The 72089-nt window shown below is 40.7% G+C and overlaps 3 protein-coding genes and 2 non-coding genes across 5 annotated transcripts; 2 read left to right on the forward strand and 3 right to left on the reverse strand.

Annotated features, from left to right (window-relative positions):
* Window positions 1-2601: 2601 nt before the first annotated feature.
* On the reverse strand, window positions 2602-17259 carry mmp15a (matrix metallopeptidase 15a). Its single transcript, XM_027135822.2, has 10 exons — window positions 16757-17259; window positions 14455-14603; window positions 13676-13798; window positions 12221-12525; window positions 11961-12122; window positions 10920-11251; window positions 10006-10144; window positions 8242-8389; window positions 7114-7226; window positions 2602-6712 (listed from the first exon to the last, which is right to left on the reverse strand). Exons 1-10 carry the CDS (start codon window positions 16862-16864, stop codon window positions 6276-6278), a joined length of 2016 nt encoding a protein of 671 aa, XP_026991623.2. The 5' UTR covers window positions 16865-17259; the 3' UTR covers window positions 2602-6275.
* Window positions 17260-17908: 649 nt separating this feature from the next.
* Window positions 17909-22698, reverse strand: zpd (zona pellucida glycoprotein d). The gene is made up of 9 exons (XM_027134928.2): window positions 22590-22698; window positions 22438-22489; window positions 22247-22354; window positions 21660-21868; window positions 20869-21026; window positions 19589-19831; window positions 18766-18970; window positions 18569-18674; window positions 17909-18138 (listed from the first exon to the last, which is right to left on the reverse strand). Exons 1-9 carry the CDS (start codon window positions 22623-22625, stop codon window positions 18017-18019), a joined length of 1239 nt encoding a protein of 412 aa, XP_026990729.1. The 5' UTR covers window positions 22626-22698; the 3' UTR covers window positions 17909-18016.
* Window positions 22699-26271: 3573 nt separating this feature from the next.
* On the forward strand, window positions 26272-42571 carry vac14 (vac14 homolog (S. cerevisiae)). The gene is made up of 19 exons (XM_027135950.2): window positions 26272-26835; window positions 28694-28844; window positions 29779-29946; window positions 30034-30096; window positions 30179-30286; window positions 31103-31212; window positions 31325-31446; window positions 31808-31945; window positions 32396-32536; window positions 33832-33895; window positions 34228-34372; window positions 34508-34573; window positions 36470-36617; window positions 36817-36949; window positions 38243-38417; window positions 38637-38755; window positions 39949-40028; window positions 40972-41122; window positions 41738-42571. The coding sequence occupies exons 1-19, from the start codon at window positions 26732-26734 to the stop codon at window positions 41895-41897; spliced, it is 2346 nt and encodes a 781-aa protein (XP_026991751.1). The 5' UTR covers window positions 26272-26731; the 3' UTR covers window positions 41898-42571.
* trnag-gcc lies at window positions 32835-32905 on the reverse strand. Its single transcript has one exon. It is a non-coding gene; the product is annotated as a tRNA-Gly (tRNA).
* trnag-gcc lies at window positions 33464-33534 on the forward strand. Its single transcript has one exon. It is a non-coding gene; the product is annotated as a tRNA-Gly (tRNA).
* Window positions 42572-72089: the final 29518 nt, after the last annotated feature.

Below are 72089 nucleotides of genomic sequence, written 5' to 3' on the forward strand. Positions count from 1 at the left end.
TACACCTTAAATGCAAATCAGGTAAACACTACACCTTATTCGTAAATCAGGTCCAACAATCGACCTCATATGCAAATCAGGTCCAACGTTACACCTTATGCGCATTAAGCTTAGGCTCAGTATATAGTAGCTATATAAAAACAGAGCAATAGGGTAAAGCTAATATCACATTATTCTGGAGTTTAGGCTTAAAATGGTAAGAAAACAGCAATGAATTTTTAACTTCGGTCCCTGAAATATCAGTGCTTACTTATTTTTTATTTACTCACTTTTTTATATATGTAAAAAAAGGTTTTTAGGCTGATGTTTCCCTCAATCCGTGTCCTAGTGAATCAGAATTGACGTATTTATTGATGGAGACCTCAAAGTATTTCTGTACACTGCTCTGTATAAGGGACTTCTGCCAAATGCCATAAATGTAATCAAAATCTTTGGTTAATGTTTTTGTTTTGGTTAATTTGTTTCTCCACGTTCTCTGATATTGGCCATATATAATGTGAGCTCCGAACCCCAAGGCATAATTTTTGCAATCACTTACAGCCTAAAATGAAAAAAATTAAAATAATAATAATAAATAAATAAATAATTACTCTGTAGATGAATAGATTATACTTCTTAATTTTTGTTTTTCTCTGAGGCAATTAATATAAATTTACTGTACACTATTTCACTATATAAATCATCATTCGTATCTATTAAACTTAAAATTGTAAGTGTATGTAACATGTAAACACACATGTGACAAAAACCCACTGGGACATCTGAGGTTCATCAAAGGTACATCAAAGATCGATGGGTTTGTAAAGAGCATCTTCAGAAACCTCCAAACTTCCTGGATTTTAGAAATATGAGAATAAAAAAAGAAAAGAAGTGTAAAACGAAGGCTGTTCTTACCTGGCTTCAAAGCAGGGTGTTGCATTTCAGGTGGGATTGTGATTAAGACCAGAACACACTGCAGAGATTTGTGTGCGGATTAGGATTGATGCAAGATGGACGTAATGTGATTACAGGCTGAAGGACAGTTTGGAATATTGCTGGAATAAAATAGCAAGTAATAACACTTGTTTTTTTTCAGGGGGTTCCCCTTTAAGATTAACGAGGAAATGTTTTGTTATATAATACATTTTGATAAAATGTATTTTTTAATTGTAATAAATTTTTTCCTTTTTGGATTTAATTTTTTTTCCATATTGTTTTTGATCCTATTTTATATATACATACATACATATATATATATACTTATTCACACCCTGGGATCAGTGAAACATAAATGAATATTATTTGTTAGAGGGTTAGGGTTTTTTATTTTTAAAGTGCTATTCATACATAACTGTATTCAAGTTTCATTGTAACTCTAAGACCGAGAGGGTTGCCGATATAACGTGTAAATTTAGCTAAAGAAAATGCCTCATGTTGATTTTCTGACTTTTGAACGTGAGCGGTTGTGAGTGTGGGAGCGGGCATTATCACCAGCTTGGTGTGTCTCTACGTCAGTGTTCCTTCAGCCGGATTGAGCGAATTGAGCAGCTAAAAGACAGAAGATCCTATAATGAGATAAATGTATTAGCTTGGCCTGACAAAGCCTTTATCATCAGGCTGAAATTCCCCTTATGAGCTGATCCTGGACCAGCTTCTAATGCTCAGATCCTGATTTCACCCATACACAGAAGAGTGCACGACATGGCGCCACCGAGCCTTTGCGTGTGATTGGAGGAGGACAAGGGGGAGGAGGAATATGATCCGATCCAATAGAGAAGGGCTGAGTGAGGTGGGTTTCAGGGCATCGTCAACTTCTTAAATGAGAATGAGAGAGAGAGAGAGAGAGAGAGAGAGAGAGAGAGAGAGAGAGAGAGAGAGAGCAAGTGTGCCATGCTGTCGTTGTTTAATCTCAGATAATTTTGCTGACTAGGTCAATAAGGTGTAGTCCACTTAGCGCCTGCATAGAAGATTACACGAGGTTCTAATGGATCTCACACCAACAACACTGCTAGAAATGACCTGTGCAGCCCCTTATCCATCCCTCTATCCATCCATCTGTATGTTTTATACATTATATTTCAAAAAGTATTCGACCATCATACCTATGCTTGTTTTACATCCTATTCCAGATTTATTCCCCTTTGCTTCACTTTTCTTTTTTGAATAGCTTTAGACTAGATGTTGAAGTGTGGCTGTGGGGATTTGTGTGGATTTTATACAAGAGTATTAGTCAGATCAGACACTGAAGCTGGAACGTCGAGAAGACTCCAGTTCCGGTTTGTTCCATAGGTGTTCAATGGGGATAAGTCAGAGTCAGTGCTCTGGGCAGGACATTTGTGTTCTTCCACACCATGTCTTCATGGAGCTCAGGGGCTTTGAGCACAAGAGCTTTGTCATGCTGGAGAAGGGTTTGAGCCTCTTAGATCCAAAGGAAATCGTAACGCTAAGACGTAAGATTATATATGGCTCAGATTTCTTTTTCTGTTTTATTTTTCGTGCTACTTATTAAATGAAATAATATTAATAATAATATAAACATGTATAAAAATGTGACAATACACTTTTACTATCTACAGTATAACATATCAACGCATTTCCAATAAACACACAAAAACCCCTGTATTATTTCTGTACTTTTTTTTTTTGGTTTTATTGTGAGCAAGTTTATAATAATTGTCATCTCGTAATTGGCTACCTTAGTTGTAAAAGAAAAGCAATACATGCCCTGCATGATCGACTCGGTTCACTGATAATAAAAAAATGTATGCAAATGTAAATCACACAACAAATTACAAGAAGAAAAAAAAAGGAACTACACATTCCACATTCATATGATACACAGTAAAAAAACACGACACAGGTTTAAAAACAGATGTCCAAGGCACTGATATGGAGAGAGAGAGAAAGAGAGAGAGAGGAGAGAGAGAGAGAAAGAGGGAGAGAGAGAGAGAGAGAGAGAGAGAGAGAGAGAGAGAGAGAGAGAGAGAGAGAGGGAGACATGAGGGTTTAAAAAAAGGGATCAGGTTTCCTTTTTTTTTTTTTGCTGGTCGCAAAGTAAAACCAAGAGCCTGATGGTGAGCCGTAATCGCAGCAGTAGCTAATGGACATGAAGCCAAGATTGTCATAAACAGACTCCAGGGAGAGGTCCTGAGAGGAACCTGTGGTTAAAACCTGGCTCAGAAAAAAGTCCCACAGGAAGACTGAATTCAGGGTTTTTGTTTTTCCCCCAGAAAAAGATTTTTGACAAATTTGTAATAAAGAGCGGTAAGAAGTTTTAACGTAGTTCATAGTGACAGTACGAGCACGCCTCGGTGGCACATCCTCTCTTTTTCTATTTGGCAAAAATCGATGAAACTCAGAGGAAGAGAAGGAAATGCTGCACGGATAAAGAATCCCCCTTCCCCCCATCCTCGCTTTCTCCCTCTCTTCCCTTCTCTCTCGAACTCTCTTCCTCTTTGTCTCTCGCGCTCAAAAATCCCTTAATCAGCACCATGTGTGTAACACAAGCCAGGCTCGGCCCCGTCAGCACAGACAGTAAACGTTGCAAGTATGTGCATTGCAATTTATAAAACCAACCTCCTTTAACTCCTTTTACGCACTCCTTAACTTAATCAAGGCCGCTTCGCCGAAGGAAGCGAGAGAATTTTGCTGACTATCACTCTCGAACGCTGTTGAGAGTCATAAAGTTGTTTAGGCTCGTTAAAGGAGGGAAGGAGAGAAACTGCATTATGCTTTATGCGCACTTACACACATACACACACATACACACACACACACACACAGAACACAAAAGAACCACGATGTAAAGCCACCACAGAACAAATGATATAATCATTTAAAATGACAAGAAAGTGCAAATTCTCTGCTCAGAACAGAGTGTTAAATCGGCAAAGCACCACAGTCGTGTAAAGGCAAAAAAAAAAGAAGAAAAAAAAAAAGTGTCTCGCTGTGGAGAAACTAGTTTACTACATCCCTATACGGTCATGTGTTCAACATGTTTACGAGAAGATTCCACTTAAACAGCACTTCTTTTTTTTGTTTTGTTAGTAACGAGTGTGTGAATCATAATTTACAAGAGCTCTGACTTGTTGAGGTTTCCTAATAGAGCAGAACCCAGGGAAGTTAAATGAGCAGCTAATGCTAAATGTTATTAGGATTTTATTTAATCTTCAGAGCGTTTTTCTTTGTAATTTGTTTTTCCAGCACATCTGAGAAAAATGTTTATATTCGGTACAATTTCCTATTCCTAATATTTGTGTTTTGTTTCCTCTGTAACGACAGGTTCTGGGCAAATGGATGATTTGTTTCCACTCTCACTTTGTCTTTATATTGTCTGTTTTAGCTGCTGATGTTAAGAGTTATCACAGTTTTTATTTGTAATCTGTGGTGTCATTTTTGGGGAATCGACCAACACATCTGAGGAAAATGTTTATTTTCCTGTCTGTTACATGCCTGGGCATTGCTGTAAAAAAAGGGTTGGGGTATTGGTGTGGTATTGGTTTGTTTCTCCCTAGTGGTCATTTGAGTTGTCAGTCTGCGGGAGATCGACAGCCACAACCAATCCCTTCTGGAGAGTGGGATCTAAAGACCCCCTGGAGACCCTATAGCAGAAGAATGGCGTACGGTTGCGATGTTTGGATAGCGCCAATCAATTAATTGATTTCTGGTGTTAATCTCTGTGCCCAGCTACATGTTTTCTCTTTTATGTTACGCTGTTCTGCCCCTGTTTGTTCCTTTGTTTAATCCAAGGACGACTACCTGTAGCTGATGCTACACTGGACCGGAGACAGTGCGGACAGTGTACTGTAGCATGTCACGTCAAATGACATACATAATACACTCACATAGAGATTTGATGATGTTTAGCTCATTAGCTCATCCCTGTAGGGATGATGTAGCCTAGTATTTAAGGTGTTGGCTCACTAATCAGAGGGTTGTGAGATCTACACTATACCTTATCGGATCCACCTGCTGCTGGACCCCTGAGCAAGACCCTTCCGTCCCTCTCGTACTCCTACGCCAACATTTAAAGATGCAACACTGACATTTTTGTCTCTTTTCCTTTTTAAGGCAGATGACAAGAGTTATTAAAGTGTAACTTTAATCTGTGGAATAATGTCTCAACACATCTGAGAAAAATGTTTAGATTTCTGAAATGTGTGTCTTGTTTCCAGTATCAGGAAGGTTTCTGGGTGCTTATATCCTGTTTCCACTCTTCATACGCCTTTATATTATCTGACAGCAGCTAATGCTAAGTGCTACTAAAGTCTAATATAAATCCATGGAGTTTTTTTCCTCAGTAATTTCTCAACAAATCTGAGGACAATATTTATATTCCTAATAGATTCTCAGTGATTATGTTGACCGTCGTATTGTCCGTAATATCAGCTGATGCTAATCGTAATTACAGTCTCATTTTACTCTGTGGGGAATTAGTTTCGTAACACATCTGAGGTGTTTATATTGTATTACAACTGCGTCTCATTTCCACTTTCACTAAGCATCGATATTACCTCATATCCACTGATGCTAAGTTTTACAGTTTTTTTTAAAGCCATGGAATCTTTTCTTAGTATTTTACCAACATATCTGAGGAAAATGTTTATGTTCCCTACAATTTCCTAACAACCGAATCTTGTTTCCAGTATCAGAAATGTTTCTCTGTGGATTTTAGGTACTTTTATGTGTCTAATAGTGTTGACCCTCAATACTGTCTATAATGGCAGCTAATGTTAATCGTTATTACAGTTTAATTTTTTTTATCTTTGGGTCTCTTCATCGTTAACCAACCAAGACATCCGAGGTAAATGTTTATATTCCCGGCATTTGTGTCACATTTCCTCTGTTAGCATGCCTTTCTATTATTTGTGTTAGCAAGCTAAACTGTTTTCAATCATTAGCTTGCTTCCATGGCAGGCATCTATAATTACTCTGTTACCTAGCAACATTGTTACAGCTGCTTGGACACAATAGTATACTCGGGTAAATATTCCATTGGAAAATTATTCATAAAATCAGAAAATATGTATGCTAAGGACTACGTAGCCGTTGTAAAGATCGTGTGTATGTACTGTAGAAGCAACAGAACACCATCGGGAATATCAACATTTCCCTCAAACTCTGATCTTTTTAACTTCCAAATTCATGAATAATAGCAAAATGGACTGTTCGTGTGAATTCTTCTCCTAAACGTATTCGATCGCAGCACATGTGCAGAGAGAGGACACCAAACAGCGAGTGTATGTGTGTATGTCTGTGTGTGAGAGAGAAAGTGTTCTTGTGTGCACTCGTATGCATCACACCCACTGCTGCAGTGAACGTCTACAGTGAACCAGCACTTTAGGTGTCTCCTTTTTCTGCAGCGTGGTGATGATGAAGTAAATCGCTGCCAGAATGCACAGCACCAGGACCAGAGGCACCGTCACCAGGATGAGGGTCATGACGTAGTCGTTAGTCTCTTTCACCTGCACCACCACCTTTTTATCATCGTCATTGTCACTATCGTCATCGTTGACGTCGTTGTCTTTGTAGTCGTCGATGTTGTCGTCTTGGTCCTTTCCACCTGTCTCCGGCCATTTAGGGTCTGGTTTAATATCGGTATCCAAGCCGGGATCGAAGTGAACATGGCAACCCATGAAATCATTTAGGATGGATCTCGGGTACCCCGTATCGACCTTCATGCGCTTGTTGTCGACTCGCCAGTATTTGGTCCCTTTGTAGAAGTATGTGTGCGCTTGGGGGGGAAAAAAGGTGGAGACATCACCATATATCAAACAATTTAAATGCTTCGCTTTTTTTCTGTAAATAAAAAAAATAATAATCATTTACACAACCTGGATTGGATTGTGCCTGACTAATAAACTTAAAAAAAAACATACAAAAAAAAACAACATCTGCTACATGAATAAATATAAGCCAAACAGAAACCAAAAGTTAGCTTCAACTCTATACATCTGTTGCTTTAATGAGGCTGCTGATGCCTGTGTGCAATGACGCAGGAGCAGAGATGAAGCTTTAGGGAATTGTTGCCCTACTTTCTTAGCAGTGAAGTCAATTTTTCCCTTCTTGCGACTCTGGATTGCTTTATAAGAGGTACATTTGAAACAGGAATGATTTTTCACCAACTAAACTCACCTCCGTCATCACTAAGGAAGGCCCCTTTAGGAGAGGCAGGAATGGAGCCCCATACGCTGATGGGTCGTGTGGGTTTATCCACAGCCCGAGACTCCTCGCTGAAACGCCAGTATCTTTAGAAGTGAGAAATGTACAGAGGGTTTTATGTTAAAACATGAAAAAAAAATACAGTGTGCAGTCAACAGACCGATTTGCTTTTCCAAAGCATTTTTACATTTACAGTTCTGACAGAGCAAATTATAACTAGATTTGTAAAGTTCGTCGTGACTAACTTTGATGTTGGCTTTGACGATGCAAGTATTCGCAAAGTCCGGTGCTTTTTGGAGGCGAGTGGACATAAGGGTCAGTGTTACTTTTGGAAGCAAGTAGACAGAAAGCTAGGGTGCCAAAACATTTGGAGGTAAGTGGAGACGAGCATGTGACGTGACCAGAATACCCGTGAGGAAGTTCTCCTCATTGTGCTGAGTGTTTTGATATGTCACATGTCCATGTTGTAAAAAGTTTTTAGATTTTGCATATATTGTGGGCGGGGCTGCGGCACAACCGAAAGGCCAGTCGGTAGACCGATTTAAACCTTTTTTCAGAGTATCACCCTAAAGGAGCTGGTCAAATTTGGTGTAGATAGTTCGAAAGCTTGCCGAGTTATAAACATTCAAAATTTATAATGGGAGTCTATGGGGAAAAAGGCCAATTTGAGACCCGGTACCGGAAGTACCGGAACTCGGATCGCTTAGAAAAGTAATAGCAACAAACTTCAGACTAGGATCTACAACATACCTGAATTTGGTGCATGTGGCTCGAAAGCCCTAGGAGGAGTTACTCTTGATAAATTTTTGTCTAAGCTTAAATAGGAAGACAGAATACAACCAAGCAGCTGAGGGTTAAGGGCTTTAGTATAAGTCGTCCCTTATCATTTCTGGGAACAAGCTTCTAAACAGAACACCATTACACCATTAAAGAGATAGAAACAGATAAAATTTCATTCTTTTAATTTGAGCATTGCTCTCATTCTTCACTTGTGTTACTGTAGTGTTATGTATACAGCTTTACTGCACATCTTATCTGCTGTATAAAACATGAAGATAAATGTGAACCTGACGATAAAGAGGCTAACTTGATTTGTGTTACCTGTCTCCTCTGAAGAAGTAAGTGAATCCAGATGGCTCCCACCACACTGCCGTGTCAACTCGATCTGGCATCCCGTGACCGTAGTGCATCAGTTCCTGAGGATATCCGGGCAACACGTCGGCTTCCCTGAACAACCAGTATTTACTGCCTACACAAACGAAGAAATAATTTTGCAGATTGGAACTGATCACTGGACAAAATGTATATAATGCTGCTTTACACATATGAGCTATAGATTTGTAAAACATCTCTACATTCAGCATGTTGTCTAAGCGAGACGTTTGGGAATAACTGATTTTGGGAGTTTTGGAAAACGAACTGCTTTATTGTTTTTTTTCCCCCTGTTTTATCGTTATCAAATAGTTTCTTTGCGGCAGATCTGGCAACCCTGGTGTAAAGAAGCAAAGGAAACAAAGAGAGTAGAAATGGTCTTGATCTTTTCTGCTCTTCCAATCTGACAGGACAGAGGCCGTATTATGCTTCATAACAGGCCACTTTCCCTTTCGAGTCAAGGCACGCCTCGTCTCGCACGGAACCCTCTCGCAAACAAGAGACGGTTACTGAAGCTCTAAGTGAAGTTTAGTGCATTCCGTTCGGCAGCCGACGCTCGAGCCACGACACTCGGCTTCAGCTCCGTATCTACAATCTGATCCGCGTGAGCATGCGGAGGCTGATGCAACACACACAGACCTGAAGCTTCTGCCAAAACTCTGTCCCCTCTCCCAAACCCCCCCTCACCCGAGTGCTTAACTACTGACGTAGTTTGGCCTAAAGAGTGTGTTGGAGCAGAGAGCAGATGTTCTGAAGAAAACAGGATAGCTGTGATATATTAATGTGCTTGTCGGAAATGATCGATACCGCCAACAAAACACGTTTAAACACAAGTGCCAGTGCTGTTAATAAGAAAACCTTTTCAGGCACAAAGATAAAAACACGCTAGCGCTCGTCAGTAGATGACATAGCCCTTTTTTTTGTGAGACAAGTAAGAAAACAAGGCAAAAAATCCACCCTGATCTTACATATTTTTTCCCTGACCAAAGACACCGCAGTCCCATCTTGTTTTCTAATGGCTCATGAATTTACTAGACAATGACCTAGTTGTATAAGTTTGCACACCCCTTAACAAATAATCGATACCGCACTAAAATATCTACCAACTTGTTCCACTTTTCCTTGCACAGTTGCTCCAGATCTATCAGACTGTGATCTGCTTTCCTGACGCCTTCAAGCCATTCCACACATTTTTGTCAGAATTTTGTTCTGGGCTCTGACCATTTTGGCCGTTCCAAAGCTTTGATCTGCATCTTCTTCTGTTCCTTTGCTGACTTAGATTTGTGTTGCAGACACATTTTCTGGTATTTTGGGTCTATGCAGATTTGTGAATGATTTGAGAGATTGGAGTAATCAGTACTTGTCAGATATTCCTGCAGCTCCTCTAACGTTGCATTGGCTCTCTTGGCAGACTTCCTGATACGTCTTGTTCTATGGTACATGGAATGTTTTGGAAATTCTTGTGTAACACCTTCGATGATGTCCAAAGTTAAGATAAAACGAAGAAGACCGAGAAAATCCAACAGCAACAGCTGATCTTTAGTTGCAGTTAATCAGAAACACTTCGCTGATGACAGATGCAGTTTAATGTACGTGAATATGCCCTCCCCCCACCCCCAACCACACACACACACACAAACACTATATGTTGCCAATTCATTGCCAATTCGAGTATGGTGTTTATCTACTATTTTTTTCTTCTACAATGCTGACCTTTGAAGAACACGAATTTTCCATCATGGCGTTCGTATGCAGCATCTATGTCTTCTGGCAGACCGACCCAAAAGAAAGAAATGGGCATGGGGTAATTATCGAGAACTCGGTTCCTCCTGACCCTCCAGAACCACCGACCCTGAGAGAGAGAGAGAGAGAGAGAGAGAGAAATTTGACACTATATCATAAGCTATTAATTTAATTAATATCTATTCATCTTTTCTTTTTCTTTTATTCCTTTGCCTATTATTTGGCAATAAAGCACTTGAACCTGAACAAGAACAAGAACATGAATTTGACAGAGAGAGAGAGAGAGAGAGAGAGGGAGGGAGAAGCATCTGCATATCAAAAAAGCACATGACTTAGAGATTATTAAATCTATTTGTAGCTCTGTAAAGCAGAAGCTATTCTGAGAATGGACCACTCTGTTTCTGGGTATACCGGAAATTAGAAATCAGCTTCAAACGTTATGCAACAACCACCATTATTTTTGTAGAAACATCACATGGGATATGACCTAATAGAATCAAAATGACATGGCTAGCTTTTTTTTCCTTTATCGAGTGTTCATTCTGAACTTTATCATGTTCCTCAAACCTAAAGAGCTTTTTAAAGGGGTTTGAAACAACAAAAATAAATTCTTCCTTAAAAATCAAACACACCGGTTGAGACGATGTCTTTAATGGAATTAAAAAATGAAAATCTACAGTGAGGTGCCAATATGTCCAGCAGCAACATAGACGTGATTTCATTCATGAAACTGATGGAATTCACCACATTTGTTTTAATGTGCTCCAAAATTGTGTGAAATCCTGGAATTATTAATACAGATTTAAAACATTTTCGCGGATCTGTGATGTAACAATGTTGGTTTTTGCTAATCCGATCAAGAACATGAAAACATATCGGTTTACCTTGAAGACAAACATCTCCCCCCTGAGCACCGTAATCGTGTTAAAGTCGCCGTCGCAGATATCAGGGGCATCTTGGTCCGAGCGGCGAGTGGGTGTAGGGTCAGCCGGAGGAACCCACAGCTTGGTGGTTCTCTCGGGAGGTCTGGTGGGTCTCTCGGGACGTTTGGTGGGTCTTTCTGGAGGTCTGTTGGTCTTTAAAGGCTCTGTAGTGGTGGACGTAGGTTCCGGTTGGGCTGTGGTTGTAGTGGTTGTAGTGGTGGTGGTGGTGGTAGTGGTGTATGACGGGGTCATGGTGGTGCTCAAAGACTCTGTCGGTGCATCCACATGGGGTCCTGTTGAAATATGGAAGATGTAAAAAAATTTAGCTACAGTTTCTCCTACTTGTGCATAAAGTGGTGTCACGGTTTTGTTTTTTTCCACCAAGCAGCACGAAGTGGCAGAAAGCCCGGCTCTCGCAGGCTCAGCGACGCATCGCATGCAGATGAGCCGTCCAGATGAGCCACAATGGAGAAAGCAGAACCAGACCCCGATACACAATAACAGCTGGAAATCAGAGCAGAACTTTGACTATGAGTTTGAGTCGAGCAAAGACGAATCTCATGATCAAAATGCCTAATAAAGTCTAAAAAAAACAAAAGATTTCACCTGGAATTAAAAGCACAGTTATAATTCACTCCATTCAATCTGTGTACAGTAGAGTTTATACAAGGAGGCAACGTTGTAATGTTACGTTAAGTAGTTACTACTGAAGTTTCGTCAGGATTTTAGCCCAAAACGTTATGATTATCATCCTTAAATGAATATAAAAGAAGCTGTAAACAACAAAACTATATAGTACATCACACTGAAATTAGAATGCTTTTAAGAGATACGAATGCTGCTTTATTTTCGAAATCAAACCAAAACAAAACGAGTCGTCGCCAATAAAATATAGACGACCATTTAAATCGATGTAACAGAGAAACAGATGTGGGTTCAGGTGAATTTCTGGAAAACTTCATCGCCAACATGACAAATATACAACAACCTGTTACGCTTTACCGTAGATCTGCTGAATGCCTCTGATGTCGTCCTCCCCTAGCGAGAAGCTCTCTGTGTCCATCCACTGGTAGAACGGAGCCATGATGGCCGAGACGTCGCTGGAGTGCTCGAGTCCCAGCGCGTGACCCAGCTCGTGAACCGCAACCAGGAACAGATCGATGCCTAGAGACACACACAGGCCAGACGGGAACCGGTACTTCTCAATAAATTAATTAATTTCAAAGATGTTTAATGGCATTAAAGGGAGGATTCAGTTTCACCGTTTCCTTCCCGCTGGTTTAGCGTCCACGGTTCATCCATGTCAAAGTGCGTGTCTCCTCCGATGCCTGGACCTGGAAAGAACGCATGAGCCAGAGACCCTCCTTCACCGTCAAAGAGAGACGTGTCTCCATGATATCCAGAAGCAAACAGCAGAATAATATCTGGCCCCTCGCTGCCATTTTTGATGTCATGGTAAGGAATCTGCTTGAAGCGTAGCGGAGTCTCTTTCTCCCAGACTCTGAATGCCTTGCGGATTGCCTCGTGGGTCTGATGCTGGCTGACGCCGGGTGGGTGGTTCTGAATGCTGAGGGGAAAAAATTGCTAATAAATAAAATGTTAGCTTTCTAAGTGGAACATATCTGATGTCTGATTTAAAAGAACAATCAATGTTGCTATTTTTAGATGTGCAGTTTGTATCAGCTAAAAATATTTCACAAATATTTTTAAATTATTGTTTTTCCAATTTTAAGCTTTATTTCTCCAAGCTGGAAAGTAGCTCTGACTCAAGATTTTGGGACTTGCTCAGGGCTGAGCTTAAAGGTGGGGTCTCCTATATTTGAGAAATGCTTCAGAAAACTGTGTTGGGCCACCAAATGAAACAAAAATCAAAACAAACGTGTAGCCAATGAGCAGAAAGGGGCAGGTCTTGTCGATATGGGCGGAGAGAGTGTTCAGTGTGCATGTGCGCATATTCACAGGTTGGAGTTTCCCGAGTCAATAACTCCTGAGCTAAACACTGTTACTACACAAATAACACCTATTTTCTATCATAGTAATGTAGAGAGGCAGCTACAACCGCGTTTTGTGTAGTAACAGCGTTTAGCTCAGGAGTTATTGACTCGGGAAACTCCAACCTGTAAATATGTGGCCAACTTCCTGCTCCTTCAGTTCTCTCCAGCGCTGGAAAGCTGATCCTATATTAACACGTCCTACTTCTTGCCTTTCTTTCTTTGTTTTTATCCGCCATGTCGATGTTAAAACCGCTTTCTGCTAATGTCACACATGCGCACTGAACACTCTCTCCACACATACTGACAAGACACGCCCCTTTCTGCTCATTGGCTACACGTTTGTTTTGATTTTTGTTTAGCTTGTCGTCCCGACTCAGTTTTCTGAAGCGTTTCTCAAATATCGGAGATCCCACCTTTAATGTTGCGTTCAAATATAAATCACAGCTTGTATCTTACGATCTCTGACTAGAAATTCCTACTAGGAAAGGTAGGAAAATTGGCAGTCAGGAGAATCTGGGAAGATTTATCTGGAAAGCCCGGTGAAATCGGCATTTCTTATTGAAGACAGCAGAGGACGCTAAAAATAACAAACTGCTGTTTTAAATGAAGTGTTAATTTTATTACACACAGTCATTTGTATTTGCATGACTACACACTGAACACAGATTTAAACCTGAAATGTGACAAACAGATCAAATTAAAAAACTTCCCCGTGTCACTCACCTGTAAGTCAGATCATCTTTATCCCACCGTTGACCCGTCAGAGCAAAGCGTTTCCTCCTAACACTTTCCTCCCTCAACACCTCGAAGCGATCAGGTAGACCGCATCGTGGACGCTTCATAGATCTGAAGGGTTCACACAAAGGTTCAAGATATAAATTTACACCATCAAAACACCAAGTTCACTAAAGTTCACTAACAACCCACTTTAAACATGTGACCACTGTTCTTTGATTTGGAGGGAAATTTAAAATAATTACAGAGTGAAGTCTAGTTCATTTAAACAAGTATAATTTCCGTAGAAACCAAAGGCAAATATTTTGTCAGCACAGCAAGAGTCACGGTCTCAAATTTCTCTTAAAATTCTCTTTGAAAGTTTTTAAAATTTGACTCTCATGACTGGATTCACTTCAAGGTCGACTCTCATTTCAGAACAACTCGATTCTCCTGCCATTAGCTCTAATAACTAAATTAGCCTTTAAAGGGATGGGCGATAGAAAATATCATATCATATGGAACATTTATTATGATGTAAGACACTTATCGATATATATATACACATCCGAACAAACTCATTATATGAACCATAATCGTGTTATCAAACAGCTTTAAAAGCGATTTTAACAATACATTGGTTTAACCTTAACAAATCTAAATGAAAAAAAAAATTAATGATCAGAATTCCTTCAGCTTGGAAGAGGTTTAGACAATAACGTCCCTCGCACACCTCTACGTTCAGGACTCAGTAAACCTGCACTGTACACTTTAAGGTAAGGTCATACTTCAGAGTGGTGGCGTCCACTTGGCCAGTGACATCCAGGCCGTAGAAGCGTTGCATGTCCTTTATGGCAGTGGACAGAATCTGTGCCGACTGCATGGTGGACATCTGCCTGCTGGCCTGGGACAGGTAGCCGTAGGTCCTCAGCCATGTCTTCAGCAGTGAGTGGAGATGACGGAGAAAAAAACAGAAATTCTGTTATTAATAACCACTTGAGGTTATTAATTGGGGCAAATCCACCATCGGATATAATGACCGAAACACGTATTAACCGTTTTTCCACATTGGACAAGAAATGGACATATGGGACATTTACAATCAGTATAAAGAATCGAATGAGTCTGAGTCTGATCTAAAATAATTCAGGACTCATTCCAGTGTAAGACGTGTGTTTTTTCCCCTCTGTTGATAATTTTACACTGAATTTTAGCGTAGGTCAAATTTGAGCTGCTTTTTATCAGAACAAGAACTTGGAGTATCTCAGAAAGCAGAAATGGGTTTGATAACAACATTTACTCTAAAGATACGAACTTTGTGTCGAATGTAGTAAAACATTTCCAATGAATACAAAGCCAGATCTTTAATCACTTGCTGAAATAAAATAATAAAAACCACCCAAGAGCAGGAATAGACTCTGTTTATGGATTTAGAAATAATATAATATCCTTTGAAACACTACAGGTCTGTCTTCAAATTCTGGGAGGCAATAAAACGTGCAATGATGCTTCATGTCGTCAAATCTTCTCAGAAGCTAGACGAATGTTTGGTTTAATAACCTGATATACCCACTATGGGATGTGGTACCCTAGTGGTTAAGGTTTTAGCCCACTGATTGGAGTTCAAATCCCAGATCCACCAAGCTGCCTCCACTGGGACCCTGAGCCAAGCCCTTGACCCTGAATTGCTCAGTTGTATATAAAATGAGATAAATACTGTATAAAGGTTTTGCTCTGGATAAAGGCATCTGCTAACTGCTGTAAATGTTTCACTACCAGAGCTTTACCATCAGTTTAGATCATAGTACAAAATCAAACAAAGTGGTCGTTTCAGTACAAATTTTTAGGTATTGGCTGGCTGAGTGAATGTGTTCGAAAGGAAGTGGAAATTCAATCAGTCAAGCTGATTTTTCACCAAACGGTTATTTTAGCTATGAAGCTCTGGATGAGAAAGACTGGGGGAAAAAAATCAAACAGAGGCTCTGCAGCATGTTCACTCCCTTCAGTTTGTGTAGAGAAGTGAGTGAACGCAGATGGAGACGGAATGCTGAGTGCCTCTCTGGGATGCACCGAGTGAACCTTTTAAATCCTTGAAATCACAACACGACCTGCACAGCAAGGCTGGAAACTTTCTACCGATTCAAAGTCAACCCAAGGGATCACATAAAGAAGTTAGGGGTGGATCTGACATGCAACTTCAACACCAACTCTTGCCCGTCTTAAATCGGAAAGATTGGCTTATGTTTCGTGCTTTAATCAGATTTAAGTCTAAATGTACAGAATCCATCTCCAATCAGTTATTCTTTCAAGTTCAAGAGCTGGCTCACGTGAAGGAAAAAGAAATCTTAATTCACTGCACAAAGCCTGGAGACTTCCAATATATCCAATGTGACCCTGTTTACAGACTGATGTACTTTAATACAGAAGTGCATAATATATCAAAATCCAGCACTAGCTGTAGATCAAGTTCTTATTTTCTTTCTGATTCGTTTGATCAAGTTTTCCAAACTTGTGGTGACGGTGACTCTAATCTTGAACTCATTTACACTTGTGTATCAGCCAAACAACTGAGTTTTATTTTATTTATTCTTTTGCATGTTGGCATCATGTTTAAATTTTTTCTCTTTTTTTTTCTCTTTTCATTTATGATGTGTAAACACAAAAATATCAAATAAACAAAATACCCAAATGGAATAACGACACTCGATGATAATCCGGTTTAAAATATCACAGCAATTTTTACATGGGGTCTTAATTCGGATTAATCAGACTTTTTGTTTTGAGAGTTCATCGATGTAAAGAAATATTTGGACAAATAATCGGATTAAATCGGATGATTAACAAAAAGGAATAACTCAAAATTTGATTGCTCTAATCGGATTTAAGGCATCATAACATTTTACATTGGGACTTAATCCGGTTAACAAGATGTAAACAAGATTCAGTGATTTTGAAGCGCTGTCGTGCACCAGCAGGTAAACACCCGACTTGTTTTATATGATCCCAGACCTGGATCAACCCCACCATGTGTGTGTGTGTGTGTGTGTATATATATATATAGTATGATATTGAAAAAGATTATTGCTCTACCTCGGCTTTGAACTCCTCGTCCTCTTGCGCTGAAACTCCGACTGCCTTCAACACAAACACAAGGACAGAAAAAACAACTGCATGCGTGGAAAAAGGTTTACAAATCATCTCTGTGCATAGGTTTAGATCCCAGGGCAAGGTTTGGTTTCCAAACTGCGCACTGGACGCAAAATGTTTCCAAGCGGCGCCGTTAATTCAGCAAAGAAAAGAAGTTTGTAGATGTTTTTAAGAGGATGGTGTAGAAGTTGGTGGTGTAGAAGTTTCCCTGCGTCCAGATCTAAGGTTGAACCATTTACATTTCCAGCTCAGATTTAATCCAGTGCGGGTATAAACCTCAGATTGGCTTTTCTTTTAGTTCTACACACATCCGTTATCATACTGCACTTATACTTCTTATACTAAGCCGACATTCAGTTCAGGAAAATAAAGTGCTACTTGTTGACTGTTGCCATGTCCTATGCTGCCGGTAGAGATCTTACAGGGAAAAGGTTCAAGTTGCAGGAGAGTGTAACTATCAGGGTTGCCAGATTGACCCATAAAACTCAATTTACATCTGCGTTTGCTCCCCCTCAGTTGCTACCAATTTATGACGATGAAGCCTAACAAACATTTCCTCCATGACACAGGAATGAAATTTAGACTGCAGTCAACCAATACAAACAATTTTGCACTCAAGTCTAAACATTTCATTTCTTCAACAAAACAGATTGCATCTTCAAACTTTTGCGATTTTCCTCGTTTCACTTTTCGCCCACACTGTTTTAGAAGGGTAATTAATCTAGTGTCACCCAAATAAGTTCCTTTCACATCTGGAATGCATCCTCACGCCATAAGTATATACATTTCTGTAAATAATTTTTTTCGTGCTTCTTGCAAAAATGTGATTAAAACCAGGCAATTATCTTGAACCAAGAGCTGATGCATCACTCTGAAGCCTAGAATCTGTTTCAGTGTTTGGGGGGAAACCCATGGTCACTTTCTCTAGTGACTCAAACTAGAAGCATTTACAGGTACTTGGTAAGAACTGGGAAAAAAGGTAAATCGTTAACTGTCCATTTTGGATGCTCCAGTATTCAACAGCTCATGTACTAAAAAGGACGTTACACTACAGGTTAGACATTAATCCAGGAGAAAGAAAGACAAGGAAACAGATTGTAATCATCATCTTTAGTTCGCACAAGTTACAAATCACCACCAAGGCAGTATAAGCACATACTGAACATAAAAATAAATAAAATAAAAGGTTTAGGTGCAGGTGCATTATGATGGAGAATCGGAAGCCATGCGCTTGTTCCCAGCCCTGGCGATGTAGATTAGGATAAGTAGAAAGAGTGCCAGGATCCAGACTGCAGCCATTGGAAGAACCATGGTGAAAAGCATGTCTACAGGGGAGAGAAAATAAGTTGGACAAATTCAAAATCAATGTTTTTGCAATGATCTTTGGAGGTAATTAACAGGGTTGTTAACACAAGAACCACCAGACCATTTTAACGCTAGCTTAAATTGCATTTCATAAATTTACGTTTTGGTTAAACAAGCAAACATTTCACCAAGTGTTACACAATAGTCAGTGAACAAGGCTGAAGGCCTGGACATTGAATATGGGTCAGATTGTTAAAAGGTGAGACTAATCAAGGCATCAAACAGCAGTTAAGGATTTCGGGTTCTCCCAAAAGGGACCTACGTTTAAGTCAGTTACGTTCCACAATCCCTCATCCAAAAGAACAGAATATGCAAGCTAAAGATTTCACTTGTACATTGACCCCCCCAAAAAACAAAAAAAAAACAAATTTGCAGACAAGTCAAACTTACTCATCTTCTGCCGCTCAGGCACTTCGAGTCTGATCGGGCCATAAGACACAATACCTTCAACAGGCTCCTTTGTGGAAGCCTCCCTCTTGATGATCGATTTACATTCCTGAAAAGAAAAGGCAGAAAATGTTGCCATGTCAAAGCCCTTACCAAATCAGAAGGCTTCAAATGTTTAAAGTGACTGCAGGAGCGCTTACAGGAATGCAGGACTCTCCATGCCCTTGGGTACAGAGGTGAACTATACAGTGCAAGTAAAGCTCGTGGGGTTCGGTGATGAAGCGAAACATCTCAAAGGAGAAACGCACAGTTGAGCTCACACCGTTTTGTCCCCCTTGTGCCATTGTACCGTTACGATATGTAATGGATTTCGTTATAAACAAGACAGTTTCATCTTCAGCACATCTGAAAAGGAGACATTGGGAAGGTTGGAAATGCATTAAAGAAATGGGAATTTAAGGAATTTAATGTCAATTATTATGCTACATTAAATATTACAGATTTTCTTGACCACCAACTGTAATTTGATCATTTTCATTTGGTCCAAAAAAAAATTATTCTTGATTGACTAGTCAGAGATTTGTACATAATACAAACCCAGCATTTTTATAGTAATGACTTGCATAGGAACTCAAACACTCACCATCTTTACCATGAACTTTTTTAATTCTGTATTAAGCTCTAGATACATTTTAAATCCTTTTACAGAAAGCTCAACTTTAGCACCAGTGCTTTGAGGTTCCTGCCATTTTAGGATAGGGGCATTTTTGTGGTTTCAATTTTCTAATTCTTTCCATTTCCACTTCAAGGGAAAGATAGTTGTTGATGGAGCATAAGGGATCACAGGAAGCAACTTGTTCCACTGACATACAAAATGGACATGTTGCACGTTTTCCTACCATTTGATTAAAGGAAAAAACAACTGTTTCAATATACCACCCAAAAATTGATTTCTCTCAGCACATGAGCCGATTTCCTCATTTAGCTTTTAAAAAACAAAAACAAAAATGCTTTCCAGCTCACCCATCTAGCAGGAGTGTGTGCATGAGGCTTGACGTGTCATTGGGATTGGCGGTTTGTGTGGCCCAGCACTCATCCACCCTCAAGTTGAAGAAGTCCCTTGGCCGAGTCACGCTGACCTGCACGAATACTCGGTCCCTGAAGTGCACAGTAGGCACACCGCTGAAGACCTCCACATACCTCTCGTCTCTGTACACGCTCAGTTCCACCGTTGCTTCCAGCTCGTCCATGCGCAACACCGCCTCACTGCATGGCAAAAGACAAGAGATTTAAGTTGCAAATGATGCTCTGTTGCCTCAATGTTTCACTAGTTTACACCCTGCACTGGGTTTGTGTTGTTTTCCCTTTAAATAAAAACATTTTTAAACTCTGCATTCAAGCTACAAAGTGGACACCTTGTTCTGTTAGCAACAAGCTAGCCTGTGATGACAAGTGAGGTCCAGTTCCTTCATTAACCAGAAATTGTGCATACCATGAGTTTACATTATATAATCAAGGTTATAGGTGATCAAGCAACTAGAACACAGTATAACAGTCAACTTCAGGGATAAGAATGAAGTTGGACTCGTCCATACTCTGGCATCAAATCATTTCCAAACCATCCATTTATGCATCTGTGGGCTTGTTCAAATCTCACATGTCAAGTGATCAGACCTTATCGAAAACAAAAATGCATTCAGGTTAAAGAGGTCCTAAGGTAATAATGAAGGCTGAAGTATTAAAAGAAAATTAAAGCAATGATCATCCACACATGTAAACACTAGACTTTGATACATCCAATATACATGGGTAAATAAATTCAACCCAAAAGAGCTTCTCTACTCCCAGCTGAAAATATCTAAATAAATCTACATTAGTCTGGCACATTCCCCACATGTGGTTATATTAGAAGTCAATGTTCATACTATCCAATTCTACTGTAGAGGAAAGTGAAGAGCCAAGAACAGGGTCTGGAGCACTCAAAACAGGGGAATGCGTACCTCTAGGGGTACTTAGTGGTACTGCAAAGGGTACTTTGTTGAAAAGAAGAAGAAAAAAATCGAATCGAATCCCGACACGCTAACCACTAAGCCAACTTTTTTTTTTTTTCCACTTTTTTAAAAAGGGATTTATGTTACATTGACTTAAATTTACAAATATTCACCTATTTTCCAGCTGATAAACAGTACACGTATTTTATATTCTACACTAGACACATGTGCAATTGTGGGATATATACACATGAATAGTAATTAGTTTTAAACACTTATCTTCCCCTTAGTTTCTGTAAGTAATTACATTACCTTGTTATGGGGAGGATGGGAACAGGCATGCTGACTGTGCGGATGAACGGGTAGACACACTTGTAGTCGATCTGTATGGCTGGGTCTCTTACGATGTTGACGTACACTTGCTGATCCGACATCAACGTCAGTGAGTAAATCACATGTGTAATGTTTTTCTGTTCAGAATAAAAAAAAAAAAAAAAAAAAAAGGTAAACCTTCCTGGTGATACAGTTACACAATCCTGGCATGTATTGGAGTGGAAAAACCTGTAATCTAAAAAAGTTTAATCCATACTGTATTGGAGAAACTAGGTAATCATTTATGCCATAAAAACTGCACCAAGTGTAAGAAAAACCATCTTCTCCAAACTTCCAGCTGGACAGTCAAGTACTGGAGCAAGGATCGGTTTTGTGTCTAAGCAAGTGTGTAGGGGAGAGAGAGAAGAATGAAACACCTGATCCATTTGACCAAGCTCTTCCAACAGCTTAATTTCAACTGAATAAAGTGCAGCAGATTTGGGTTTCACTATTCGCTTTAGGAGGTAGAGCTCCAGCAAAAGCAATGAAGATTGTGAATAGTGATTAACAAGGTGTAAGACCTCAGTTTTTGTTGAACTGCAGCGTTACTCTTGGTTAAAGCAAGCAGAAATAACTACTAGATCAACTTTGTTTTCTACATTCAGCACCTAGCCATGTAAAACACATTAGATCAAAACTCATGAAACAGAACTGACTCCCAAGTTCAGTGGACTGTAGCACGAAACATGGCTATGGATCACAAAAGTTCAGGAGCAGATGCACAGCCTCACCTCAATAGGTTTGCCACCACAGAACTCGTACTTGTCCTTCGGCGTTCGCACTGTGAAGAATGCAACCCCGGCAATCACCTCCCTCCTGGCACGGCACTCAGCGTTGGTCAAGTGAACAGACCCAAGACCAACATTGTAGTATATGAAAAAATCCTCAATCACCGAGATGGTGATTGCATCTTTTCCACACACAACGTTCATCAGAACAGCTGTCAAAAAGCAGGGCAACGATCAACAACAAAACACATTATACAACAGTCAACCATTTGGGGTGTAGAAGGCTGAAACAGGATCCAATCTTACAAATCTTAATGTCAAAGTTCTACTCAGTACCAAAACGCCACAAAAAAAAAAAACGACAAAAAAAAAAGTTGTTTTAATTGGATTTCACAAGCCATTAACACTCATTTGTGACGTCATGCGATGGGGCGGCCATGAGCAATTAATGCTTGCGTTATTATCTATGGATTAGAAAGGTTTGAACTCTTGTGGCATTAAAAAAAAAAAGATGAATTTGTGCAATGTGCGCTAGTGCATGACCGACAGAAAGAGAGAGAAACAGACAGAGACAGAGAGCGAGCGCGCACCTTGGTCACACTGGTCTCCAAAATAACCCGGTGCGCATTTACAGCCCTGTTCGTCCTCTGTTAAGATGCAGGTGTTTGGATCAGTGCATTTGGACGGAATGCATTTCCCTAAACGAACATTAAATCTCAGGTTACAAACCACGTGAGAAATCCAGGCATCAGGACTGAAATATTTAGTTATAATCTCTTACCAACGACCTCTTCAAGATTGCACAGAAGACATATTGCTAGTATTATAGAACCCTATAAGACAACAAAAATCACAAAAATAAAGTCGGGTTAAACAAAACTCCAAGACTCTAAATAGTCTAAAAGTGCACAATGGAACTTCTACACGACTCACCGACAAATAAAACGTTCTCAACTCCCACTGATACATCGCAAGATTCGGGTTTCTTTACTCCAAAAACGGGATAAAGACCTCTGTCAAGACTGAAAAGGACTAAACCACCGTATCGAGCATCCTAGAAATATACGAGCTAATTAGTCTTAATGATGAGCACATGGCGCACATGGCACACATGACTTTAACAGGTTCAAGAAAACAGACAACAGCCATTTCTTATGCGTCACACTGCAGGTGTTAACTTTACACCAGAGACCAAGAAACACTGAATGTCTTTGTCAACACTCCACGGTGGTGGTTAATATCAAGCTCATTTTGAAAGCTCATTTGGAAGCTCAGGACTTTACCTAAACTACTAGAGGCAATATATTAATGAAAATTTATTTTTTATTTATTTAATTTTTTTTTACACAAATTTTTCCATCTTCAAAGTAAATGGTGATATCAAACCCAGTTCTGTGCTCTGAGATGCCCCAAGTGCTTTTTCATAACTATACAAAATTTGGATCTGTTCATTTCAACCACTACAACTCTGTATAAGCTTATCCCAACAGAAATAAAAATAAAAAAGTCTCGCACTAAATGCCAACAGAGTCCTGACTGTTTTTATATCAGACATGCGACCAGCAAATCATGAATTTGTTTATATTGATTGAAAATGTCTGTTTTCATTCTGCTGATTTTCTAAATGTCCTGTACGAAAGCCTATACTGATGGGTAACATTTTTGAATATCAGGGCAATAAATATTAATACTGCAGCCCCAGAAAAGGATTTGGACACCTAAGAGTCATTTGAAAATGTATGAATTTCACTGCCTTAGAAAGCAAACTGAATTTCATTAATTTTCCACATTCAGCTTCATAAATTCTATTCCAAATTACATGAATAAAAGTATTGAGATCAATAGATCAGCCTTTTAGTTATGATGTCATAGCAAGTCTTGCTGGAGTCCCTGTCTGCATTTTGCACATAATTTACATTGTCCATCACCTGATTACTATCATACCTAACAAATCTCTCTCTGTCGAGCTATATATGCCACTCCTGAGCTCCCAGTGTTCTGAGTTCCTAGCCTGATCGTCTCTTCTTACGGAGCTACTTTGTCAATCCTGATGTTTTACCCCTGGTTGGAGTCTTGTCACCTTGCCAGGGATTGATCTACATGGTCAGCCAGTGTCTCATGGGATTGTTGTGTATGAAGCCGCGACTGTCATGCCTTCTTTGAACCAATGTTGTGTCAGTCAGCTGTCTGGTGACAATAAAGGTGACTTGACTTGACTTGGTCTGATCATCAGCAATCAGTTCCTCATTAGTTCCTCAGGAGCTCTCGGTTGCACTATTATAAACTGTTGTAGACAGGACATTATTTACATTTACATTATTTACTATAGAGTGTCACCCAAATGAGGTCCCCTTCTGAGCCTGGTTCCTCTCAAGGCTTCCTCATGTCCTCTCAGGGAGTTTTTCCTTGTCGCCGTCATCTCTGGCTTGCTCATTAGGAATAGGAATAGATATATAGTATTTTAAATTTTAAGTTAATATTCTTTACATTAATTTTAAACTTTAATTGTATATATTCATGTATTTATTTTTTTTCTTCTTCTTCTTCTCCTTCTTCTTCTTCTTCTTCTTCTTCTTCTTCTTCTTCTTCTTCTTCTTCTATATTTATTTATTTTGTCTCTCTCTGCCGTTTCCATACTTCTGTAAAGCTGCTTTGAGACAATGGGAATTGTTAAAAGCGCTATGCAAATAAATTTAATTGAATAGATGCTTCTTCCTTTGTTTCACAGAACGATCTGACTCTGCCTTCGTCTACTGTCAAATGTCGATAGTCCACACAAGAGCTTCGACAATCTGCTTATTTTTTCTCCATTACTTCTCATAGTTTACTGCTCTATAGTTAGGTCAGGGCTCTAGCTGTTGCATGAATAATTCCTTCACTGATATCTGCAAGCTTGCATCCGAAATGTCTCTATACTGTAGATCTCGGAGTTCATGATGCCATCATTGAGCACAAGCTCGCCAATATCACTGTAACAGATATTTGCACCAATATCACTGTAGGAAATCAGCCAAGCTTTATAATACCTTTTATGCAGTTTGGTTGGACTTCTTTTCCTGGCCCTCTAGCAACAGATTCACCCAAAAAAATGTTCAAACTTGGATTCATCTGAACATAATCCAGTTCTTTCTTAGCTACTGTCTTAGTGCAAGCATGTGTTCTTTTGCAATTTTCATGTTTGCTTTTTAATTCATGAGGCTGATGAAAAGTTTCCATACTTCTGTATGAATCTCCCTGATCCTGTAAATAGCTTGTGCAATAAATCGCACACTGTACTATAATTCTTATTGATATACGATTCCCCTGGCCTCAGTCAGAAATGTGGTGTCCATGGAAGACTAGATAGATAGTGAAGACAGCCATCTGAACCATCCAAACAAGGGACTCTTCTCCTTGTTGTGATCAGTGAAGCGTTTCACAGAGAAAACATGGAGGAGCTTCATCCCACAAGCCATTCAGCATCTCAACCACCACAACACTAGAGCTAGGACTGGAGCTTGGACTTGTCTACAGCAACCAATCTTTGTAGAACTCATTTAATGTTGTATAGAAGTAAATTCTGGCTTTATATACAGATGTATAAAAGTATATTCTGGCTATATATATATATTATATATGCAGGGCTGTCAAGTGTCACACATTGGGAGTGACAGTCACGCATTTGGGTCTTTTCTCACGCTCTCCCGCCACACATCGTATTTCTCACGCAGAAAAACTTTTTGACTATTTATCATATGTTTAATAAGCCTCAGCTCCCAAAATGTATCTGTCCGCACCGCTGTCGCTATGGAACCGGGCAGGAATCAAGCGCATCTCCCCTGGAGTTCTTAGTCGAGCCTGACACTTATCAGCCAATCAAAAAAAGGCTACACAACAGCCAATCAGAAAATAGCACTATTGTATATGGGTAAGATTTAACACAACAACCAATAATAATAAAAAAACATGTATTTTTGATGGTCGGTTTGAACAAAACCTCAACACACAACAGCTCGTCTCTGGACGGGACATTGTCCTCAATCGTGACACTAAAATTGGCTGGGCTTGAGCTGAACTGTTTTGTATGGGAGCAACGTTACAAATGATAAAGGTGGTCCAAAAAGGCAACAGACACTTACAATAAACACCACCAGTCATAATCTCTCTCTCTCTCTCTCTCTCTCTCTCTCTCTCTCTCTCTCTCTCTCTCGCTCTCTAACACACACACACACACACACACACACACACACACACACACACACACACACACACACAAATTAATAAATGGAAATTAAACAAATACTTTGTATTTGGTTAAATTGTGGTCAGTGATCCTTACCAAACACAACACCCTCTTTATTTATTTATTTATTTATTTATTTATTTATTTATTTATTTATTTATTTAAGGGGGGGCTGTATATTTCAGTCACAATCATTTCATGTGTCTTTCTTTGCTTTTCTCATGTTTCCTATTCGTAAATTTTGTAAATTCTGACTCAAGCACAACATCTTGACTGTTTCATTATGCTTTAAAAACCTGCGCGGCTGTGAGGACAAAATAATACAGAGACTCTTAATCTGTTTTTCAGGGATCAGCTAGCAAGCCTGCGGATGCGGAAGCAGCTGCTCTGTTTTCTGCTAAACAGCCTGTGGTGTAGACGCAGAAATCATGTGAGCAGGCAAATACTACTTCACTGTCCTACGAGGAACTACCTGAATGAACACATTTACGCATCAGCATACAAGCAGCGTTTACATTTCTCTTTTTGTTAAAATCCGTCTTATGTCAGTGCGTAACCAGATGTGTTTAGAGCGCCTCCTTCATCCAGATGTTTGACGCAGTAACCAAACCAAAACAGTGCTGAGCATCAGATCTCATTGTAGTTATGTTTCCTGGAAATCGGCTTTAATGATTTGATCTACTTCAGCTGTACACCTTTTAGAAGAAGTCTGTTCTATCTTGCAGAACATTTAATATCGTTATTCCTGTTATATGAAGAGGCTGAACACAGACATCTTTCTGCACTCCACACTGCTGTTTATTCCCACGTGACGCTTTCGGTTTAAGGGCTTCCTCCTTGGATAACTGTGAAAATGAACACGGAGAAAGATTTTTCCCCTTTGACCCCGAACATTGTGAGAGCTCTGAACGACAAGCTGTATGAGAAAAGGAAAGTGGCCGCACTGGAGATTGAAAAGTGAGTGTAAATAGAATGTATTTGGAAAATGCTTCTCTCTTTCAGATCACGTGACCTGCCTTGTGATCCTACACTTTGGGTCTTAGATGAACTCCATCGACTGTTTTTTCTTCTTCTGGAGGGATCATGACATACAGATGATCCTATCCTACTATTTTGTGAGCCAAGAATTTGAGTATCGTGCCTGATATCTCAAGTTCATATTATAAAACAGGGCTCTGAACTTTTAAAGACAGGCAAGAGTGACATTTCCAGTGACAACCCCACATCAAATACCCCCACCACCACCACCCTCCCAAAAAAAAAAAGTGTTTCACCAGGATCAGTGACCACATTTTAACCAAATACAAAGTATTTGTTCAAATTCCATTTATTAATGTGTGTCTGTGGTAGCACGTTCGCCTCACACCTCCAAGGCCGGGGTTCGATTCCCGCCTCCGCCTTGTGTGTGTGGAGTTTGCATGTTCTCCCCGTGCCTCGGGGGGTTTCCTCCAGGTACTCCGGTTTCCTCCCCCGGTCCAAAGACATGCATGGTAGGTTGATTGGCATCTCTGGAAAATTGTCCGTAGTGTGTGTGTGTGTGCCCTGTGATGGGTTGGCACTCCGTCCAGGGTGTATCCTGCCTCGATGCCCGATGACGCCTGAGATAGGCACAGGCTCCCCGTGACCCGAGTAGTTCGGATAAGCGGTAGAAAATGAGTGAGTGAGTGAGAATGTGTGTGTGTGTGTGTGTGTGTGTGTGTGTGTGAGAGAGAGAGAGAGAGAGATTGATTATGACTGGTGTTTATTGTGTTTGTTGCCTTCTTTATCATTTGTAATGTTGCTCCCATATAAAACAGTTCAACACAAGCCCAGCCATATTTAGGGACATGATTGAGGACGATGTCCCGTCCAGAGACAAGCTGTTTCGTGTTGAGGTTTTGTTCTAACCGACCATCAAAAATACCCTTGCTATTGAATTTTTTTTTTTCATTGGTTGTTGTGTTAAATCTTACCCATATACAATAGTGCTATTTTCTGATTGGCTGTTGTGTAGCCTATATTCTGATTGGCTGATAAGTGTCAGGCTCGACTAAGAGCTCCAGAGGAGACGCGTTTGATTCCTGCCCGGTTCCATGGAGACAGCGGTGCGGACTGATATGTTTTGGGCTCTGAGGCTTATTAAATATGTGATAAATAGTCAAAACTAGATATCAGCACGGTCCTAATTTCAAACTTGATTTTTTTCAAACTTTTTGTTCATCTTTTGTTATCATAAGCGAGCACGGAGAGCTATAATGACTCGCAATATTTTTGTTTTTTATTATTTTGGTGCTGTTATATAGAAGAAGCCTTTAATTTTGTCGCAAACTCATTACAGCACAGTGAAATTCTTTTTCGGTTCAGAGCACAGGGTCAGCCATAATACAGAAAACCTAAAGCAGAGAGGATTAAGGGTCTTGCTCATGGGACCAACATTGTTCATCTGATTAAAACCCAGAGCCTTAACCACTTGAGCCACCACCGCCCCACTATATTATTCGCAGTAAGGCTTCTGTGTCTCACAGTGTTCCCCTGTTACTCATGCTACACGTTTAATGATGTCATGATGTCATCAGCTAAACCACACCCACTCGGGTTACTTTAGTTCCTGAGCATGTGCAGACCTGAGAACAAGTTGATCCACAAGCAGCTTTTACACCACAAACTGTCTCACAAAGTAAAGATTCGGAGATTCGTGATGTGATGATGGAGCAAAATATGAACGTCACTTAAAAATAAATAAATAAATATACAATGTCAAAAGGAGTAAAACTTTTAGTCTTTGTAATCTGTTTGTCCTGGCTGATGTCTCTGTGTGTTTTATTTCCTGCTGCAGACTCGTGAGGGAGTTTGTGGCTCAGAACAACTCGACTCAGATCAGACACGTCATTCAGATCCTGGCAGCTGAGTTTGCGCTCTCGCAGCACCCACACAGTCGGAAAGGAGGTCTGATTGGCCTGGCTGCCTGCTCCATCGCTCTCGGCAAAGTACAACCCAGTCTCATCACCCTGTCCTCACATCTGTCTCCGTCTCCACATCTTTCTCCTCACCAGTCTCCTCACCAGACTCCACATCTTTCTCCACATCTAGTCTCTCCACATCTAGTATCCACACACTGTCGCCACACCCTGTCCCCATATCTGTCTACATCTTCCACAACTTTCTCCACACCCAGTCTCCACATCCAGTCTCCAGACCTAGTCTCCACACCCTGTCCTCACATCTGTCTCTGTCTCCACACACAGTCTTCACATTTTTCTCCACATCTTTCTCCACATCTAGTCTCTCCACATCTAGTCTCCACACACTGTCTCCACAACCTGTCCCCACATATGTCTCCATCTCCAAATCTTTCTCCACACCCAGTCTCCACACCCAGTCTCCACACCCAGTCTCCACACCCAGTCTCCACACCCAGTCTCCACACCCAGTCTCCACATCTAGTCTCCACACACTGTTCTCACATCTGTCTCTGTCTCCACACCTTTACACTTTGTCTCTACACCTCTCCTCAGCACTGTACAGTTATTTCAAGAATGTTCATCATACAGTAGAGATCCAGAATTATTAGCACCTTTAAGGACAGTGATTGTACACCATATTGGCCTCATTTATCTACCTGGATTTATTCAGGGGAAATTTGTCCTTAAAATTCCGTTATTCAAGGTAATCCAAACCAGAAGAAGAACTTAAATATAAATAACAATGTACATTAATTTAGGACAAATTCTAGGGGTGCAGTGTGCGAGCTGTATTATTGGAACATTTAGCACACACCACATTAAGAAGATTCTCTCTCACTGTTTAGTTTCTGTGAGCGTTGCCCAGGCGTCATCTCCTGAATATATGTGGAAAATCCTTTAGAAGCTTTCAGGATTATCTGGATGACCGCGAATGTGTCATGTTGTTCTGTATCTTTAGGATTCTGGCTTGTACCTGAAGGAGCTAATCGAGCCGGTGCTAACGTGCTTCAATGACTCGGACAGCCGCCTGCGATATTACGCCTGTGAAGCTCTCTACAACATCGTGAAGGTGGCCAGAGGCGCCGTGCTTCCTCACTTTAACGTGTTGTTTGATGGCCTCAGTAAGGTAAAGACGACGAAGGAGAAAAAATACAGAGAAGGTTTGCCCTGATATCACTGTAGAACCTTCTGACACTTCTTACATGTTTCCCAGCTGGCAGCAGATCCAGACCCCAACGTGAAGAGTGGATCTGAGCTGCTTGATCGGCTTCTGAAGGTAAACCTGTAAGACTTTTTTTAAAAATGGCACTATTCATAAAGTCTTGGCTTTATTTCATGAGTTCTTTTTGATTGTGTAGGACATTGTAACAGAAAGCAACAAGTTTGACCTGGTGGCATTTGTTCCTCTGTTACGTGAGAGGATTTACTCCAACAACCAGTACGCTCGGCAGTTCATCATCTCATGGGTAAGTAGAGCAGTTCAGCTCAGTCTCAGTGAAGGAGGCGTGGCCTCTGTGTGTGTCAGTCTGAAGGAGGCGTGGCCTCTGTGTGTGTCAGTCTGAAGGAGGCGTGGCTTCTGTGTGTGTCAGTCTGAAGGAGGCGTGGCCTCTGTGTGTGTCAGTCCGAAAGAGGCGTGGCTTCTGTGTGTCAGTCTGAAGGAGGCGTGTGTGTCAGTCTGAAGGATGCGTGTGTGTCAGTCTGAAGGAGGCATGGCCTCTGTGTGTGTCAGTCTGAGGGAGGCGTGGCCTCTGTGTGTGTCAGTCTGAAGGAGGCGTGGCCTCTGTGTGTGTCAGTCTGAAGGAGGGGTTGGCCTCTGTGTGTGTCAGTCTGAAGGAGGCGTGGCCTTTGTGTGTTTCAGTGAAGGAGGTGTGGCCTCTGTGTGTGTCATTCTGATGGCGGTGTGGCCTCTGTGTGTGTCTTAGTGAAGGAGGCGTGGCCTCTGTGTGTTTCAGAGAAGGAGGCGTGGCCTCTGTGTCATTCTGATGGAGGCGTGGCCTCTGTGTGTGACATTCTGATGGAGGTGTGGTCTCTTTATGTGTCTTAGTGAAGGAGGCGTGGCCTTCAATTAGTGTCTAAGTAAAGGAGGCGTGGCCTATGTATGTGTCTCAGTAAAGGAGGCATGGCCCCTGTGTGCCTCAGTCTGAAGGAGGTGTGGGTTCAGTGCTGATCCTTTTCTTAAAGGAGGTCTGGCCTTTTCATGTCACCCCGAGGGTAGATATAAAGTTTCTCTCTCACGTCCCGTAAATTACTTTAATATCTTTTTGATTTTAATGTTTTCACAGATCATGGTGCTGGAATCAGTTCCAGACATCAACCTGCTGGTTTACCTTCCTGAAATTCTAGACGGCCTCTTTCAGATCCTCGGAGACAGCAGCAAAGAGATCAAGCGCATGTAGGAACTGAGTTATTATACATTTCATTTCATAATGTTCTCTGCTTCCTGGCTGTTTTTATCTGCTCTCACTTCCTTTGTGTAGTATGACAGCAATGTTTTTGTCTTGAAGGTGTGAGGTGGTTTTGGGAGAATTTCTCAAAGAGATAAAGAAAACTCCTTCCAGTGTGAAGTTTGCCGATATGGCTAACATCCTGGTCATCCACTGTCAAGTTTCTGATGACTCCAAAATGAGTAGGTGGACAGAGTCTAGACTGTTAAAGTGAACCTCATCTCAGAACTGAAACTAGACCTAGTTTCTCAAAAGCTTCCCTTTTTCAGAGCTAAACAAACAATCCCACAAAGACCTGTGAGAATTCGTATGTTAGTAATTGAACGTATTAATTCCAATTTAAACGGTGCGTCACATTGCACAACACCATCACAGGCTCTGTTGCTGAAATATACTATATTATAATACTGTCTCAAACATGTTGCAGCTTCTTCATAAGGAACATAACTTGTCCTATCACTAGGTGTGGACTAGTCTGTTAGCAATAACTAACCCATTACTGTAACAGTTCTCGTGTATCTCTAATCTCACTCTGTCCCTCAGCTAACGATCTTATCCAGCTGACTGCTATGACCTGGATGAGGGAGTTTATTCAGCTGGCAGGACGAGTGGTCCTGCCTTATTCCTCAGGCATTCTAACAGCAGTGCTGCCCTGTTTATCTTACGATGACCGCAAGAAGAGTATCCTTTCTGCCCACTCATCAGGAAATTAGCTAAACGCTTTCACAGGTCAACCGTAAAGTTTTTAGACAGAATTCACCGATAGTGTTATTCTTTAATGCTTTATTTAATTCCAATAACGCAGCTCATCCACCACAGCGTGTCTGCCACCATGGACGCCCACTAACGGAGGGCGCCGTTACTTTTTTCCCCATTTGAATGGCTGGACATGGATTTCTTACATATTGTTTTTGAATTTGAAATGAATAAGTTGTTTAAATTTATCAGCATTATCTTTATCACACCAATTATATGATTTTTAACACAACAGGTCAACATTTACATGATCGAGTCTATTCTCAATAATATGTAAATGTGCAAGAATGATAATTTTTCTTTCTTCTGTATGAAGAATGTTTGTTCATTGTTCAACCCGGTGTTGGGGTCGTGTCCTTAACCCATCCTGAACAGACACTAAAGAGGTAGCGAGCGCATGCAACAACAGCCTGATGAAGCTTGTGACCCCTGAGGATGATGAAGATGATGAATTACAGACTATGAGCTCTCCTGTGAGCACAGACACAGGCAGTAAAACTGAAGTGGATCTTAACGGTGAGTTACTGACACGGTCACATGCGTGTGTGTGCAAGCAGCCTTTAGATACTATTCAATAAATTCATAAACTCAGCTACATCCCATGATTGCTTATGTGACTAGGAACAGACTTAACAAAAGTTATCTCAAGGCTGAAGTTGCAAAAGTATCGTTTACTGATTACATGGATCTTGATTTATTTGCTTTCACTTTTGTGGTTTTAATTGTTTTACAAAAAAGCACTTGCTTGATTGAGACATTGTTTACTAATAGATTTTTTTTTTGCTATTCAGAAAAGTTATAAAAATTAGGGTTGTGCATTGGCCGGGAATCGAACCCGGGCCTCCCGCGTGGCAGGCGAGAATTCTACCACTGAACCACCAATGCTTTCCTGTTAGCTCTAGTCGCCCTCTGGCTTATGAAAGCGGCATTGCAACGTGGCACAATCATATATATATATGGTCGCTTTCTTGCGTTGTATTGTTTATGCTTTCCTGTGGGCTTTAGTCGCCCTCTGGCTTATGAAAGTGGCATTGCAACGTGGCACAATACTATATATCATATATGGTCGCTCTCTTGCATTGTATTGTTTATTACCTATAAATATCACTACTGCTATCTATCTAATCACAACATTTATTGGATATATTTGATATTTGTAGATTTCTATAAAAAAGCCAATAAAATATTGTATTAGCGCTTAACTCTTGGGCGGATGTAGAAGTTAAAAAAAAATAATTAAGAATGTATTCTTTTTGTGTAATATAGTTGTCTATAGTTTAAAGAATGTTTATATCACTTTGATTCATTTATGCTTTTGCGTTGCAATTCCACTTTTATAATCCAGAGGGCGACTTCAGCCCACAGGACCATATATCATATATGATTGTGGCACGTTGCACTGCTACTTTCATAAGCCAGAGGGCGACTTCAGCCCGCAGGAAAGCATTGGTGGTTCAGTGGTAGAATTCTCGCCTGCCACGCGGGAGGCCCGGGTTCGATTCCCGGCCAATGCACAACCCTAATTTTTATAACTTTTCTGAATAGCAAAAAAAAATTAAGACGCATCGTTTACATTTAATCTTTAACAAATTTCTGTATGTGTATGCGTGCATATTTTTACAATTTAGCCTGGGTCAAATTTGTGCAGAAGCATAAAAAAATAAAATAAAAACATAATCAAATGTTGCAGTGACAAAAAAAACCCCTGTTTGAAGACAGACTTGCCAAATTGCCACTAAATAGGTCTAAAGTTTAAGAGTACCATTAAACGTTATCTTACGCTTTAAAACTCTCTTTCTGTTTCTTTTTAGATTCATTAAACGCCTCTCAGGAGTCAGTGGGATTAAGCAACATCTCCTTCTTCACACCAACAGGGTATGATGATATTCCGTCATGTAGAAGATCTCACACGTTTGAATGATTTTTATAAACGTTTAGTATAAACCAGGCAGAAAGATGACTTGATAAACATGACTTGATATAACTATTAAGAATAAAATAAACTATGGCCTGGTGACCCCAAACATGGAGCAGCCAATAGAAGAGAAAGAAAGTAGAAAATTAATCAACACCATCTGACCAATCAGAACCGAGAACTCGATAGTACTGTGGTATAAAATGTAGTTAAGAAGATATTTAGATACCTTGGAATTAAACTTCATACCTCCAGCGCTTTAGTGTGAGCATGTCCTCTTCTGTACCTGTAGAAATGACAGGCCACACGTGACACTGGATCTCGACAGCATTGTGCAGGTCTTGGACAGACATTTACACGACTCTTCCACTGGTATGATGACACGCATTGCTGTGCTAAAGTGGCTCTACCATCTCTACATCAAAACACCTCGCAAAGTAAGGACCAACTCAGGGCATGGGGATCTCTTAGGATGCGCAGTATGATAAAATACCTAAGACGTACAAATATCTGAGACGTGTGTGAAATGTTCTGCATATGCAAAGCATGTATAATTTGTGTACTGTGTACAGATGTTTCGTCATACAGACAGTCTGCTCCCCATGCTGTTGAAGACTCTTTCTGATGAATCTGATGAGGTGAGTGCTCTGATTTTCCACTGGACAGAGTAGCAGAACATGGGTTACTCAAGGGTTCTTTGGATAGTGGAGTATTCATACAGTAGCTTTGTGAAATGGTTCAATATGGATCCGCTCCTCATAAGGAAAACATCTATACGGTTCACCAAAGGAAATTTTTTTTTTTAAAAAGTCTATGACATTTGGCTATTTTTAAAAAAAAAAAAAAAAAAAAAAGGTTCCTCAAGTGTTTTCGGTCAAAATGGTCTGCATAAAAAACTTTAAGATTTCCCTCACAGGATTCCAGATTTGTACAGTGTACAGAACGACAAGCTTCCTCAGAGGATAATTGTTCTCCAATGAAACCTCAAGATTTCTTTAAATAGTTAAAGCAAAACCTTACTGTTTTTAGATTCGAGGTACAAACCCTTTGGTGCTAGATGGTACCATAAAGAGTTTACAGCATGATATTGTTGGTGTTTAGAGTCTCCTGTGAAACTTTGGAAATGTGCTAAGTAATGTAACGGGCTTTTTACACCTGGTCACTTCATGCGTTTTCTGTGATCCGATAGCTATCCGATGGTAAAAACATCAGGTCTAAATGCCCTCAGAAACGTTTTCGTTCAAACCCCTTCAGGAGGTGGTCTGGGACGCGTTACAGATGAAACCGGACAGGTGTAAATGTATGTGGTTGTTCAAGCCACATACGTCAGCGCTGTACTCCTCCCAAACGGAAGTACGTCACTCGCAGGTGACTCGCGAGTCGTGCACCGCGCCAGAAACAAATAACACGGACGACACGCAGGCACTCATCGCTCTTTGGAGCGATGAAAGCGTCCGACAAAAGCTTTGTAAAACATATAGAAACAAAATATATTTAAGTATATACACCAAAGCGTGTTCCATTTCAATTACCCCCGAAATGAGGTCAAATATATTAGCATTTTGGGCGGGAGTAGAAAGATCGGATCGACATCCGATTCGCCGAGACGCGTTTATGTGGCCTGATGTAAATGGAACAGTTTTAACAAATCAGATAGCTATCGGATCAGAGACGATACACGGAGTGACCGGGTGTAAAAAGGCCCTAAAGGTTTTTCCGGTACCGTTGTTGGATGAAACGATTATAAACGTCTCAATGGTTGCATCACAGTTCATTTCATTATATAATTTAGTTTCATTTCTATATTGTTTTTGACAGCGAACGTTGTTCACTTTTAATTTAACCCAAATGATTAAGCCAGAGGCGATGATGTTAAGAAAAACTCCTCGAGATTATATAAGGAAGAAACCTTGAGAGAAACCAGACTCAAAAAGGGAACCACAGCCTTATATTGGTGCCAAAAAATGCACAGAGGAAATATATGAACTCTAGTTGAAGTTTCAAGCTGTTCACTGAAGGAGATTTGAGTACAAAACTGTTTGGAGTCCAAAGCCATCTTCATGGTTTCATGGTACCGTCCACAGCAGTCCCATGTATCTCCAGGATCAGTGAGCTCCTCCAGTGACGAAACGCCAAACAGAAGTAAGGCATCAGTAAGGATGGATCAGACAGGTCAGGTCCAGAAAGCAGAAGAGATCAGAATCACTGGGATCTCAGGAGGAGAATGTGCTCCATGTTGCTACAGTAATAATTAGAGCGAGATTTCATGAGGATTTTGATTGGTGGCATCTTTTCCTATTGATTTGGGAGGCAAGAAGAAAGCGAGAACAGTCTGTAACGAACACACAAAGTCTGTGTTCACTGATTTGTTGCTTCGTCACATCGTCTGGTGGAAAAGTACTTTTACTTTCAGCCGTGCTTATTGGAATCTGTGTAATGGTGTGTGAAGCAAATGAATTGGCACTTGAACAGGTAGTTTGGTGTTCCAAAGCCTGGTCTAAACCGCAGTTTCAATGCAAATCGTTTTCCAAAAGGTCATCCTGAAAGACCTGGAGGTTCTGGCAGAGATCGCATCCTCCCGTGCTGGACAGACAGATTTATCAGAGTCGTGTGATGGAGCCAATAAAACCCAGCTTCACATTCCAGAGGGTGGAAAACAAGCACAGAAACAGCTGGGGGCAGGTGAGTAATCCACTCGTTTTGTTCTGCTCACTGAACTCCGACGTCTGTGCTGTTATCGATCGTTTGTATGCGTTTTTTTAAGACCTCGATGTAAGAATGGCGTAATCTAATGATCACTGCAACAGTGTGACTGCTGGTGCCTACAACATCTTATCTGTCTCATGTCGAGGACATGAGATGTGTTGTCTTTGATTTTCAGGCTCTAAAGTGTTGGACTCTTCACCCTCAACCCCCAGCATGAACTCCTACTTCTACAAGTTCATGATCAACCTTTTAAAGCGCTTCAGTCTGGAAAGGAAGCTTCTGGAAACAAGAGGAGCCTTCATCATTAGGTAAGACCTAAAAAACACAGCATGAAGGAGGCGTGGCCTCATCATGAGGTGTCTGTCAGTCCCAGTGTAGGACATTTGGACTGTGTATCTGTCATCTCCAGTTGAGGTATTGTTTCAGTATCAGTGAAGGGCGCTTGGTCTATGTACACATCATTCCTAGTGAAGGAGGTGTGGCTTTTTTATCTGTCAGTCTTAGTGAAGAGGGCGTGGCCAATGTATACATCAGTCCTAGTGAAAGAGGTGTGGCCTTTGTATCTGTCAGTAGCAGTGAAGGAGTCATGGCCTACGTATACTAATGAAGTGAAGGAGGTGTGGCCTTTGTATCTGTCAGTAACAGTAAAGGAGGTGTGGCCTACATATACTAATGAAGTGAAGGAGGCGTGGCCTTTGTATCTGTCAGTAGCAGTGAAGGAGTCATGGCCTACGTATACTAATGAAGTGAAGGAGGCGTGGCCTTTGTATCTGTCAGTAACAGTGAAGGAGGCGTGGCCTTTGTATCTGTCAGTAGCAGTGAAGGAGGCATGGCCTACATATACTAATGAAGTGAAGTAGGCGTGGCCTACGTATACTAATGAAGTGAAGGAGGCGTGGCCTTTGTATCTGTCAGTAGCAGTGAAGGAGGCGTGGCCTTTGTATCTGTCAGTAGCAGTGAAGGAGGCATGGCCTACGTATACTAATGAAGTGAAGGAGGCGTGGCCTTTGTGTCTGTCAGTAGCAGTGAAGGAGGCATGGCCTACATATACTAATGAAGTGAAGGAGGCGTGGCCTTTGTAACTGTCAGAAGCAGTGAAGGAGGTGTGGACTTTGTATACATCAGTTTCAGAGAAGGAGGCGTGGCCTTTGTATCTGTCAGTAGCAGTGAAGGAGTCATGGCCTACGTATACTAATGAAGTGAAGGAGGCGTGGCCTTTGTATCTGTCAGTAGCAGTGAAGGAGGTGTGGCCTTTGTATCTGTCAGTAGCAGTGAAGGAGGTGTGGCCTTTGTATCTGTCAGTAGCAGTGAAGGAGGCGTGGCCTTTGAATCTGTTAGAAGCAGTGAAGGAGGCATGGCCTTACATATACTAATAAAGTGAAGGAGGCGTGGCCTATGTATCTGTCAGAAGCAGTGAAGGAGGTGTGGACTTTGTATACATCAGTTTCAGAGAAGGAGGCGTGGCCTATGTATCTGTTGATCCCAGTATAGGAGGCCTAGAGCTTCCTTATCATAATTCTGGGACATGACCAAACTATTTCAGTGGCATTAAAAATGGCATCATGAGACACATGCTGAATAAGATCTTATTTACTCTGCAGACAGCTGTGTCTCCTCCTGCACGCAGAGAACATCTTCCACTCCATGGCTGACATCCTCCTAAAGGAGGACGACCTGAAGTTCGCGTCCACTATGGTACAGACACTCAACACTATTCTGCTCACCTCGGCAGAACTCTTCCAGCTCCGGAACCAGCTCAAAGACCTGCGCACGCCTGTGAGGAACCACACACACACACACACACACACACACACACACACACACACACACACACACACACACACACACACACACACACACACACACAGAGAAATAAATTGGGAGCGAACACTACAACATGGCAGCCTCCCAGACATAGTGTACTTCAGAGACTAATTTTAAAAACATTTCAGCTTCATTGAAGTAACATAATGTAATGTATACTCTGTTCTGCAGGAGAGCTGTGCTTTATTCTGCTGTCTCTACCGTTCCTGGTGCCACAATCCAGTAGCCACCGTCTCACTATGCTTCCTGACACAGAACTACCACCATGCATACGACCTCATCCAAAAGTTGTATCCTTCAGTTCTATTCATATTTCACAAACGATCGCAGACCAAACATATAAAAACGCTAAAGACTGAAGAATGTTCGTCTCAGAATGCTAAACCTTTAATATACCGTCTTATTATAGGAACTTTTTTTTTAATCACTGCCACGAGATGGCATGTGTTACAGGCATTTGATAGGGTTAATCCTGTTCTTAGGAAACCCTTTTCACAGGTAAGAAAATCATTATAAAGCACAGCCTGGAGTGGTTTTTATAGCTTTTTATAAAGAAAGAGCAAGAACAATAGAAATCGTGATTTGGGTGAAAAAAAGAATTAAATTTCTTATTATTAATATTCCCGATATATAGCTCTTTTAGTCTGGTAACAATGAGGGTTGTTGCTAAGCAACATAATAGAAGATGAAGCTATTATATTGTATATTGTTCCGAAAACTTTTATAGTTTTATAACATAGTTTTAATTACTGGGATGTAAGGCTCAGCCAATCAGATTTCAGAATATGATTTTTGGTTAGTTATTTTTCTTGTTTTTTTTTAGTTGTATTTAATAACTTCTCTAAAACTTAGGAATAATAAATGTGAAAATTCCAGCATAAATATGATTACTCATTATCACTTATTCATTATCGTTCATTTTTTCCCCTCCCGATCGTGAGCCGCACATCGTATGAATGTTTTCGTTCCCGCACGGCACAATAACATCGCGACGCATCGTGTTATATTATATATTATTTATTAATAGAGTCCTCAAAATGAAATGTTATTAAATCGTCAAACAATCGTGTCTTTAAAGGCATCCTTCTGAAAAAAGTACTTTTCTCCATTTATCTGCATTCACACTGATGCACAATTCCACATGGTTTTATATATATATATATATATATACAGTTGTAGAAAGAACATTATTTATTTATAATCTCACTCTCTGGAGTCACCCAGATGAGGACGAGGTTCTCTTTCGAGTCGGGTTCAACCCAAGGTTTCTTCTTCTTCGTAGAGTCTCAGGGACTTTTTTTTTCTTTGCCTCAGGCCTGATCAATAGGCATAAATATAAATGAAGGCTTTTTTTTTTATTTATGTAAAGCTGCTTTGAGACAATATTATACAGAAACTGTTAAAGGTTCTGTTAGAGCCTTTATTCGTTACGGTCTCGTCTTCATGGAGCACGTTATTCGCTCCTTGACTTCAGACTCATCAGCGGTGACCTGGAGGTGACTGTGGATTTCCTGATCGAAGTAGACAAACTGGTGCAGCTCATCGAAAGCCCCATTTTTACATGTAAGCTAAACTTTGTTCGTTTTACACCACCGTAGGGGCACGTGCAAAATATCGAGTAACAACGGCGCGCTCCAGACGGGTCGTATTTACGAGCCGAACGCGCGTGAACGTGTACGAAGGAGCTTCAAGACCTGACTCCTTCAACACACATTACATGTGGCACAATCCAACAATATAGCAGTTTAAGGTTCAGTGGAAGAAGAGGTGTGACGATATATAAGCACTTATACGGCCATGAAATGAGAGGGAACGATTTTATTAGTCACATACCTTTCTAAGGAGGTATACTGAAGTCCATGATCCTTACACCAATACAACATTTAACTGACTGTATATTACAATCACACCCCCAGTGTCACCCATATGACGATGGGTTCCCCCTTGAGTCCGGTTCCTCTCAAGGTTTCTTCCTTTACCAATTTAAGGGAGTTTTTCCTTGCCACTGCTGCCTGAGTCACCTCAGACTTGCTCATAGGGGAATAAATACATACACACTGTGAACTATTTATATCTAATAATAATCTTGAATTTTTTATTCTGTTAATTCTTTTTCTTTTATTATTCGTTATTTCCTTTATCATTAATTATGTTTACCTTCTGCTCTACGTTTATGTTCTGTAAAGCTGCTTTGAGACGATGTCTATTGTAAAAAGCGCTATACAAATAAACTTGAATTGAATTGAATTGAATTGAATATCTGCTGTAGTTAAATACTGTCTACACCTTGAAGTGAAGTGAAAGCCTGACCTACTCCTTCTTTGGACTGTGCAGATAAATAAATAATTTGAAATTAAGAGTGAATAAGGAACAATGTGAAATACAAACATGTGTTGCTTTGTTGTAGATTTACGCTTTAAAAACTGTAGCTTCTACGTACCGAGACGGATGTATCTTGTGATTAAGAAGTTTGACAGTGTTGTTGTCTTTACCTCTCCCCGTGTAGACCTGCGACTGCAGTTGCTGGACGTGGAGAACAACCCGTACCTGATTAAAGCTCTGTACGGCCTGCTGATGCTGCTGCCTCAGAGCCAGGCTTTCCACCTTCTGTCTAAACGCCTGCGCTGTGTCCCAAATCCAGAGCTCATGAGGACTGTGTGAGTCCTGCAATCGTCACGTCACAGCACAAACCTCGAACAAAATACTCCTCCTAGTAGGAGTACTCACGAAATTTCGAAAATATCACGGTTGCAATATATTATGATATCAATCAACTGTTAAAAAACGCCCAACCCGGTGGTGAAGTGAAAGAGTGTCTTATTTACTTTAACATAAAACAAAACTGATCAAAGTTTTTAAAACGTTCATTTTAGCAAGCTTTATCTAGAATAGTGTCCAAATGATGCAGTATTTTAAATCGAAAGATTACAAGAAACCAAATGTAAAATAATTCAACATTTTTTTTTTACACACACTATCATTTTTAAGCTTAAATTTTGTTGGGGTTCTGATTTTAAACATTAATCTGCAGATAGAAATTGAAAACTAAAAGCTTAAAAATGGTAAAATAGGCTTCAAAACACGATTAATAATCTTCGATTTGATTATTGTGATAACGATGATAAGAATTTGTCGATAGATCTGACTAGATATTGTTATAAAGATTTCATGTACGTTGAAAATCATCATTTAATAAATTAACGTATATTCCGATCCAGCCTGAGATGCCGTTTGGTCTAATTAATTAAATATAACTTCATTACACGTTACAGGGACGAGTCGAAGCCAGCCAGCTCCAAACGCCTCGCCCAGCCGCAGGTCGACTACAAAGAGCTGCTTCAGCACTTCGAGCACGTGCAGAGTAAACATCGCGAGGTGCGGCACCAGAGATCAGGCCACGCCGAGCACCCGGATCGGAAGCTGGTGCTCTGAGCAGTTACCGTTTCACAGCGGAGAAGACGTGGCACAACGATGGACCACTAGGAATAAAGGACTTTGGTTTATCTGCTTTTAAATGTTTAAAGTGCTTTATTATTGAGTGACTGAGAATTGTAAAAGATATAGGAGACTCAGGAAACTGCAGTCATGTTTGTTTTGACCTTTTAAGCCAGTGGTTATATCATCTATAGCGTTCTACAGTGATTTTAGCATAGTAGCATTTAACAACATCGCTATCCACTATGGACAGAATATTACGTGCATTCCCCAACCAAGGGTCTTATCAGGCATCGATATTACAGTAGAAATAAATCCCTTATCATTTTAATGAAGCTGTGTGTGTGTTACAGTAACTTGCATTCCGTGTACACAACAGAGCACGTGTCTAGTGCCACATGTGCGTTTCACGTCCAGGTATTTATTTGCTCAAGAGCAAATAAATACCACAGGTTTCGATGTTCAGTCCAGTTCAGTTTCTCTGCTTTGCTTTTATTCTTCTGTGTAATACTCATTTTATGACACAATCAGTGATCGGATGATCTGATTCATGCACACTGTGATGTCTTATTATATAAACACAACTTGGAACCTTGGCTTATGTGGGTGAATTTTAGTAATTTATCACGTTCTGAAAAGATGTATGCAATAAAGTGGACCATGTATAATCAGGTCGGATCATTTCTTTACAGTGTATTATATATGATTATCTCACAGTGCTGCTAATCTTCTACTTAGGGACTTGTTTGGTAGGTTCTCCACATAATCTAATAGTAAATTAAATAAATAGATTTCTCCATAGAAGCATGTGGGTAACAGTCTCCAGTTTTAGAGCTTTGTAACGGATCCTCAGAACCAGATTTAAGTTTAACTTCGACAGAAAGAAAAAACAGAAAGGTGACAACAAGAACCAAGGACCAGGATTTAAAAGGAGTCACTCCAGGACCAAGGTTTAAGAGGGGGTACTCCAGGACCAGGGTTTAAGAGGAGTTACTCCAGGACCAGGATTTAAGAGTGGGTACTCCAGGACCAGGGTTTAAGAAGGGGTACTCCAGGACCAGAGATTAAGAGAAGTTACTCCATGACCAGGGTTTAGTAGAATTACAGGGGATACAGTACTAGAGGACCATGGTTTAAGAGGGAGTACTCAAACACCAGCGTTTAGGAGGGGGTACTCCAGGACCAGGGTTTAAGAAGGGGTACTCCTGGACCAGGGTTTAAGAGGGGGTAATCCAGGACCAAGGTTTAGGAGGGAGTACTCAAACACCAGCGTTTAGGAGGGGGTACTCCAGGACCAGGGTTTAAGAAGGGGTACTCCTGGACCAGGGTTTAAGAGGGGGTACTCCAGGACCAGTATTTAAGAGGGGGTACTCCAGGACCAGGGTTTAAGAGGGGGTAATCCAGGGCCAAGGTTTAGGAGGGGGTACTCCAGGACCAGGGTTTAAGAAGGGGTACTCCAGGACCAGGGTTTAAGAGGGGGTACTCCAGGACCAGGGTTTAAGAAGGGGTACTCCAGGACCAGGGTTTAAGAGGGGGTACTCCAGGACCAGGGTTTAAGAGGGGGTACTCCAGGACCAAGGTTTAAGAGGGGGTACTCCAGGACCAGGGTCTAAGAGGAGTTACTCCAGGACCAGGATTTAAGAGGGGGTACTCCAGGACCAGGGTTTAAGAAGGGGTACTCCAGGACCAGAGATTAAGAGAAGTTACTCCATGACCAGGGTTTAGTAGAATTACAGGGGATACAGTACTAGAGGACCATGGTTTAAGAGGGAGTACTCAAAGACCAGGGTTTAAGAGGGGGTAATCCAGGACCAAGGTTTAGGAGGCAGTACTCAAACACCAGCGTTTAGGAGGGGGTACTCCAGGACCAGGGTTTAAGAAGGGGTACTCCAGGACCAGGGTTTAAGAGGGGGTACTCCAGGACCAGTATTTAAGAGGGGGTACTCCAGGACCAGGGTTTAAGAGGGGGTAATCCAGGGCCAAGGTTTAGGAGGGGGTACTCCAGGACCAGGGTTTAAGAAGGGGTACTCCAGGACCAGGGTTAAAGAGGGGGTACTCCAGGACCAGGGTTTAAGAAGGGGTACTCCAGGACCAGGGTTTAAGAGGGGGTACTCCAGGACCAGGGTTTAAGAGGGGGTACTCCAGGACCAGAGATTAAGAGAAGTTACTCCATGACCAGGGTTTAGTAGAATTACAGGGGATACAGTACTAGAGGACCATGGTTTAAGAGGGAGTACTCAAACACCAGGGTTTAAGAGGGGATACTCCAGGACCAAGGTTTAGGAGGGAGTACTCCAGGACCAGGGTTTAAGAGGGGGTACTCCAGGAACAGGGTTTAAGAGAAGTTACTCCATGACCAGAGTTTAAGAGGAAGTACTGCAGGACCAGGGTTTAGGAGAAGGTACAGGTGGTACACTACTAGAGGACCAGGGTTTAAGAGGGGGTACTCAAGGCGGGGTACATAATCCAGGACCAGGGGTTAAAAGTAGTGTAGTGCTGCAGTTAAGAGTACCACAGGACCAGGGTTTAAGGATGGGTAGTGGGACCAGGCTTTAGGGGTACACCAGGGTTAAGGAAAGGGTTCAGTATTCCAGGAACAGGGTTTGTGATAGGGTAGAGCACTCCAGAATCATGGTTTAGGAGATGGAACTATTTTTCTACATATTTTAACATATTTTCTTAAACTAACATGGCTAACATGAACTAAGATTTCAGGATTGGTGCTAAGACATGCAGTAGCTTCTCTACTAACAATACCCACCTAGTTACCATAAGGAAACAACTAGCGATTTAAAGATAACCTGAAAGGATTTCATTGTAATATATTTACAACATTAGCCAAAAGATAACCGGCTAATGTGACATCATGTTGACATCAAGATGTATAAAAGGACTGATAGCTTAAATGCCTAATACATGTTAAACTGCTTAAACTAGCCAGCAAAGTAACATGAGTTAACCACAGAAAAACTAATTCAGTGCTAATTAAAAAAACTACCTAACTAAAGACAGACTGTATTATGTTTTTGGAGAATTACTTCACAAAAGCTTATAATATTTACTAAGCATTTCTGAGAGGATTTATAGAGAGAAATATTCAGTGCCAGTGGGCTAGTGGGTTCAGATATCATTACAGAAGATATATATCGCTCACATGTATAATTAATGTGAATTATCCATGTGAAAGGTAGCCACCTAGCTACGTGCTAACTTCACCTTAGAAATCTTCATCTCTGATATTTGAGACTATATCAATCATTCAGTCATTCATTTTCTACCGCTTATCCGAACTTCTCGGGTCACGGGGAGCCTGTGCCTATCTCAGGCGTCATCGGGCATCGAGGCAGGATACACCCTGGACGGAGTGCCAACCCATCGCAGGGCACACACACACACTCTCATTCACTCACACACTCACACACTACGGACAATTTTCAAGAGCTGCCAATCAACCTACCATGCATGTCTTTGGATCGGAGGAGGAAACCGGAGTACCCGGAGGAAACCCCCGAGGCACGGGGAGAACATGCAAACTCCACACACACAAGGCGGAGGTGGGAATCGAACCCCCAACCCTGGATGTGTGAGGCGAACGTGCTACCCACTAAGCCCGAGACTGTATCATGTAGGGATCATGTTCATACATAATCCCTACACAATGTAATCTGTATCATTTTATTAAGTCACTATCATCATTAAATATTGTATACAACACATTTCTTCTCCCTCTTCACCTCTTCATCATTACTAGGATCTTCTCTTTAATTTTAATGGGTAACGCCCACATTTCTCTCAACAATTTTCTTAGAATTTCATCAACTAGGAGAAGCTCTTTACAGAACTCTTTACTTTTTAAAGAGTTCTGTAAAGAGTTTCTCATAGTTGACAAAATATTGATGACATATTGATGAAACATGGACAAACATTTGTCCATCTAAGAGTTCTTTAAAAACTCACACATTCTTCAGATTGTGTATCTGCTCAATTTTATCTGCAAAAAAAAAAAAAGAAAAAGAAAAGAAAAAAATAGTTCATACCGAAGAGGCGGCTTTCAATGTTAACCTAAAAGAAGAAGCTCAAAGGGATGTTAGTTGAAGGCCTCGTGGCCGAGAGACGACGTTTATTGAAGAAGGAAGATTTGTAAGTGGGATTTTATTTTTTTTCACTACCCCTTTGAGGAGCTGTGTAACTGGCAGGAGTTGTAATGTGTTAAAATATTTCAATTTCAAATTTATTTGTATAGCACTTTTACAGTATAGCAGCTTTACACAACATAAACATAAAACAAAAGGTTAATATAAAGATTAATAAATACAAAATTCAAGATTAATATTAGATGTATTTAAATGTGTATGTATTTATCCCTAATGAGCAAGTCTGAGGTGACGCAGGTGACTGTGGGGAGGAAAAACTCCCTTAGATGGTAAAGGAAGAAACCTTGAGAGGAACCAGACTCAAAGGGGAACCTCATCCTCATCTGGGTGACACTGGGGGTGTGAAAATATACAGTCTGATAGTCTGTCCTCAAAGGCCACATGGAATTGGCATCTCTTCTTAGTATTTCCGAATAATTTATGAAGCAGAGTATAACTGGAGCTTGTAAATCTCTAGATGCCTCAGGATCCTCAGTGAAGGTCCAAAAGCTTAATGGCACGGAAGACAGTCGGAGCTGGTACAATTTCTGGATGCCTCGGGATGTGTAGAAAGAGAGAAGCAGTGGAGAGGAATTAGCACAGCTGCTGTTCATAATATTTAGCAAGCACAAGATGATAATGTGCATTTGGTCAGATGTACTAGTGCACGAGATTATGGGAAGTATTGTGTGTATGCCTGACGAAAGAGATAAGATTTTAATCTACATTTAAACTGGGAAAGTAAATCTGAGCCCCAAACACTATCAGGAGAATTATTCTAGTTTAGGAGCTAAATACAAAAACTCTCTACCATCTGTAGGAGACTTTGATATTCTGGGATTCCTGAGTTTTGTCTGGTATCGCAGAGAGTGCGAAGGATTGTAGTGTGTTAGAAAACTAGTTAAATTAATGGGAGCTAAACAGTTTAGAGCCTTGTATGTAAGTAGCAGCAGTTTGTAATCAAATAAAAACTTAACAGGTAGCCGGTATAAAGATGATAAAATTGGGGTTATAGGATCATATTTTCTTGTCCTGGTGAGAACTCTGGCAGCTTCATTTTGGACTAACTGTAACCTATTTATTAAAGATGCAGGACAACCACCTAGTAATGCATTACAATAGTCCAGTCTGGAGGTCATGAAGGCATGAACTAGCTTCTCAGTATCAGATACAGAGAGGATGTTTCTCAGCTTAGCAATATTTCTAAGGTGGAAGAAGGCTGTTTTTGTAGTATGGGTGATATGATTAAGAAAAGTTGATGTCTAATATAACACACAGGTCTTTAAGGTTCAGCTAGTCGTTACAGTACATCCCCCTAAATGGAAGTTACACTGTGAGCGCTTTTGTGTACTGGTTTTTGGACCAATAAATAGCACTTCTGTCTTATCAGAGTTTAACAACAGAAAATTACACGTCATCCGATCTTTTATCTCTTTAACGCACTCAGTTAATTTAGACAACTTAGATATGTCATCTAGTTTTGATGAGATATATAACTGTGTATCGTCAGCACAAGCGATCTAGGAGAATGATGTGATCTATGGTGTCGATTGCAGCACTAAGGTCAAGTAGAAATAATAGTGAAATGATTCTGTCGGGGTGGGGGGGGGCACGGTGGCTTAGTGGTTAGCACGTTCGCCTCACACCTCCAGGGTTGGGGGTTCGATTCCCGCCTCCGCCTTGTGTGTGTGGAGTTTGCATGTTCTCCCCGTGCCTCGGGGGTTTCCTCCGGGTACTCCGGTTTCCTCCATTGGACTGGCATCTCTAAATTGTCCGTAGTGTGTGTGTGTGAGTGAATGAGAGTGTGTGTGTGCCCTGTGATGGGTTGGCACTCCGTCCAGGGTGTATCCTGCCTCGATGCCCGATGACGCCTGAGATAGGCACAGGCTCCCCGTGACCCGAGAAGTTAGAATAAGCGGTAGAAAATGAATGAATGAATGAATGAATGATTCTGATTCTTAGCTTTGAACCAAAAAAAAGCTGCTTAACTGTACATATCTTAAGTCAGAAACTTTACCGAATCACCGAGAGGAGTCATTTTTCATTTCTTTGTATTTCCTGATTATTTGTAGGCTGAGTTTTTTTCTGCTGATGTGCAGTCGATTTATTTCGTTGAGGAATCGATTCAGATTTTGTCGTTCAGAACTACTGAATCAAATCACTAAATGAATCATTTTGATGTACAGCCAGTTTCAAAAAAAGAAAGAAAAAAAAAACAGGAAGTCACGAAATCCGCAGTTGCCCCTGGAGGGGTTTGGGATTGGTGTAATGCTCTTTGCACAGGTTCAACTTCATTTCACAACAGGGATGCCGAGTCGATATAAAGCTTGTCCACTTACTTTTTTTTCTCTTCTTTTTTTAAATAATTGGCTCACCAGGGATTCATGGATTCAGATGGATTTGGCTCAAGCTGTAAGACGGCATGGTTTTGGATTATGCTGTGTATAGAAACCTCAGATCCATCTGTGAAATTTAGTCATTTCACATATCTTTTTTTATTTTGAATTTTTTTTAAATATATTGCGTCTACATTTTAGGCCTGGGCTTGGCTAAAGAAAAAAAAGGACCATCTTGGTAATTTATCTGCATCCAAATTTGATCAGAACGATCCGAATGATGGAAAACTGCAGCTGGAGCCTCTGGAGCTTATCGTTCGCAGCCGACTGATCAGGTTACATCCAGGACCCGAGTTCACGGTGGGAACAGCTGCGCTTTGATGGAAGAGAAACAGCCACCGAGCAGGAACGAGCTGAAGCACTCGGGTCTACAGAGAGATCAATGTTGCTGAATTAAAAATGGATTGTGGGTCGTGACGTCCCCTGACATGCATCACGCAGATGTTCTTTCACTTTACTCTGAAATCACAGAGAGGACGCTTTGCTGCTCGGGCCTTACTAAGCCCTTCATCTATTGATCAACATTCTACTCTCCAAACTTTCCTTCAACCTCCATCAGCATACTGTGTATTCCAAACGATACGTACATAGCATGAATAATGAATAATGTGAAATGAATGATATTTAGATTTTAGACTTTTCATGAGAACGCTGGAAATTTTGTCCTGCTGGTGACATCGGTGAGGAAAAACTCCCTGAGACGATATGAGGAAGAAACCGTGAGAGGAACCAGACTCAAAAGGGGAAGCCATACTAATCTGGGTGACACCGGAGACATGTATAACTGTGTGGTCAAAAAGTGTAACAAAGAAATTCGTTCTAGTTTTAACATCAGGTCTGATTTTTTTCACTGAGTGCAAAAGCATTTATAGCAATATTTATATGGTGTTTAAATGGTTCCATCTCCAGGCTGTCCATGTGGTTCATCCTGAGAAGAGAGAGAGAGAGAGAGAGAGAGAGAGAGAGAGAGAGAGAGAGAGAGAGAGAGAGAGAGAGAGAGACAGAGACAGAGAGAGAAAAAGAAAGATAGAGAGTGAGAGAGAGAGAGAAAGAGACAGAGAGAGAGAGAAAGAGACAGAGAGTGAGAGAGAGAAAGAGACAGAGAAAGTGAGAGAGAGAAACAGAGAGAGAGAAAGAGAGGGAAAAAGAGAGAGAATGACAAGATATGTTACATATGGTTGAGAGATTATATTGAAGATAAGAAATTTATAGATATGATAGAAAGAGATAGAAAGATAAGATTGAGATATAGAAAAGAGACATAAGATATAGATATAGAGTGAGAAAGAGAAAGAGAGAAAGAGAGAGTGAGAGAGAGACAGAGTGTGAGAGAGAGAGAGAGAGAGAGAGAGAGAGAGAGAGAAAGAGAGAGAGAAAGAGAGAGTGAGAGAGAGAAAGAGAGAGAGATTATTAACAGGTTATAATAGACTTAAACCCTGCTACTGTGTCTCGATGAGTCCTGAAGCGAGAGTTTGTTGTGTGGCTCACGCTCTTTATATTACAATGAGATCACGAGTTTCACGATACACTGCAGGAGTCTGAGTCACGCGACAAACGCTCACTCAGTTCTGGAAGATAATGACGGAAGATGGGCGAGAAGCGAGTGTGTCAACAGAATCAGGGCACCCATGGCCTCATACTCAATTTATTTTCTCATTCCGAGGAGTGAAAAAGAACATAAAGTGATGCCACAAAACCAAGCTGACGTCTCAGGAATTCCAGCTCAACTTAAGAAAACGTTGTAGAAGTGCAAGTGTCATGATGAGGCCTGATTGGGGTAATTTTGCTACTCTGGGCATTTTACATTACTGTAATATAAAATCTCACACACTGACTATGTATTTTTATGTAATTGGTTGTTCAAATGCTTTTATGTTATACTTCAGTTCAATTGAATTTCTGTATTACAGTAAAGCTACTTTTAGCAATCCACGTTGTCTCAAAGCAGCTTTACTGTAATATAGAAACGGTATTAAAAAAATACGTTTAAATTTTAAAATTAAGTTATTATTTATCTCTGTTATCTATCCGTAATGATCAAGTCTGAGGTGACGGTGGTGAGGAAAAACTCCCTGACATGATATGAGGAAGAAACCTTGAGAGGAACCAGACTCAGAAGTGAACCTCATCCTGATTTTGGTGGATGGGAAATACACTGGACAGGAAATACACCGGACAAGAAATACACTGGACAGGAAATAATACACTGGACAGGAAATACACCGGACAAGAAATACACTGGACAGGAAATAATACACTGGACAGGAAATACACCGGACAAGAAATACACTGGACAGGAAATACACCGGACAAGAAATACAATGGACAGGAAATAATACACTGGACAGGAAATAATACACTGGACAGGAAATAATACACTGGACAGGAAATAATACACTGGACAGGAAATACCCTGGACAGAAAATACCCTGGACAGGAAATAATACACTGGACAGGAAATACCCTGGACAGGAAATAATACACTGGACAGGAAATAATACACTGGACAGGAAATACCCTGGACAGGAAATACCCTGGACAGGAAATAATACACTGGACAGGAAATAATACACTGGACAGGAAATACCCTGGACAGGAAATACACTGGACGGGAAATACCCTGGACAGGAAATAATACACTGGACAGGAAATACACTGGACAGGAAATACACTGGACAGGAAATAATACATTGCACTGGCATCTCTAAATTGTCAGTAGTGTGTGAGTGAATGACAGTGTGTGTGTGCCCTGTGATGGGTTGGCACTCCGTCCAGGGTGTATCCTGCCTCGATGCCCGATGACGCCTGGGATAGGCACAGGCTCCCCGTGACCCGAGAAGTTCGGATAAGCGGTAGAAGATGAATGAATGAATGAATGAAAACAAAAGAAAGAGCTCTTTAATGTAAACAAGAAAATTAAAGAAAAGTCCCCACTGTTTGTTTAATCCTTCCTTGTGTGTAGTATGTTGGTCCAAAGAGTTGGGTTTCGTAGATGTGTGTGTTAAGTTCAATAAAAGTGTTCGGCTCCTTGTCCTGGATTTGGTGTACCACTACTACTGTACAGTATGTCTACTGTGTTATTTGGTACGTTCGATGCAAATCAAGGTTCAATTGATGACAGATGACCTGCTGGTTACTCCATTTCAAAGATAATCAACCAGTCTCAATAGGCTAAGCTCACCGTGTTGCATTAGCATTTGGCAGACGCCCTTATCCGGAGTGACCTCAGGTACTGTACAACTGAGCAATTGAGGGTTAAGGGCCTTTCTCAGAGGCCCAGCAGTGACAGCTTGGTTGACATGGGATTCAAACTCACAACTCTCTGATTGGTAATGCAATGCCTTAAACACTAAACTACCACATCTCGGGTTCATCCAGACTTCCTAGTGCTTACGAAGTATGAAACTCGGCAGATTTGCCTCAGTTCCTCGCTTTCAGCTGGTTTTTGACTTAGAAAAGCTTTTCTTTTTTTTGCTGAACATTCACATGAAGAGATTACAGAGAGAGGACAGAGCTGGCAATTAAAAGTAGAGTTTCTACTCTATTTAGTCTCAAAGCGGCCCCTTTTGTGGGACGAGAATTTACAGCATACTACTGTAGTAGCCCTAATTTCTCTTGGACCTACAGTGTGGAATTTCAAGGAAAAAAGTTTGTTCCTGTCTAATTTGCATTAGAATCTCTCCTCAGCATCCCTTTTAGACAAATAATACATATTACATTTTTCATTTGACCAAAAACCTGGAAATCAAAATGACCTCCAGAGAAAACGAAAACTTCAAAGAAAAGTTCTAGTGTTTCAAATCATCGTTCTAGCATCAGTCTGGTTCCAGTGCTCATGATGCTCATAGAGTAAATATGGACTATGTTTTGTTTTAAAAAGTCTGGGCTCTGTACCCAGAGTACGACAGTTTAAACGCTGTTCTTACTGATTGTACAGAGGAGCAGGACGACCTCTTTGTCCTCGAGAAAGCTGCACTATGGAACACGTGTAAGCTTCTGTTCACGTTTTTTTGTTTTTTAAACTAGAATCAAAATTCTCCTTAAATGAAAGAAACAACACGTCATACAGTGTCTTAAAAAACTCCATCAGCTTCCTGGTGTCAGGGATCAGCCCGGACTTCTGGCCACGTGTTATTGTTGTTGTCACGTGTCTGTCCCGCCTTCGTCTGCTCCTCCCTGTCTCCGCACCTGTGTCTCGTTGTCTCTGGTATAAATGTGAGCCGTGTTGCCGTTGGCAGCGTGGAATCATTAGCTACGTTACCCTAGTCATTGTCAGTCATTGTTAAGTGTCCTCATCTGTATTGCTTTAGTTCTCATCATTTACTGTCTTTGTCCTTATCATTTATTAAACCCCTTTCATTTCAAGCTATCCTGTGTACTCGTCCGTCTCCTTCCATCCTGGTTGTGACACCTGGAATCTGCCAAAAGCCTTTTTTCCCGATTAAATACAAGCTGTGAGTTGTACAAATAGCGTGTTTGAGCTGTAGCGTAGTACGGCATCGTGTTCAGACCAGCATCAGTCAGGAAGCACCAGACCTTGCCCTGAATTCCACACTCCTTCTGCCATGAAGCAGGCTTTAACACAAGATATATTTTCTGCTGTATTGGACTTTGTACATGGGAATTTGTCATCGCCTAACAGTACGGTGTTTATGTGGAAGGTCACTGAGGGATGAGAGTCTATACTCAAGGACCACATATTTCCTGGTTCTCTGAACAAAGCAGTAAAATATTTTCTCTCCTCTGCTTAATCTCAAAGCTCCGATTCAGTTCGTGAAGATGTTTCTTATAACATCAAGTAGTATTTTATTTCTCTATTACCACTGCAATTTGTTAAATACTTCTCATTTACAATTGTATTTAATGTCCCTAGAGACAAGTTACTTACTGTTCACACGTATTATAGCAGCTATAAATGTTTGTTCCATTACCATCCACTCATTTAGTTCCGTGCATCCGTTTTATTTTGCGTGTATCCTTTACAGACTCGAGGGGAACCTGGAGACTCATCATCATCAGGAGATTTAGGACACAAGCCTGGGGATACCCTGGATGGCTGCATGATCACACATGTTAACACTCACTCATTTCTACCGCTTATCCGAACTTCTCGGGTCACGGGGAGCCTGTGCCTATCTCATGCGTCATCGGGCATCGAGGCAGGATACACCCTGGACGGAGTGCCAACCCATCTCAGGGCACACACACACACTCTCATTCACTCACACACACACACACACTACGGACAATTTTCCAGAGATGCCAATCAACCTACCATGCATGTCTTTGGACCGGGGGAGGAAACCGGAGTACCCGGAGGAAACTCCCGAGACACGGGAGAACATGCAAACTCCACACACACAAGGTGGAGGCGGGAAACATGTTAAAACATTACGGACAATTTAGAGAAGCCTACAGCACTATTTGGACCTGAGGAAGAAACCGAGGAACCTGGATCCCCAAAGAAACCCCCAAATCACATGGAGACATTCCAGCAAACCTCACACAAACTTGTTGGAGATGGGAAGCAAATAATCTCAGACTCAGACCCATGAACCGTTGTCTGAACGTCTGATGCAAACGTCACACAAATTTGGAAACACTTTGAAGCCGTTATCCGATCAGGAATTTTCCGAACGGTCTGCTGGGAACCGTCATGATGCTCTACATCCCTGACTCTGGAGACTCCTTTTACCAGTGTTACTTAAACATATCCCAGAAGCTTACGGACTGTATGTAATCTGTTTAAGTGTAGCATCCATCATACAGGTCCCTGTATGAACTGTTACTATAGAAACGAGGAATGAATCGGTCCAGGAAATACACTGGACAGGACAAAAAAAATAAATAAAAACAATCTTCTGACCAATCAGATGAGAAAAATGCAAATTTTTCTATCCTGCTGTTCTACAGTCTACAGTTTACTTCCAGAGCATTTAAATAGATTTGCTCAGCCGATTTAGTGCTGGGGTCAGTGCAGGACTCCCAAAGCTCTCGTTTGCAGCTGATTAGTGTCAGATTGTCATCGTTGCCCAGCATAATTGCAGCATAAATACAAATCTGGGCCCATTAGCACTCAAATATGCTCAGTTTTGCATCCTGGAATATTTTCTCGACTGTAAACTTTCGCTCCGTTTGGACTTATTTATTATATCCAATTATATATTATCCGAAAACGTGAAAACCACAGAAGAGCGTATTCGTGCCGGCTCAGTCGTTTCCCGCCTCTTCTTCTCAGAAAAGAACTTGCGGACGTCAAAGCACACGCTAGCTTTTAAAAAACATTCATCTCCTCCACACAGACGCCTGTGAGCTCTGAATACATTTTATTATTGCTTTATTATCCTCGCATTTTTACAGTAACTGACTAACTGCATATCCAGATACAGTTATATACTGTGTTGCATCATGGGATTTTTTTTTTAATATGTCATCAGTCAGACACCATACACTGTTATATTATAAAATTCTAATACGGTGCCATTTTAAAGCAGCAGTTATGATAAAATATAAACAGTAACGCTGCCCTTTTTTCGTTCAGAGGCGGAGCAGTAATACAGTAGAGTCCTGACTCCTGACTCCTGACTCCAGATAAAAGGCAGACGGGTAGTGGACATGTTCTAGGTCATAGACATTTATAAGAAATAACCATGTTAACATCATCTCAAATCTGATATGTCAGAAGATATGTTAACTTTCTATAGCAGCAGGTCTGGCAGTAGTTCGGCTGCAAATCCATCCATCCATCCATCATCCCATCCATTTTCTGGTCCACATAGGGTCATGTGTCAACACATCACAGGACACAGTTATACACACATTCACACACCACAGTCAAATCAGAGACACCAATCAGGCCACAACATGTCTTTGGACTGGAGAAGGAAACTGGAGAAGCCAAAGGAAACTCTTGAAGAACAGGGAGAACATGTAAACTCCAAACACAGGGTGGAGATGGGAATCGATCTCCAACCTTGGAGATGTGAGGCAACGGAGGTGAGGTGAGGTTTTCTTAATTATAATGAACTTTTAAGCACAGTAGACAGTGTGAAAGTTCCTACAGTATCTGGTGTGAAAAGGCTTTGTCTTTAAAAACGCACTCAGGAACACTTTGTGCACATTTAGAAGGAAAATGTTCTGGCAGGCTTTTCTGAGCATCTTGGAGAATCTGCCACAGTTTCTCTGGAGACTTCGCAATGCTTGCTTCGGTTTTTCAGCATCTTTTTTGGGTTTGTTTGTTATTCTGTTATGTAACATTGTTTACTGATATATAAATATATTTATATTTTATAACACACATTTCATTTTTGTTGAAAAGGTAAGATTTGGAAATCTAGAAGGTTGGCGTTAATCCTACACGGTGTCACATGGAGCCTGAAGTCTATCCCTGGGGACTCGGGGTTCGAGGAGGGGGACGAGGAAGGGGACATGTTGGACAGGGCACAATCACACACAGACAATTTAGAGACACTAAATCAGCTTACAGTGTATATCTCTGGGCTGTTGGAGGACACCGGAGAACCCGGAGGAAACCCCTAAAGCACTGACAGAAAATGTAGAGTCCACATACTGTACACAGAATGGAGGCGGGAATCGAACCCCTAACCCCCCGGCTAAAGCTAGAGTTCTTTATTTTTTTATTCCAATCCCATAGAAGACACAAACATTTTTCATTTTAATGTCTATTTGATATGTACAGTAGATTCTAGAGAATACTCGAGAAAAACACACCAAACCCAATTATATAAATATACCAGAAAGAATAATAAAATAAAAATAAAATAAACAAGTGCAGTAAGCTCAATGTAAGTCACTAGTTACTTTACCATGCTGTAGTATCATGCTAGCCGTCTTAGCTACCTCAGACACTTAGCTACCTAACACACATTAGTTAAACTCTTCTTCTGCTGTTCTTCCTTTAGTCCTTGTCTTCATCTAGTGCTTGTGTATTTTAATTTAAAGGTGCGGTCCACGATATTTGAAAGCCAATGTTGACATTTGAAATCACCAAAACAAACACGCCCCTAACCCAAACGGGTGTCACCCCTGTTTTGATAGCTCCGCCCACACATACATACGTAAACCGGGCAACTATTATGGCGGAACCTGTTGGGGCAGCTGGGCTAGGGGATATTTTTATCAGTAAATGGACTCGATGAGTAATACTATGGTAATACAAATGTGTTTTTGTAGTGCTGTGTGTTGTACCGTGAAAGTTTTAGCTCCGTTTCACGCGGAAGACGACGGTCAACGCCTAGAACCCGAGGCGGAGGTAACGGCAGGTATCTGCCATGTCAATGTCAAAACTCTCTCCACCCCATATTGACAAGACACGCCCCTTTCTGCTCATTGGCTACACGTTTGTTTTGTTTGTTGGCCCGACTCAGTTTTCTGAAGTATTTTTCAAACATCGTGCACCCCACCTTTAAAGCTTTATTTTGCTATTTAGATCTTGCCATAACTTTGCACCAGAGTTAACTCACATTAAAATAAATTCTGCACCTGTATCCACCTTCACCTGTGTAGCATGTGTAGTTAAAAATATCACTGTTTTCCGACATGTTATACATAAAGATGCTTTAAAGATGCTTTCTGTTGCTACTATGGATATTAAATACATGGCAGTGTTAGCTCAGACAGCAAGACTGCTGAGAGGCCACTGCTGGGCCCTTGAGCAAGACCCTTAACCCATATTAAAAAATGTCACTCTGGATGAAAACATCTGTCAACTTAATGTTTCTTAAGTAATGTAAGTAAGCACTAAGGAGAAATCCCTGCTTAAAGACTTGATTGATCCTTATCATGCTAATACCAAAGCCATGCTATCACACTCCTCATCTAGTAACTGTCCATAATTACGGAGTTGCCTGATTTATTCTGATGCACCCATGTGGCCCTGTAATGCGTCTGTCTGTGTTTTCCTTTGTTTCTGTCTGCTGCCTTGCCCTGTTGTTAATTGTTTGCTCCGCCCACTTCTTGGTTACCATGGACACTAATTGTACTCAATCTTTTCTCCAGGTGTGTTGTCTTTGTCTCTGATTGTCTCTGCTTTGTTATTGGTTCTTGTTCACTATATCTACTCTGTTTGTTCGCTTCCCTGGTGTTAGTCGTTGTTGGTGTTGGTATGTGGTGTGTCCATGTCCATGTCCATGTCCCCGTTTCCTGTTTTGTTCCGTGTTCTGCCTCGTGTTGCCTGCCTGTTCATTTGTGTTTTGAATTAAAACTTTAAACTGCATTTGGATCCTCACTTGTCTTTGTCTCACCGTGCCTAACCGTGACAGGCCCCATCTGGACAGTCTAGAGATACGCGAGACTGCTGGTGATAACATCACTTGGAGACCATGGAGGTGGTCGGTGTTGTGCTATAAATAAAATTTATTTGAAAATTAACATGCTGGTGTGCTCCTTTCAGATAGAATACTGAAATCCTCGGTGTTAATCAACAAGCGTGTGCAAGAAGCAGCGATGAAACACATCCTTAGCGTAAAAGCACTTCTGTTTACAGGGTTGCCAGATAGCAAGGCTTTCTTTCACCAACAGCTGCTTTCATTTCTGTTATCTTGTAATCCAGTAGGGATCTCAGTACAGAGCTTTCTGCAAGTTTTCCCCAATCCTTAACGCTTTTCTTGTGTAACACAGCAGGCCTAAAGAAAAGACTCACATTTTCATGTGGAAAAAGTGTTTGAACAGATAAAAGGTAGTAAATAAGGCATGTTTTAATGTACCACATCATCAATACCAAATCAATTCTATTCAGTCCAGTTATATTTCCCGACAGCACGACACGACGCTGATCGATCCGCATCTTTTAAACTTTGTGTAGTTCTAATGCAAGGCTTTGTTGATTTTTTGAGCCATGTGGTGATTTTAAAGAAGGCAAAAAAACAACAACCCAGATTTTGTGATTGTACGGAGAAAGATTTGCTTCTCTGGTGTAAACAAATCAATCCCACTTGACCCTGAACTAAAATGTGCACAATTTTTCCTCAGTAATTCCTTCACTGCAGACAGCAGATTGCATAATAATCAAATAAGCCACGCCCCCTTGTTTCACGATAACGCAAGGCTGGAGTACATTTTGATTCAATTCAGTTTTATTTGTATAGCTTTTATTACATTAGTCTCAAAGCAGCTTTAAAGAATAGTAAAGTATATTTATGTAAATATATTTGTATTTGGAGAGCTCGGTGGCTTAGTGGTTAGCACGTTCGCCTCACACCTCCAGGGTTGGGGGTTCGATTCCTGCCTCCACCTTATGTGTGTGGAGTTTGCATGTTCTCCCCGTGCCTCGGGGGTTTCCTCCGGGTACTCTGGTTTCCTCCCCGGTCCAAAGACATGGTAGGTTGATTGGCATCTCTGGAAAATTGTCTGTGGTGTGTGTGTGAATGAGAGTGTGTGTGTGCCCTGTGATGGGTTGGCACTCCGTCCAGGGTGCATCCTGCCTCGATGCCCGATGACGCCTGAGATAGGCACAGGCTCCCCGTGACCCGAGACGTTCGGATAAGCGGTAGAAAATGAATGAATGAATATTTGTATTTGTCCCTAATGAGCAAGACTGAAGTGTTTAGGAAAATCTCCTTTAGATGGTATAAGGAAAAAACCTTCAGAGGAACCAAACTCCAAAGAGTACCTCATCATCATCTGTGTGACACCAGATTATAAATTATTATAAACATTGATTATAATGTGATCAATGTGATATAGTGTGATTATAACTAATCTCCTTTCTACAGTCATATACAGTCAATTGGAGTTGTGTAACCAGGAGCTCCTGAGAAACTCAGCTCATCATCTGATTTCTTTATAGATTCAACTCCAACTCCTCCATCCGGAAGCAATCAGACGCTCAATGATGGAGATCCAGCATGTATAGAATGTTCTATTGTGTGTTAATTAAGAGGTTGTTCTCCCCAAAGTCTTCATGGGGTCAGGAACTTCTTCTCGAATTCCCCTTTCTTCTAATCTATATTTTTGGACTTATCCAGAGCAATTCACATTTTTATTGAGGGTTAAGGGCCTTGCTCAGGGGCCCAGCAGTGGAGGCCTGGTTGAGCTGAGATTTAGACTCCCACAAGCTTCAGAGCAGTACCTTAGCCACTATGCTATATACTGTATATATATATATATATATATATATATATATATATATATATATATATATATATATATATATATATACATATATATTTTAATACCAAGCACTGTAGCGTTTTGTACCAGTCATTTTAGATTTCATGTCCCAGGCACCCTAAATTTCAACATCTACTCCTCAATTAACCGATGAGCAACCCAGTTTTACACCCACACCTGTCTCCAGAATGTCTGGAGTCTCCACAAAGACCAAATAACCCCATGCGGCTCATTGGGGCCTGCAAACAGAACTCTCTCACACACACACACACACACACACACACACACACACACACACACACACACACACACACACACACACACACACACACACACAACACAATGAGACATTCCGTTTACTAATAAAACCCAAGATAAGGTACTCTAAGGTTCTCATTCTTATAACCCTTTTGGTAATGTGTTTCTTCTTTTAAGGCTTGCCTGACTTAAAATTATTTGCTCCTTAATTTCCTGACAAGAGTGTATTTTATTCATGTGTCAGAAAACAACATTGTATTTTAAAATCCGTTATACTCTATCATCATATCTTACTGATCATGGCCTGTTAATGTATACCTGTTCTAATGCCGTATGACCCTTTAAGGTCTGATGTCAGAATGTATACGAAGCTATCGTTTTCTTTTTACTTCCCTAATGAAAGTGCATCTTGTTTATGTTTCATTTTTGTTTCTTTGCCTTTATCTTTGCCTTGATTAATGATCTGTGTATGTAATGTACCGCTGCCTTCATACCGTCATTACCCTTCATGTTTAGTATCCAAATGACCACTAAATTATCAGTTACTCATTTTTCAAGCACTGGTGTATTTTATTTGAGCACGAAAGGCGCCATACCACCTTAATACACCCTGGATCAAACTTTAAAGTCATCTAAAAGTTTGATAGCTAAACCACGCCCACAGACACCTGAAACAAAGGGAGTTTTTCCCTTCAAAATCCTGACCGAAGTATTGGTCATCTTCCCAAAGATGGGTGGAGTTCGCGACCTTTAAATTGTCAGAAACACCACTAATTCGTGGTCAGACTTTCGGAACAGCTTGGAGACGACTCCATCTTCCTTCAAAGAAGTTCCAGCAAGCTTCACTTCCAAGAAGGACAACTGCTCTGATCTTCAGGAGAACTTGGAAGAACGTCTGACCCCACCCTAACTGACTCTTCAGAGATTTCTCTGTTGCATCCGGACTCTTGTGCAGTAAGCCAATGCAAGTAACCGTTTCCTTTACCAACCAATTTACATGCGTAATTTTAAGTAGGAATCTTTCATTGAATCTTAAGATGAATTTAAGTTTCTGTGACGATTTCCCAGTTAGGGTGTGATTAATTTTGAAGTCTAAGCTTTCCACTCCTTTCCTTCCTTTCTCTAGTTTCTTCTTTCCAGTTTCTTCCTCCCTTTCCCCAATTTTAATTTCTTTTGTTTTATTTTATTCTCATTTCCGTTTTCCCTATTTCTTTTGTTTGTTTGTGTAGTTAGTTTTATGTTGTGTTTGTCTCATTCATTAAATGTCATAATTTTGAGCCACAGGTGATTTGTCTCTGAGTATCGCTCACAAATTAACGTACCTGCAATATCTGGTCTGAACTACATGCTCTATTAAGTTAATTTAATTTAAATTACGGTATACAGTAAAAGAAGAGCGAATCTTTCTTGGCCGGGAAGATACCGCCTTCATAGTATTAATAAAGGTTACACGGCCTGTTCGCCGGACGAACAGACCAAATAAGCGTAACGTTAATTCCAGTACCGTTAATTTCAACTTAGGTTAAAATATTTGGAAGTCACTATAACACGTTTTAGTTGCTTATAAATATTTACCTTGCTTCGCGAGCCAAAATCGCTACAGCACCCACCAGGTGGTACGTGGAGAAAGTATGTGTTTTCCCCATTTTGTCTGCAAGGGTGTGCAAACTTTTCTATCCACCTACTCGACGGTAGGTTCATTCTATATGTCGAGTTCACAGACACACAGGAACTCCAGCAGTGAGGAAATCTCTTCAAGTCTGAACAAAATGACAGATTGACTGGTTGTCAGCAAAGAAAACACAATCATCTGCCTCCACTATTGTTCAGGAGGAAGCAATCTGGAGTAAACACGCTGTGGCTCGGCACTCTGTTCCACTTTAATATCCGGGAAGCTATCTGTGGACACAAACAAGACCAATTTTATTTCTTTATCTCTTATTTTTTTTTTGTTTGGAAAAGAAACACTGACTGCATGAAATAAACCTGGTGTAATGTATGCACTCCCAAGACAGATGTTTAACACTGAGAACATTCAGAAACCTGCTTCAAAAATAGCCTCCTAGAAGTTCTTATTAACGGCCATCCGAGACAGAAAGTAACGGAATTCGGGCGTATTTATAACCAGTGGCAGCTATTAATATTTATTGGATCATTTGAGAGGAAAAAATTATTCTGAATCCCAGGATGGATTTTATTATGTGTGACAGTGGAACTGCTTCACAGATGCAGAATTAATAAGTGTCATTTGAACTAATGTGCCATATTTCACGCTGAGGTACGGATTAAGTCGAGGAATAGATACACCGAGGACTGTAACCTGAACAATAGAAAATAATAATAAATAAGAGTAAAATGAATAATAAATATCCTGCATCTCAGTATATTGTGTTTATTTCTCTGTAAAAAAAAAATGGCTGGGTGATTTATAAACAAAACAATCCCCCCCTTTAAATTATTGATTCTTTTTTTTTTTTTTTTTTTTTTTAAAGCAAGACGAAAACGTCGAGTGCGGCTGGAAACGCAATTATTTTGTGAGACGCAGAGACAGGACGTGTCTCCAGATGAACAGGATTAAAGTTTCCATATCTCCTGCTTGATGCAGTTTATTTAATACACCATGTTAACATCTTATAAAAGTTAATGTCGAAATTTCAACAGAGGTGATGTGATGTTTCTTCACCATATACACCAAAATCACTGTGGCTTCATGTTAGATTATTTTTCTGAACATCTTTAGGCATCTAGAAATTTTTCAGCTCCAGTTGTGCTCTGCTTCATGATGATTTCAGACCTCTAAGAGACGAAGCCAATCCCGTGAGGATCCTGAAGCATCTAGAGATGTTCCAGCAACGGTTGTGTTCTGCTCCTTCTGAAGACTTCTGACATTCGAGGAGAAATTGCTGACAACATCATTCTCAGCCATTTTTAGGGTCATGATTGAGGACGATGTCCCGTCCTGAGACGAGCTGTTTCGTGTTGAGGTTTTGTTCAAACCGACCATCAAAAATACCCTCGCTAATGTTTTTCTTTCATTGGTTGTTGCGTTAAATCTTACCCAGATACAATAGTGCTATTTTCCGATTGGCTATTGTGTAGCCTCTTTTTTTTTGATTGGCTGATAAGTGTCAGGCTCGACTAAGAACTCCAGGGGAGACGCACTTGATTCCTGCCCGGTTCCATAGAGACGGCGGTGCGGACCGATACGTTTTGGGCGCTGCGGCTTATTAAACATATGATAAATAGTCAAAAAGTTTTTCTGCCTGAGAAATACGATGTTTGGCGGGAGATCGTGAGAAAAGACCCAAATGCGTGACTGTCACTCTCAATGTGTGACACTTGACAGCCCTGGTGTGTCCTGCCTCATTGTACGCTGAATGCATTGTTTTATACTGGTGTTCCTAGATGTCTGAGTCAAACAATAAGACTGGGCCTTATTTCTAAAACAACTTTAAAAAATAAAGCCATGAAAAAGCAAGCAAATGTAAAAGTCTAATCATTTAAAAAGAATAGGTCTGTCAGATATTCATTTGAACTGTCTTAGTTATATTAATGGATGTCATTTTCTACCTAATTTTATGACTTGTAAGCCCCGCTATAAGTTAAAATAACGTTGTGCTAATGCTGCATTAAATTTCACTGTGTTCTGTGGAGTTCCACATAAATTCAGTGAGACTGAATAAAAATCTCTCCCCGTCTGAATGTACGAGCCTCGTAAAAGAAAAACAATAAACGTCCGCTCGGCTTTCGCTCCTGCCCTGATACTACAGTATGAGATCTCTTTCACGATTGCACTAATATGCGCAAGACAGAAGAGGTCAGCAGTAATAAATCCAGTTACCACCGAACATCGTGTGCCCAGGATTCCCTGAGGGAGCGGGACTGAGCCGAGATGCCGAATATAAGACTTTATGCAGAATCCCATGAATAATTCATGATGCGTTGCCTGTAGACCATCAAGCTGTTACAACAGGAACCTTTTCGACCCCCTGACAGCAATTAGCCTCCAACAGACAGGCTTCTGACCGCTGTGCTAACCCGAAATACATTTCTACTAGATTATGGAGATAAAGTAATGTGCAAGCTCTGGATAAAGTTTCTGTGTTTTAAAGCTACTTATTTATATGTGTGTCTGTGCTGAGGGTTTGTTTCGATCAGAAAGTTTTATTGTCAGCCATTTTTTTCAATCTGAAGGGTTTCAGCTCCAAATAATGTATGAGGTCATTTAGGAACAAAAGGGAACGTAGTGAGTAAGCACCAATGCTCCCTGGTTTTTGTGGTGCACTCTGGGATTGGGTGGAAATGTTTCAGGATACTGGAAGGATTTTGCATTAGAGAGAGAGAGACCTAACTTAAAATGGTCTGCATCCTGATCTGCTTCCTGACTACTGAGCTATGGAGCGGATTGAGACATACTGTAGCCAAGTAAAAAATCCCTTTTCACGTTCTCTAGCTAGCAGCAACAGCCCACCTTGTTGAAATGTTAAATACAGGACTTCTGTAAAGAATGTGAGGTCATTTCCTAAAGTGTGGTATCATAATAATGATACTAAATATAACTGAGTAGAAATGCTAAAAGAATTGTGCTAGAAATTAATCTCTAATATGAAACTTTTGTAAGATTTTAAAAGGCTTTCTTTTACAAACTCTTCATGAAATAATAATAATAATAATAATAATAATAATAATAATAATAATGTGCTTGCATGTGGCAAGTTCCCCTCATCGTGCCGAGTGTTTTGATAGGTCACATGTCCATGTTGTGCTAAATATTAGATTTTGCTTATTTTGGGGGCGGGGCTACACGTGACATCAGTTCCCCTCATCGTGCTGAGTGTTTTGATATGTCACATGTCCATGTTGTGCTAAATTTTTGATTTCGCTTATTTTGGGGGCAGGGCTACACGTGACGTTAGTTCCCCTCATCGTGCTGAGTGGTTTGATATATGACATGTCCATGTTGGGCTAAATTTTTGATTTCGCTTATTTTGGGGGCGGGGCTACACGTGACGTCAGTTCCCCTCATCGTGCTGAGTGTTTTGATATGTCACATGTCCATGTTGTGCTAAATTTTAGATTTTGCTTATTTTGGGGGCGGGGCTACACGTGACGTCAGTTCCCCTCATCGTGCTGAGTGTTTTGATATGTCACATGTCCATGTTGTGCTAAATTTTTGATTTCGCTTATTTTGGGGGCGGGGCTACACGTGACGTCAGTTCCCCTCATCGTGCTGAGTGTTTTGATATGTCACATATCCATGTTGTGCTAAATTTTTGATTTCGCTTATTTTGGGGGCGGGGCTACACGTGACGTCAGTTCCCCTCATCGTGCTGAGTGGTTTGATATATGACATGTCCATGTTGGGCTAAATTTTTGATTTCGCTTATTTTGGGGGCGGGGCTACACGTGACGTCAAAGCCTCGCTGCTTCACACACAGTTTTCAGGTGTTCAGGTAAACCAAAGTGCAGGGATCCAATCAGATTGCAGCAATGATTGTGAAGCTTGCGGCCAGAAAAGTGTCATCGAGTGTACACTACACACTGCCTGTGTACCACGAGTCGGAGATAGAAACTAGCTCATTATGCTAGCCTGGAAATTTGGTTTGCGTTTATATTTATTTCAGGATGACCTTCTCGATCTCTCAATAAGGTTATTAGAGTCATAAAATAAAGCAGCTAATGTTTGAGTCATGATTCAGTGCTTGTCTCATTTCACTTCAATGTCCTGATGATCACGATGTGGAAAGATATTGGATTTCTGGTTTCACTCACAGACAAAGAGGGAGCTGACAAAATTATCTCCAACACCTCATGCTGTTACTCCAAAGAGAGAGACAGACAGACAGAGAGAGAGAGAGAGAGAGAGAGAGAGAGAGAGAGAGAGAGAGAGAGAGGCGAATGGAAAAGCTGTAACTAACTCTCCATTCACAGCATGTTTGTATAATGAAACTGTTGTGGGGGTCTCAACAGGTTTTGTCTGTGGGAAGAACGGACGCTTGTGGCACAGCTGGCGTGTGGGTCAGAAACAAATTTCCTTTAACTGATTGTTTCATGTATATTTGATGCTAATTCAGTATTAAACAAATGATGTCTGAAAAAATGCACACACACACACACACACACACACACACACACACACACACACACACACACACACACACACACACACACACACACACGTTGTATAATTTTCTATTCCTTTTTCTTTCACATGGTTTTCTTTTCACAATGAATCGGGTAATGTATTTTAGGAGAATTAAGTCACATGGCGGGGGGCGCGGTGGTTAGCGCGTTCGCCTCACACCTCCAGGGTCGGGTGTTCGATTCCCGCCTCCGCCTTGTGTGTGTGGAGTTTGCATGTTCTCCCCGTGCCTCGGGGGTTTCCTCCGGGTACTCCGGTTTCCTCCCCCTGGTCCAAAGACATGCATGGTAGGTTGATTGGCATCTCTGGAAAATTGTCCGTAGTGTGTGTGTGTGTGTGTGTGTGAGTGAATGAGAGTGTGTGTGTGCCCTGTGATGGGTTGGCACTCCGTCCAGGGTGTATCCTGCCTCGATGCCCGATGACGCCTGAGATAGGCACAGGCTCCCTGTGACCCGAGAAGTTCGGATAAGCGGTAGATAATGAATGAATGAAGTCACATCGTTGAAAATTCTACTTCATACCTATGTGCATAGAATCATTCTCTTTAGAATTTCTTTGTTTTGTTTTTGTGTGATTGTTGCAGCCAAAAGCGCTTGATTTTGCTGCTTTTGTTTAAACTGTGATGCAAATGTTTTTTTTGTGTGTGTGTGTTTTTAATGGACAGTTACTTAAACTGGTCAAACTGCAAACACAGTATAGAAAGTGTAGGAGTAGAGTAAAGTAAAGTATAAGAGTGGAATAGAGTTGAGTAAAGTACAGTAGTGTAGTGTACAGTACAGTAGAATGTAAATTAGAGGAGATGGTACTGTACAGCGGAGTAGAAAGTAGAATAAAGTTGAGAGTAGAGTAGAGTGTAGAGTACAATGTAAAGTAGAGTGGACAAGAGCAAAGAATATAGTACAGTGTAGATCAGCGATCCCCAACCTTTTTTTCGCCGCGGACCGGTCAACGTTTGATCATTTTACCGCGGCCTGCTGGGGGTGGGGGGTGGCGGCTATACGATTAAATTAAAATGAATAATTTTAATTTAATTGTATTTAAACATGCATTTTTAACTCACTACAACACTAAATCGATGAGAACCCTGAGCTTGTTTCTTTACAACGAGACGGTTCCATCTGGGGTAACAGGAGACAATGACACCCGAAGTGTGTCGCTTATGTCCAGTTTATTCCGTTGTTTTGTTTCGGTTGCCGTCACTGCAGAAATCCCCGCTTCACACAGATAGCATGTCGGAAATGGCGATAGGGATGTAAGTGCTGTGGTGACAATCTCAGGGTATTCCGCCATGACTTTAATCCAGAACACCGGCAGAGTTTCTAACTTTCTAACGACGTCTGTTTCCTGCTCATTTTTGCTAATTTGTGGGTTAAATTTGGGCAAACACAATATACACGTACACCAAGCACTGTTAAACATGACAAAGTACCGGTGAACAGAGAGAAGAGCGATACACACCTTCTCTCTCCACCAAAGCTACAACACCACTGCCGCTCGCAGCCGCTCAGCTCCAGACGTCACCTAAACCCGGCCCGATATCATGATATTTTGCGCATGCGCGGTATTGGTGCGGCTTTAGGTGACGTCTCTCAGCTACCGGTTAACCTCTCGTCCATGGAAACCCGAGAGAAATACACCACAGTAAATAAAATAATAATTTAAATAATTTAATGTTCCTTGGGCGGCCCGGTACCATTTGGTCCACGGACCGGTACCGGTCCGCGGGCCGGGAGTTGGGGACCACTGGTGTAGAGTACAATTTACAAGAGCAGAGAGTAGATTACAGTGTAGAGAACAGTGGACAAGAGTAGAGTGTAGAGTACAGTGTAGAGTAGTTGAGCAGACTGGTTGGGGACCTGGAGGTTGTTCTGTGAGAGATAGACAGACAGTTGATTATAGACAATGCGTTCAAGAATTTTTGAAAGAAATGAGAGAAGTGATACCGGTCTGTAGTTACTGATGTCTGATGGATCCAGAGCAGATTTCTTTAGGATGGGAATAACCCTTGCTCTCTTGAAAGTAGTTGGTACCTGACCAGATGCTATGGATCTATTGACGATAGTGGAAATGGAGGGCAAAAGGTCTTGCGAGATGGTCTGGAGCATAGTGGAAGGGACTGGATCCAATGGGCAGGTGGTAGGATTGCAGGACTGGACTGGAAATGTGACAACGAAGGTGTAGGGGAATGCATACTCTGAGATTTGCAGTCGGGGATGAAGTGAAGGTCCGGCAGATTTCCTCAATCTTCTCCTGGTAGAAAGAGACAAAGTCTTCTGCAGTCAGGGAGGATGAAGAAGGTGGAGCCGGGGGGTTGAGCAGAGAAGACATGATGTTGTGGAATTTCCGACGGTCATGTGAGGAAGCTTCAAGCTTTTCCTTGTAGAAGGAAGTCTTGACACAACTGTGTTATTTACACCTATACACAACTGTGTGATTTACACCTATACACAACTGTGTGATTTACACCTATACACAACTGTGTGATTTACACCTATACACAACTGTGTGACTTACACCTATACACAACTGTGTGACTTACACCTATACACAACTGTGTTATTTACACCTATACACAACTGTGTGACTTACACCTATACACAACTGTGTTATTTACACCTATACACCACTGTGTGATTTACACCTATACACAACTGTGTGATTTACACCTATACACAACTGTGTGATTTACACCTATACACAACTGTGTGACTTACACCTATACACAACTGTGTGATTTACACCTATACACAACTGTGTGATTTACACCTATACACAACTGTGTGATTTACACCTATACACAACTGTGTGACTTACACCTATACACAACTGTGTGATTTACACCTATACACAACTGTGTGACTTACACCTATACACAACTGTGTGATTTACACCTATACACAACTGTGTGATTTACACCTATACACAACTGTGTGACTTACACCTATACACAACTGTGTGATTTACACCTATACACCACTGTGTGATTTACACCTATACACAACTGTGTGACTTACACCTATACACAACTGTGTAATTTACACCTATACACAACTGTGTGACTTACACCTATACACAACTGTGTGACTTACACCTATACACAACTGTGTGATTTACACCTATACACCACTGTGTGACCTACACCTATACACAACTGTGTGACTTACACCTATACACAACTGTGTGATTTACACCTATACACAACTGTGTGACTTACACCTATACACAACTGTGTGATTTACACCTATACACAACTGTGTGACTTACACCTATACACAACTGTGTGATTTACACCTATACACAACTGTGTGACTTACACCTATACACAACTGTGTGATTTATACCTATACACAACTGTGTGATTTACACCTATACACAACTGTGTGACTTACACCTATACACAACTGTGTTATTTACACCTATACACGACTGTTATTTACACCTATACACAACTGTGTGACTTACACCTATACACGACTGTTATTTACACCTATACACCACTGTGTGACTTACACCTATACACAACTGTGTTATTTACACCTATACACAACTGTGTGACTTACACCTATACACAACTGTGTGATTTACACCTATACACCACTGTGTGACTTACACCTATACACAACTGTGTTATTTACACCTATACACGACTGTTATTTACACCTATACACAACTGTGTGACTTACACCTATACACAACTGTGTGATTTACACCTATACACAACTGTGTGATTTACACCTATACACAACTGTGTGATTTACACCTATACACAACTGTGTGACTTACACCTATACACAACTCTGTTATTTACACCTATACACAACTGTGTGATTTACACCTATACACAACTCTGTTATTTACACCTATACACAACTGTGTGATTTACACCTATACACAACTGTGTGACTTACACCTATACACAACTGTGTTATTTACACCTATACACAACTGTGTGACTTACACCTATACACAACTGTGTTATTTACACCTATACACAACTGTGTGACTTCCACCTATACACAACTGTGTTATTTACACCTATACACAACTGTGTTATTTACACCTATACACAACTGTGTGACTTACACCTATACACAACTGTGTTATTTACACCTATACACAACTGTGTGATTTACACCTATACACAACTGTGTGACTTACACCTATACACAACTGTGTTATTTACACCTATACACAACTGTGTGACTTACACCTATACACAACTGTGTGACTTACACCTATACACAACTGTGTGACTTACACCTATACACAACTGTGTGACTTACACCTATACACAACTGTGTGACTTACACCTATACACAACAGTGTTATTTACACCTATACACAACTGTGTGACTTACACCTATACACAACTGTGTGATTTACACCTATACACAACTGTGTGACTTACACCTATACACAACTGTGTTATTTACACCTATACACAACTGTGTGACTTACACCTATACACAACTGTGTGACCTACAACTATACACAACTGTGTGACTTACACCTATACACAACTGTGTGACTTACACCTATACACAACAGTGTTATTTACACCTATACACAACTGTGTGACTTACACCTATACACACTGTGTATTTACACCTATACACAACTGTGTGATTTACACCTATACACAACTGTGTTATTTACACCTATACACCACTGTGTGATTTACACCTATACACAACTGTGTGACTTACACCTATACAGTGATTTACACCGATACACAACTGTGTGATTTACACCTATACACAACTGTGTGACTTACACCTATACAGTGATTTACACCGATACACAACTGTGTGATTTACACCTATACACAACTGTGTGACTTACACCTATACAGTGATTTACACCTATACACAACTGTGTGATTTACACCTATACACAACTGTGTTATTTACACCTATACACAACTGTGTGACTTACACCTATACACAACTGTGTGATTTACACCTATACACAACTGTGTGATTTACACCTATACACAACTGTGTTATTTACACCTATACACAACTGTGTGACTTCCACCTATACACAACTGTGTTATTTACACCTATACACAACTGTGTTATTTACACCTATACACAACTGTGTGATTTACACCTATACACAACTGTGTGACTTCCACCTATACACAACTGTGTTATTTACACCTATACACAACTGTGTGACTTCCACCTATACACAACTGTGTTATTTACACCTATACACAACTGTGTTATTTACACCTATACACGACTGTGTTATTTACACCTATACACAACTGTGTGATTTACACCTATACACAACTGTGTTATTTACACCTATACACAACTGTGTGACCTACACCTATACACAACTGTGTGATTTACACCTATACACAACTGTGTGATTTACATCTATACACAACTGTGTGACTTACACCTATACAGTGATTTACACCTATACACAACTGTGTGATTTACACCTATACACAACTGTGTGATTTACACCTATACACAACTGTGTGACTTACACCTATACACAACTGTGTGATTTACACCTATACACAACTGTGTGATTTACACCTATACACAACTGTGTGATTTATACCTATACACAACTGTGTGATTTACACCTATACACAACTGTGTGACTTACACCTATACACAACTGTGTTATTTACACCTATACACGACTGTTATTTACACCTATACACAACTGTGTTATTTACACCTATACACGACTGTTATTTACACCTATACACAACTCTGTTATTTACACCTATACACAACTGTGTGATTTACACCTATACACAACTGTGTTATTTACACCTATACACAACTGTGTTATTTACACCTATACACGACTGTTATTTACACCTATACACAACTGTGTTATTTACACCTATACACGACTGTTATTTACACCTATACACAACTCTGTTATTTACACCTATACACAACTGTGTGATTTACACCTATACACAACTGTGTGACTTACACCTATACACAACTGTGTGATTTACACCTATACACCACTGTGTGACTTACACCTATACACAACTGTGTTATTTACACCTATACACGACTGTTATTTACACCTATACACAACTGTGTGACTTACACCTATACACAACTGTGTGATTTACACCTATACACAA

Source organism: Tachysurus fulvidraco, chromosome 17 (assembly GCF_022655615.1).
Source record: "Tachysurus fulvidraco isolate hzauxx_2018 chromosome 17, HZAU_PFXX_2.0, whole genome shotgun sequence".
Lineage (NCBI taxonomy): Eukaryota > Metazoa > Chordata > Actinopteri > Siluriformes > Bagridae > Tachysurus > Tachysurus fulvidraco.

Coding starts and splice junctions, on each gene's coding strand:
- mmp15a (XM_027135822.2), bottom strand. CDS start 16,864: ATGATTTGTAAACCTTTTTCCACGCATGCAGTTGTTTTTTCTGTCCTT. Junction 12,123..12,220: donor AAACCAGCGGGAAGGAAACG/GTGAAACTGAAT, acceptor GTGTGTCTCTAG/GCATCGATCTGTTCCTGGTT. Junction 6,713..7,113: donor CTTCCTTAGTGATGACGGAG/GTGAGTTTAGTT, acceptor TTCCCCCCCAAG/CGCACACATACTTCTACAAA.
- zpd (XM_027134928.2), bottom strand. CDS start 22,625: ATGTATCAGTGGGAGTTGAGAACGTTTTATTTGTCG. Junction 18,971..19,588: donor CACACACTCCTGCTAGATGG/GTGAGCTGGAAA, acceptor TCTCCTTTTCAG/ATGTGCTGAAGATGAAACTG. Junction 18,139..18,568: donor GCCTGAGCGGCAGAAGATGA/GTAAGTTTGACT, acceptor TCTCCCCTGTAG/ACATGCTTTTCACCATGGTT.
- vac14 (XM_027135950.2), top strand. CDS start 26,732: ATGAACACGGAGAAAGATTTTTCCCCTTTGACCCCGAACATTGTGAGA. Junction 36,618..36,816: donor ACAGAAACAGCTGGGGGCAG/GTGAGTAATCCA, acceptor TTTGATTTTCAG/GCTCTAAAGTGTTGGACTCT. Junction 36,950..38,242: donor AGAGGAGCCTTCATCATTAG/GTAAGACCTAAA, acceptor TTTACTCTGCAG/ACAGCTGTGTCTCCTCCTGC.